Raw genomic sequence first — 71,633 nt, forward strand, 5'->3', positions numbered from 1 at the left:
TGGTGACTTGGGAATTACCAGGGTCATTTTAGATTCGAATGAGGCAATGCCCCAATTCCTAAACAGGTCAGCAAAAAAAAAAAAAATTTACTCTGTCTCATGCTGTTTTTCTTTTGCTTCTGTATTTGTTTACCTCTTTTGGAGTCCCAACGTTCAGCATATCCAAAATGGGGATAAATGGAGTAGTAAACAGTTGCAGAGATAATGCTATCAAGTTTAACCATTGTTTATTCATAACCATGCTAATTTTACAGATCAGAAACTGAATCATCTATAAGAGTTTAAGCCAGAAAAAAAAATGTTTGCTGATTTTCTAAAGAACATATATTAGCAGGCACTAAATAAACTACCACAATCATTGCCTTTCTAAAGGAAAAACAAAAGCAGTTTGAGAAATAATCACTTCAAACCAATTCCAAATGACAGCTTTGGACGAGATTTATTCTTACCCAACAGCTTCATCTGATTTAACCGTTCTTCCTCTTCTTCCATTTTCTTCCTTAGCATCGCCTCTTCTTTTTGTCTTTGGATCCTCTCCAACTCTCGATACCGTTCCTCCTCTTTCTGCTGTTGTTCTGAAGCTTCTCTTCTTTGAGATTCTTCCACTCTACGCCGATTCTCCTCAAGCATTTTATCCAGCTCTTCCCTCTCTCTCCGTTCTCGTTCCTGCAAGTCACAATCAAAGTCACATCCAACTAGTAGAAAACTAAATTTCAATTGGTGGTTCAGAAAGTATACAAAGTTTCTTGACAAGCTAATTACTGTATGCAACCTTCTGAAGGAACAAGAAACTACCAAAGAGAGTAGCTAAAACAGAAGAGTAACTTTTAAAACTCAGTAGTTTCTTGTTCCTGCAAGTCACAGATCAAAGTCGCAAATCACATCCAATCAGTAGAAGACTAGGTTCTAAGTACCAGGATAATAATTAGAAGCTTTTTACCTAATTAGTACATGCAACCAGTGTTACCGGGGTCGCCACCCCCCTATCAACCCACGATCAGGACCACACGACCCAAAACATGGTTCGTTTGCAACCCGGATCACTAAAAAATGGCAATCCAGGTCGCATGACCCAAAACATAGTTCGTTTACAACCCGGACAGCTAAAAATGGCAACCCGCAAGAGAGAAAGAGAGAGATACACGTCAGTTGTCAACATATGCTGAGAGAGAGGGCATTCCCGAAATAGAAGAACCGTCTCATACACATGCACGCACACCCACATGCATACACACAAAGTACCAAAGCGGCCTGAATTAGAGCTCCAAATCGACCTACAATCCCAAATGGTGAACCAACTAAGCCTACCCTCATCGTACCAGGCTAGCAACATACTCCGCACCCGTTCCCACGAACAAGAAACTACCAAAGACGGTAGTTAAAAGTTAAAGCAGAAGAAAAACACAAAACATATGGCATCCATTTTTTATATCATAGTATAAAAACGGCAACGCTATTTTGGGGAGGAATGAAGGGGCAGGTGAAGGGTTGAGAACCTAGTTCCAGTCGCCCCTCACGGGCAGGGGGGAGCGATATGTTGGCCATGTGTGGGTGGGGAACTATATACAGGCCAGGGTCACTGTAATTGTTGTTACAACAGTGGGACATCTTGTCCCCATGATGTAATTCGATTATAGTTCATCAATAAAATTAGCTACCTTTCAAAAAAAAAAAACGATCCACATTTGGTCAAATCCATTATGGGGTCTCAGTTAATGCAACATGTGCCACACCTCTTGTATGGGGGCACTTGGGTTTGGGACCTTTGGGTGCTTAGGTTCGAAACTTCAACCTAGTGTTTCTCAAAAAGACATAAAACAGATATCTGCAGTACTGCACACACTCCAAAGTGTAGCACACATGCCCACCCCACACATTTATAGAGAAGACTTGCAACAACAAACATCCTCATTACAAGTTTCACAATATTTAAACTAGAAGGGTTTTGGAGAAACCCAAATTAATGTGCTTTAAGTGCACCAGGAAACAAAAAGCAAACCAAAGAAAAGAGATTAGCAGAATGTAACTTTGTCATGTCCAAGATACATACCTCTTTCTGCCTAGCTTCAACAAGAGTAGCCTCCTTTTCTTTTTCAAGTTGAGCCGCAACCTCATCAAGCATTATTTTCCGACCCTCATCTATCCGCCTCTGTATCTCTAGCTTGACCTCCTCGGAATTCAAACTCTCCTCCACCTTTTTTCGAATAGCTTTTTCCACTCTCCGTGCAGTTTCTTCTTCTAATAGTTTTAGTTCTGCCTCACGTTGACGCCTAACAGGACAAGGAAAAAAGTTAGACAGGCAAATGACCTCCAATACAGACATTGCAAAACCTCAATTCTAAGTGTGACTTAGGATCCAGACAGTAGCATAACTGAATTAGCAAGCAACTTTTTAAGTTTCATCCATCCATCAATCATGAATGACTAACCTTCCTTCCAATCATCAAGATACTAAATACAAGCTTATGCTTTTAAGGCATACCTCTCTAACAGGTTCCTGATCCAAACAAATGAGTATTTCAAACTGGTGAACAGTAGATAAACGAGGCATCAATTGGATCATCAAACATAACAAGTCGAACTATAGCAGTAGTAGCTTCCTTCAGAAAAGCCTGTGGAGGAGAATGTCAAGTAACCTGTTGCAGGTTTAAAACTAATCATGAAAACACTTTTAAAAATCAGTTCTTACACAAGAAAATTATAAGTTTATTAAAATACAGGGTAGGAAATCTGGACAATCGCCTGTGGAGGCAAAAAAATACGTAGGGGTGCAACTCGGGTCGGGTTCAACCCGAAAAAAGGTTGGGTCGGGTTCAGGTTGAGTTCGGGTCGGGTTGACTTTTCCCAACCTGGGTTGAGTTCGGGTTGGGTGAGGGTTGAGGGTTTGGGAACCCGACCCGAGTAAAACCCGACATTTTTTTTGATTTTTTATTTTTTAAGCTTAAAAACTCGGGTTGGGTCGGGTTGAACTAGGGTCGGGTCGGGTCTGGGTTGGAAAAAAGGGTTCCACGGGTCAGGTCGGGTTGAACCTCGCCGGGTTGGAAAATGGGTTCCTCGGGTCGGGTCAGGTTGGCCTCAACCTGACCCAACCCGAACCGAGTTGCACCCTAAAAATACGGCAAAAAGTCCAAGATTCCAGCTGTTTAAAACCCATAATGGGAAAAAGGAAATCTACTTGCATTCCACTGAGAATCAAATCCATAATATCTAGAGGCACTTGAGTAGAAAAATTGGAGAAACAAAAGTGCCTGAAGATTGAATGAATTCGAGCTTTCTTGTTTATCTTTTACGTCATTAATTGATACAGCAAGAAATCTTAAGGTTAGCAAACGTATGGCTTGGGTATCTCAACAGCCAGTTATCACATGGGACAGTTTAATACTACATCCTGTATAATTACTTAAAAAATGTAAAGGATGATGGCATGTGGACACAACATAGGGCTGAATCTTGGTATATTCAGTCAGCCATTTACAAAAAAACCATCACACATTTGCAGAAAACCATCCTGCATTTTAAGTCATTTGAAAATATACAAGTCTAGTCATACTTCGTAATAGAGAATCTGAGAAGACAAATGTCTCCAAAATCCTGAGATACAGCCAATAAATAAAATGCATCCACAAATCCTCCAGATAAAGCCTGATGCTCTATCAATTTCCTCATGCATTCACGTGAAAAAATAACATCCTATAAACAGAAGCAGAAATTGTAACACCAAGATCCCAGAAACCCAAGTACTGCAGACAATTAAATACATCTATCAACATCTAGGAAGAGCCACTCCTGAACCCTTTAACCTGTACCTTTTTGGACAGGAATAGTTGAGTTTTGTAATATCTTCTATTTTCTTCTGAATTGGCTTCGGGTATGCCTGTGCCAATTCACCTTAATATATTGTAATTGCAGGATGGGACCCCTAGTCCCGATTGCTATTGGAATATTAATGAAACTTGTCTCTTTCAAAAAAAAAAAACATCTAGGAAGAGCCACAATATTTTCATTGGGACCAGAAGGGTACAAATCCAAGGAGACCATTTCTAGCAAGTTCAAACAAAGGACCCAATCTCTCCAAAACACCTAGAGAAGGGAAGGGGAGGGGCAACAGGATACAATACAAGATAAGTAGCACATTGGTGGTTATGGACATCCGGTCATACACACTTTTATCAACAGCAGGGAACCGTGGCCCTTACTTTTCACACAGTACCATCGGGCACTCTTAAGGGGAACCTGTGTTCGATGTTGTTATATCATTATGGGTGTTATATTGCTTATGTGTTGGTTTTAGTGCGCAATTGTACTTATTCTAGAACTTCCTGAAGTTCCATCTTAAGTGTCAATCATTTGCATATGTTTTCATGTGTTTTCGTAATTTTATTGGACTTTCACTGAAATTTCTGTCCGAAACCGACATGTTTCCATTTCCATCAGGACCAAAATGCATATTGAAACCGAACAATGATAATAGAGTCCACTAACAGTGATAATATAGTCATGGTGCTTCTTGGCGGTAGTGGTACATTCAGAAACGACAAGGAGACTTTGAAGGTATTTCCAGTGCCCATTAAAGCCAAAGATGCAACTGAGGCGGGAATGCATGCTCCTCTTACAGGTCTTCATAGCTTTCTTAATGAGGTTCGGGTTTAAGTCAGAGACCAATTTTAGCTTGGTCTACAGGAAGCTTGCACATATCCTCAACAAAAACCAATGCCATTAGTATAAGTTTAAATGTTTCATTGGTTCATAATGCCAGAGAGGCTAATGGTTCAGAGGATTGGTCCAGCAAAGGGGGATGGATCCCGAGTTATGACCGCATCAACCGAGTACTCAGCTGCGTCAATCGTCAATCGAGTACTCAACCGCGTAGTTCTGAGTCGACTAGGATTTTCTTTGACCACGTTTTGACCAACATCAGCATTTTGAAACAGACTTATATAATTATCGCCCATCAATAACAACACCAGCTAATTGATAATTAGTCAATACTAGTCATCTATAATATTAACATAACCACCATCAATGAAAATCAATCAATCTTTCACTATTATAGAAACTGAGGATTACTCTATGATTTTTTCTTTAAAATGTAAAATATGTTATTTACTTTTTCTCGAGCAAGACAATGGCAGTTTTAGTGCAAAAAGAAGAAAAAATAAGACAACGGCATTTCTGAGAGGTCGGGATGTCCTCTCAGAAAAAGAACCTGGAAAAAGCCAAATAAAACAGCCCAACTCGGTACAGAAGTGAATGACTAATCAACAACTCAGCATGGGTAGCTACCATCCATAGCAACTTTATCTACCACTTCATTGGTCAGTCTCAGTTGATGGGATATCAATGACTTTATCATAGCTCAAAGGTCAACAGCTTTCTACATAAAGTGGGCCAATCTCCATGGACCCACCAATTTAGATAAAGCCCAATATATGGCGCAAGAAAAGTCGCCTTCAACACCCTCTCCCCCGTAGGCATCTTTTAAATACCTCCAAGAAATAAAATGAATCCACAAACCTGAGTATTAACTCAGGTTAGACCGCTGCACAGCCTGACCCGTCATGCAAACCTGAAGCCTGGAGACAACCTCGAGCTGGGTCTACGACCGACCTACTCCGTTCAGTCCAAAAACCTGAGTCTTAACTCAAGTTGGACCGCTGCACGGCCTGATCCGCCGTGCCGACCTAAAGCCTGGGGACAACCTCCGGCTAGGTCTAAGACTGTGCTCGGTTAGGTCCAAAAACCTGAGTCTTAACTCAGGTTGGACCGCACGGCCTGACCCGCCGTGCCAACCTAAACTCCAGGGACAACCTCGGACTGGTCTAAGACTGGCCTGCTCGGCGAGGTCGGAAAACCTGAGTCTTAACTCAGGTTGGAACCGCTACAAAACCTGACCCATAATGCCAACCTAAAGCCCAAGGACAGCCACGGGCTGGGTCTAAAACCAACCTGCTCGGTTAGGTCTAAAAACTATGTCATAAGTCAGACTGGGCCATTGCACGGCCTGACCCACCGTGCCGATCTAAAGTTCGGGGACAACATCGGGTTGGGTCTAAGACCAACCAACTCGGGTTGGACCGCTGCTCGGCCACAACCTCCGGTTGGGTCCACGACCGGAGTGCACTTCAGCGGCAGTAGCTCGTCCAGCCGAGCTACATACGCCGAAATGCACAAAACGACAAAACATCCGGATGGTCCCACAGATGGGGGGCACTTCAGCGATTCGGCTCGTCCAATCGAGTTACATACGCTGATATGCACAAAACGACAAAACTTTCAGCTGGGCCAACGACCGGGAGGCACCTCGGCGGCAGTAGCTCATCCAGCCAAGCTACATACGCTGAAGTGCACAAAACGAAAAAACCTCCAACTAGGCCCACGGCAGAGGGCACCTCAACGGTGGTAGCTCGTCCAACCGAGCTACATACATCTAAGTGCACAAAACAAAAGGCCTGGGGTACCTTAGCGGCAGTAGCTCGTCCGAGCTACATACGCTAAAGTGCACAAAACGACAAAGCCTTCGGCTAGGCCCATGGTTGGGGGCACCTCAGAGGCAGTAGCTCGTCCAGACGAGCTACATACGCCAAAGTGCAAAAAATGACAAAGCCTTCACCTGGGCCCACGACCTGGGGCACTTCAGGCTTCAGCTCGTCCAGCTGAGCAACATACGCCAAAGTGCACAAAACGACAACCTCTGGTTGGGCCCAGCAGGGGGGCCTCGGCGGCAGTAGCTCATCCGGCTGGGCCCACAGCCGGGGGCACCTCGACAGTAGTAGCTCGTCCAGCTGAGTTACTGTAGACAGCCCATTTTGACCGAACCCTATTAGAGTCGTTAGGGTAGAAACCCAAGTAAACTAGTGTTTTAATGTCCCAAATTTGTTCCTAGAATAGGTTAGGGTCTCATTTAGGTCCTCATAAAATTTCATCAGAATCCGTCGCTGTTTGCCTAGCAAACGGACGACGTTTGTAGTGTAGCGTAGTGTAGGAATAAGGGTGGCGATTTAGCCAGAAATAGGGGTGCGCTGGAACCTGGAAAACCAGTTCAAATTTTCCGTAATGGGTTGTCCGGGAGGATATAGGGGTATGCGGATTAGTGTGTAACAAAATTAGGGGGTGTATTATCCTGAACCAGGGCAATTCTGTAATTAGTGAAGATGCTTTTCTTCCCCTCCAAGTTACCATTAAGCCCTAAGCCAGGTTAGTGAAAGGCTTAGGGCTAGGATTAGTTAGAGGGAATCTTAGGAAGCTTCGCTTCCTTGGAAGCTTCCTAGTTGGTTATGCTTCCTTTGATCCCAACCCTTGGACGGAAAGGTAATTTGGAGGGTTGGGATCAAAAGAGAGAAGATATTTTTCGCAAAATATTCCCCCCTGCTATTACTTGAGCCCCCCTGCTAGCGTAAGTGATATTTCAAAAATTCACTAGAAAGGGTTGTCCAGGTAAGAAAAGGGGGTGGGCATATATCATTATTTTTAGGGGTCCATCTCTTACCCAAGCCCCCCCCCCCCCCCCCCCCCACCCCTCCTGTAGGTTAGAAAGTTGTTAAAAGCACATTAAGAGGGTTGTCCAAGTAATGAATGGGGGGAGGGGGGGTAAATTTATCATTTTCTCTCTATATGAGCCATCGGAACAGGGAAGGAGAGGGATTCGATTGATTGAGAAGAAAACCAGAGAGAGAGAAAGAAAGAGGGTTTGGGGGTTTCCCTTCTCCGATCCGGCCACCCATCTTCCACCTCCACTCATCCATCATCTTCTTCTTCTTCTTCTTCTTCTTCTTCTTCTTTTGCTTCTACCAAACCCACCTCTAGCCACCACCACCATCTCCGACCACCCCTATCTTCACAGCCTCCATTACCATCTTCTTCTTCTTCTTTTTCTTCTTCCACTTCCTCAGCCACCAACACCACCATAATCCATCCACATCCTCCATTTCTCTTACCATCAAACCCATTTCTTTAATCCACCACCATTATCCCCATTTGAAACCCACTTCATATCCTATTTTCTTCCTCTGCCAAACCCTCGATTCAGCCACCATCTACCACCAACACCACCACCTTTTCCCGGAATCCGGCCACCCCATCCCTCTTCTCCGACCAACCCTTGCCGGAATCCCACCACCACTATCTTCTATCCACTTTCATTTCTTCCATCTCATCCCTTCTTCTCCGGCCGGATTGCCGGAATCCGGCCAAGCCACCATCTCCATCTCCGATAACACTCTCCACCATCACCTCCACCTCCCAAAACCCAAATCCACCATCACCATCTCTCTCTCCCCAAACCCACCACCGGCCACCTCCATCAAACCCCCTCTCTCAGCCACCTCCCATCATCCATACCCCCAAACCCAACCCCATTAATTCCGACCGACCATCATCATTTTCACCATCTTCCCCATCTTCAACCTCACGGCCATTATATCCCTTCTACTCCATTAATTTTTATTAAAAAAAAAAACCCATATTCTTCCATCGAAACCCCTCTTCTTCGACCACCACTTCTAAGCTCCGGCAAATCAGAGCTCCGGCTCCACCATCACCATCTCTGCAACTCACCTCCACCATCCCACAACCATCTTCAACCTCCAAACCCATTCCCAAATCCCCATCTCAACAATTCCGGTTGGTGCTATTTCCGGCAACCTTCACCACATCCGACCATTCACCGCCATTTCCAAACCTCGCCGGATTCCGGCCTAATTCCGATCACATATTGTTGTTTTTCTTTGCTATTACCATCGTCTTCTACCTTGTTTCAACCTTAGAAACCCAAACTCAAGCCAAGATACCTTAGATTTATTGCATTCCTAAGTTCTAAAACCCTAAATCCTAGACAAATTTCAAATCTGCTGTTTCGATTCATCATTGTGTTCGATCTTTGCAAATCCATTCATGCCTCTAAGATCCGAAGAACCTCAAGCTTGGATCTGAGCATAATAAGCAAAGGTTCGGCAAATCTGCTTTTATCTGCCATTTCCTTTTGGTATATGTTTCTGAACTAAAGAGAAGGAAAATGATTGAAGACAAGGAGAAGCTGCGGCATCTTAAGGAGAAGGAGAAAATTGGTGAAATCTTTCTAAATTTGATATATTTTCTAAGTCAAGGAGGTTCTACCAATCTTGCTGGATTACAGTTGTTTTCTCATTATTGCTCTGACCCATCACTGATATTATTGCACTTCATTCGATCCATTTGAGCAAGAAACGGTTCAAGCAGATAAATAGCAGAGTGAAAAGGTATTCTTCTTGTTCTTCTATTTTATGGAATTTATGTTCTAGGATCATGATGATCTGCTATTATGAATATCCTTTTATGTGAAAATTTTCTATACAAGCACTTAAGTTTGTAAAATTGATATCTTAAAGAAAATTGAGCTGATTTCGCTTTTAGTTGATCAGAAATTTTGGTTGTTATGATAAGGAGTGAAAATTTCGTTTGTTATTAGATGCTTTACATATGCCACTCATCTCTTTAGCCTTCTGTCTGTTCTATAGTTGGATGCATATTGTCAGGCAGATGAGGGTTTGATTTTGGAGGGGGAATTGATAGTTGCGATTTAACAGTGATTTATCTTGATAAGTGATATCCAGATGGCATCTTTAAAATCAATTCCAGGGGTAGCAGCTGCTGAATAGCTTTGTTGGTAGTGTGGCATACACTTCCATGTTGTTCAAGGACAGGTGTATGTATATAGATTTTAGAAGCTTTTATGGGTTGGAGATAACTGAAATGGTGGAGTGGGCCTCTTATACCTATGAGTGAATACGGAGAATATCTAATCAAAGTTTGCCATTAACCTTGTATGTCATTTGTGACTAGCAAAGTGGTAGCCCACACATATCTGTGATAAATGGCAACCCTCTCACCTTTTGTTGTTTCCACCCTTCTCTCTATCGCACTCTCTCTGCGCCTTCCTTAGACACAAGCATAGGGTGAATTACCAGTTCACATTTCATATTGGTGATAAGAAGATACTACTATTTCATAATGTTTATCGTTGTGTGACGTGAGCTATATTCTATGGCATTTACATCAATATTTTCAAGCTTTGATTGTCACATGAAATCTGCTCGTCCTCATTGGTTAAGTTAGATACTCCTAGTTAAAGGGGGTTGGCATACGGAATTCATGGAATAAATTGGTAGAGGTTAAGTATGGGGGTTGAAGCATAGTGTCAACAATATTTGGTACATTAGTACTACCCTTGCAGCGCTTTGACAATTGTATACAAACTTAGTTTGTGTCGCACAGGAGCAAGGCAAAACCTGGAATTTGAGAGCCTTATACGCTTGCATTACAAAATCACGGTATGTTGAGATAAGGATTGCCTTGCATCTGAACTGATTTGCGTGCTTATAATTCAGAGAGTTTATTTCACTGAACAGGTTGCTAAGATGAATTAATTTTTGTGTCTGTTGTTCAGAGGAGCTGTTTCATTATGTATGTTTGAATTGATCTTTATGCCCGTTGAACCAAAGAACTTAGTTTCGTTGCATATGCTGCTGAAATAATTTTCATGCTCGCAATTTAGGGGTCGGTTTTATCATATACGTGCCCAAACCAGTTTCTTATGCTCATTGATTCAGAGGTTTTGGTGTATATACCTTACCCATCAGTTTAGCACAATGTTCTGAACTTGATTGTTTTCACCATTTTTTTTATTTTTTTATTTTTTTTTTTTGTTTTTATTTTTATTTTATCGCTTTATGCAGTTCATGTTTGTGAGATGGAATTGTAATCTCTTTGTTTTTAAGCACTTACCTTTGTTGTATGCTCGTTAGTTTAAGTCATATCTTTAAGAAAAAAATGTTGATCCTCGATCTGTAATTTTAAAATTCTATAATAGTATGTGCTAAATTTTCAAGTGGTGTAGGCATCTGTACCTTAAAGGTAAAGCTTGCTTCTTAGTGTAATGGCATACCAATTTGAGAGTTTGGGTAGGCGATGAAGGCGCTACCCCAAGCCTATCCTTAGGGGACTTGCTCAGTCCAAATAGCGTTCCTATCTTTATTTAGTAGACTTTCCAAGTCCTTTTAGATACCTTTAGATATTTGATTCCCCCATTAGGAGACGTGTTTCATCTCGAAAGGCAGTTCTCTTTCAGAGACAAGCCTTGTTGTTTAGAGCGTACCCTTAAGAAGGTTGCCTTAGTAGAGAGTACTTGTAGGAGGCATGCCTTGCCTCCTTTGTAGAGTTCCTATTTGGAGGCGGGCCTTGTCTCATTTCGAGAGTTTTCTCTTTAGGAGGCTTACCTAGCCTCAGGTTAAAGCCCCCCCTTTTCTTTTTAGAGAGTCTTTGACTCGTTTGTCCTTTTAGGAGTATCATTTAGAGAGTCTTTGACTCATTTGTCCTTTTGGAGGAGTTATTAGTGAGTCTTTGACTCACTCATCCTTTAGGTGGTGTTATTAAAGAGTTTTTGACTCATTTGTCCTTATTAGAGAGTCTTTGACTCATTTATCTTTTTTAGCAGTATTATCAGACGGTCTTTGACTCGTCATTTAGGTGGTGTTATTAGAGAGTCTTTTACTCATTTGTCTTTTAGCGGTTTTATTAAAGAGTCTTTGACTCATTTGTTTTTTTTTTAAGAGGTGTTATTAGAGAGTCTTTGACTCATCTATCTTTGTGATGTCCTTATTAGAGAGTCTTTGACTCATTCGTCTCTTTTGGTAGTATTAGATCATTTCCTTGTCTTTGGCGCTAACTTACCTGGTTTAGGGGTTTCCCCTGTTAGCTCTAGGGTTCATCCCTAGGGTTTTGCTTTGTGTATTCCCTTAGGTCTTTGACCAAAAGGGTGAAAATATTCTAAAAATCCAAAGGCACTTGAAACTTTCGAAATATCTTAAAATCCGAAAACATTTGAAAACTGGAAAAATTCAAAATCATTTGGAGTGTTAATTTTTAGTTGTAGTAGGAGAGTTCGTTTCGAACTACGTTGGCTTGATCTTCTTCCACGAGGTACGTAGTGCAGCTTGGGATCTTTATCCCAAGTCCAGCCAAACTTTTTGTAAATAGTTTTTTTTAAAACCCTTTTGAATAAACATCTTTAAAATCTTGATTTGGAAAAGATCTTCCTCTAGAGTTAGGACTTTGTCCTAGATAGAGAGTTTTGTTTTAGAGCTAGGGCTTAGTCTTTGATTTGTTTTGTGTTTGTGCTTGTTTTTAGAGTTAGGGGTTTGTCCTAGAGTTATAGGAACGCCTCCGTCCGGTCAATCGGCGATCCACATCGCCGATTGATGACTAGAATAGGATACGTTAGTCCACCCTTTGTTTTTCTTAGGAAACACAGCCTAGTTACACATAGGTTGTAGGAACCACCTGCATTAACTTAGGGCTAACCTGCATTTAGTTAGGGCATATAGGGTGTCCTAAAATCTACAATTCACTGGAATTCAAATAATCGCACAAGAAACTTTAATAACTGGTCCGGCCTTTTAGATCGAGTCTAGGATAGAGGTCTAGGTGTCTTAGGCATCATAGCTTAAAATAGGCGCGAAGAACTACGTTGCTCTGATTCTTGCGGAGGCGGGGATACGTAGGCTTATTTGGATGAACATCAGACTATCTAAGGACTCGGGCTAAATCGTTTAGAGTTTAGGATTTGTTGTGATGTCATGTTGTGTATTTTGGTGTGTTCTCTTACTTTCATGCGCATACCTTATACCTTTAGCTGTAGCATGCATGTGTTCGCCCACCAGAACTTAGACACCTATTAGGCATGTCACTCATAACCTAGTTATTATTAGGTGAGATTTATTTCGGTTCTTTTGTGTGTAATTATTATTTCATCTCCCAGACATGCATGATTAGATAGACGTATTCTCGGAGATGCATGTTCCCATTTCACATGATTTTCGCCTAAAACTCTTCGAAGTTAATAAATAATGGCATAAGAGACCAAGTGTTCGCACTCGGGCGAATTGGGGGTGTTCTTCGGACCTTCTCCATTCGTCATCAAGCACGGATCTTTTGTATCTCTGGTTATCCGTTGCAGGCAGAGCATTTGTTTTTTTGGTTCCATGGCGTATCCATGGATGGCGAATCTGAGTTATTTTTTTGTACATCTTGGTTTCGAGCCCTGGCTCCGGATCAGGATGTATATCATTCATTTTGTATCGCCACTCATGTTATGCTGTGAGTGGCACCTATTTCGAGAGTTCCTTGGTAGAGCTCTCCTTCACATGTGGAGATCTTTGAGGATTGCAGGGGGATATCGCATCCCTCGACGCCACTCGTCCTCTCAGGATCGGGGTCCACAGTTACGTACGCCGAAGTGCATAAAAAGACAAAAACCACCGGTTGAGCCCACAGCAGGGGGCCACCTCGGTGGCAGTAGCTTGTCCAGCTAAGCTACTTACGCCGAAATGCACAGAACAACAAAACCTCCGGCTTGGCCCATGGGCGGGGGACACTTCAGTGCCTCAGCTCGTCCATCCGAGCTACATACGCCAAAGTGCACAAAACGACAAAACCTCTGACTGGGCCTATGGCCGGGGGGCAATTCAGCACTTCATCTTATCCAGCCGAGCTACAAATACCGAAGTGCACAAAACGACAAAACCTCTGGCTAGGCCTATGGCCAGGGCACCTCAGCGCTTCAACTCGCCCAACCGAGCTACATAAGCTAGAGTGCACAAGACGACAAAACCTCACTTACGCGTAAGAACCTTGTCGTGGGCATCTAGCCGGCCTACTGACCAACATACTCTTCCCACTCATAGTCTCACCCTAGGAGGAGGAGGGTATGTCAGCACCACCTACCGGCCGAACGCACCTGTCAGGACGAACAACCGACTTGACGACGTCTCCTCGGACAACCTGAAATGGGTCTTACAATTCCTCTCCTTGGATTCTCAAGGAAGCATTGCAGAGAACAAATTTGGAGTTAGAATCATTCCGACCATCCTGACCCGGTGATCTCCGGGATGACCACGTAAAGACCGCCTCCCAGGGCCGATCAGGGAGATTGTCATACGAGGCAAGACACTTCCAAGTTAACTTACAAAAGCCAAAGTGCACAACTACTCCCTCAGCCCGAGTCGACCCTAGAAAGTGGGGGATATCTGATGGGGGTAAAAATAACCGCCAAACCACGAGCTGGCACGTGGCACACGCAGACCCGGGGTAAAATAAAATTCCATGCCTCATATGTGGAAGCCCTAGAAACCTTAAGATGCACCTCTAATGCCAGTCGCCATCGTCAATCCTAGAAACCTGCTATTCTAGGAAAGCTGGCAATTATAGGATATTTATGGGATCCTGTATTCCAGGAAACTAATCCCACTCAAAGAAGGAAATCTGGGAATCTTTCCAAATTAGGAAGGAAACCAAGAACCCAGGAAACTTACTCAATCTGGGAGATCCCCAGCCAATTAGGAAAGAGTCCTCTTAAAGCAACTCTCCTCTCCTCTCCAGGGCTCTCCATCTATATAAACAACCCTAAGGCTCAAAGGTGCGAATTATGCAATCATTATTTTTCCTCTACTATGTATCAGTTACTGATCGCTGACTCAAGCATCGGAGGGCCTTCCCGAAGAACAAACTCAAGGTGGTCTTCTGACTGTTTTGACAATTTGTTTGTGTTCGCAGGCAGCATCTCTTACCTCTAGAGCCATCTCAGTCGCATCCAGATTTTGACCGCAACACATCATATATCTCATGTGTTTAAATGCTATTTTTTGTGTAGTAATTTGGAAAACATATAAAGTTTATATCAAATATTAAGTATGGACATCCTGTGTCACCTTAGCTTAAATTCATAGAGAACCATCTTCAAAAGTTGGTCTCTATCAAAATTTTATTTCATAGGTTAAGATGAACTTTCATAGGTTCCAAAACCACTAGGTAGCAGAAACTACTCATAGCTAATGGGATTATTTTCTTTAAAGGGTAAGAAGAAGAAAGAATAATGAACTACCAAATGCGTAAAGAAGAAAGAGAAGATATGCATATTTCATTAGAGCAAAAACAGAAATGAATCTGTTCACCTATTGCACTTCTTAAATGCAGTGATACACTTTTGGACAGAAGGATCAAGAAATTATTGTGATGACAACTCACACACGTAAAATGATTTTTTAGACCATAACACCCATGTATTCACTAATAATCAGTTAAAAATTAAAACAATAGAAACAAAATATTATCATAATAAGGCAATGGCAGCAGAAACATGGAAAAGTGGCGTATGTACCTTTTATTTTCTTCATCTTCTTTTCTCAATTTCTCAATAGCATTTTTGCGGTCAGTAGACCCAAGGCTTGGGCTTCGAGACTTGTGTATAGGAGACTTTGAGGTACTCCTACTTCTTTGTCTCTTGTGTCGCCTTAGTGTCGGAGAACGACTTTTACGCCGCCTAGGAGTCGGAGAACGACTTTTGTGTTGTCGAGGGGAAAGAGATCGACTTTTCCGCCTGTGTAATAAAGTAAAAAGATGGAAGTCAACAACTGGAGATGCCATAAAATCCCAGAACATGATAATGATGTCCTAGTCACCTCATTGGCCATTGTACTTGTTTCACGATATAATATGTACAGTTACCTCATATAGTGTTAGAGTAACCTTTGTATGCTCCATCTTTTATCACTTATGTCGCGATTGAGCATGGAGTGGTCAAAGAACAATCATCAGCACCCATCACCTGCTTACTTCCCATTAGATGGGAAGCATTTATATTTCTTTACTTATTTTTATACAAGGAAATTTTCTCCATCTTATAACTGTTTAATTATTTCATTTAGATTCATTTCCATTTCAAGCGCACGTACTAATTTTCATTGGCAGTCTGATGAATGCCACCCAAACATGAATGATTACCTAAACTGGATGCATACAGTCTTAACTATCCTCGAACCTTGTTGGTGCAAATTAACCTATTGCAATGGAGGTAAAAACAGATGGAGGAAGCCGGAAACTTGAACAGTTGCATAAAGTCCATCAATCTTAAGCACGTAAACTATTGAAATGTTCACTGCAGGACTCTATGGCCAGAAAACCGTCAGATTTACATCATCAATGTGTGAACTAGGTACCCAATTGAAGTAAACCAACCTCCACTGGATAAGATAAATAACACATGATAATATAAATAAAAAGGAAATCAGAAAGCAATTGCCACTAGTACAAAAACATGACCACGCAGAAAATAAATAACTGAACAACCTTTATATTACATAGGTAGTGTATTTTTGTTTGTTTGCTTGTGTTAGATAATTGTACCATTATCGCACACCTCAAATAGTTATCAGATAGTCTTTCGTAACATAGCAATGAGATAGTCACTGCAGCTCAACAGTGTTCCGACTTGCAAGTGGTCACACCCTAGGTTACAACCACCCCAAATCGCAAGTGTCGGACTCCTTTGTTAGCCTTTCAAACAAAGGAGCACGTCACCCAATTAGATCCTTGTATAGAAAATCTCAAACAATCACGAATCTCCCCCTGCCTCAAAACTCAGATTCCAGTTATTTGTTGCACTGAATGATTATCACATAACATTAAAGCCCTGTTTGTTTTAGATTATGACAATCGACTGTGGAGTCCCCAATCGGTTGTCATAATCTAAAACAAACAGGCCCTAAGCCATGTTTTCTTTCTTGTTAGGGAATACCCAACCCAGTGAAGGGGTCTTTTTTTCCATTAACACAGAATATTGAGCCATGTTTTCTTTCCTGTTAGGGAATACCCAACTCGGAGAAGGGGTCTTTTTCCTACCTTTTTGGGAATAAGAAACCAGATAAAGGAAATTTTTATACAATAAAATGTGGAACATGTGAAAGATTTTTTATAGCATATTCAAGCATAAAACGAAAGAATTGCAAAACAGGGAGGAAAAAATAAAAGGGATGAGAGAGCCATCACTTTTGATCATTTCAGTAGGAAACATGTATAAGCCATGTTATGTACCAAGACGAGTCCCATTTGGGTGGAATAAATTAGTTTTGATTTCTGTAGCTGATGAGTTAGCTATCTAGTTGTCTGGTATGGGTAGGAGTCTTAGGCCATGTTCGTTTAAGATTATAACCGATTGTGAGTGCCAAACCAATTATTGGACTCACATTTAACGTACATTTGAGTGTAATAATCGGTTTGGCACTCACAATCAGTTGCCATAATCTTAAACGAACATAGTCTTAGATATAAGGGTTAAGGTATCTAGATTGCTTTAGGTAGGAGACTTAGATGAATTGGTAAGAGGCCGCAAAGTGGGTTCTCTATTTAAAATGCAAGTAGTCTTTTTCCAAATTAATGAAGAAATTTATTCCAAAAAATGTGTGTTTCTGTGCGCATAGGAGGACTGACCCTTCCCTCGAAATGGATCGAGAGGCTGACCTTCCCTCTAAGAAGATCAATCACATTGCAAACTGATTCAGGTTCTTAACACTGCATGATTGCGTAACTGAACTCAACTCAATTCAGCTACGCCTTTGTCCCAAACTAGTTGGGGTCGGCTAATGAATCCTTTAGAAAAAAAATTCATAATTTTCATGAAGAAGGTGAAAGGATCTACCCGGCTCAAATTGACAAAGTCTAATCCAAACACTATTTGGGTTCGTCTACACGGAACATTTTCTTCCATTCTCTCCTATCCAAGGTCATCTTCTCTGTTATGTTCCTAGCCATCAAGTCTTTCCTCACCGTTTCTACCCAAGTTGTTTTCGGTCTGCCATGATTTCGTAACTAAGAAAAACATAAAACTTAAAAAAGTGAATTTCAGAATCAGCATTACAAGTGATCACCTGCTATGAGAATAAGAATACGGAGATCGACTCCGATCCCTTCGGCTTCTCCTTCCATACCGACCAACCGGAGATGGTGAATACCTCCTCCTGTACGGAGGCGAAGGCGATAGGACCCGCGGCATCTCTCTCACGAAAAAATCTTCTATCAAGCTGTTGCTATGGTGATTGTTCACCTGCAAATTTCAAAACGGGTTTGGTCTTAATAGTGTGAAATTGAAAATTCTTGTAAAAAAAAGAACAAACAATGAAAGAGAATACCTTTAGAGAATAACTAGATGAATTGGGACATGGGTTTGTTGAAAGGCATCTTGATAGATTGTTTAGGCCTAACTCTATGAAACAAATACTGGGTTTTAATGTAGAGATAGGATAAAGATGAAAAGGAAATTGCATGAAAGAGTTGGAGATAAGTACCTTTGAATATGTGGAATATGCTGATTATGATGAGGATGCAAGAAGAAGCTGCGGTTTTTCGGAGAAAAACAAGGGGATATTTTCCACAGAAGGTAAGAAAATGAAAAGCAGAAGCAACGAGAAGATTTATATAGAAGAAGGATGATCGGTTTTTTCCTTTTTATCTCTCGGTCTTTAATTTTCTTCTTTTTGGCGTAGGGACTGGAAACATGAGTTGTAAACTTTTAATATGATGAAAGGCCTTACAGTACATTATTTTTCAAAAAAGTACTGTACTGTACTGTCAGGATGATCCAAACAGTCCACAACCTAATACCCAAAAAATCATTCCCGCAGGTCCTAACCCTCCCATACATCCCTTTGGTTGCAGGAATTTTTTTTTTGGTTCCTGGGATGTTCTGTGGAACAAAAAACTTCCCAGTAAAATAAAAATCCCATGTTTGGTTGACCGGATGGGGGAAAAGTTGTGAAGGAAAAAAAATCTTCTACAAGCTTATTTTTTATTTCCGGGAGTTTTTTTTTTCCTTCCTATGGTTTCGTGTCGGGTTATTTTGGTTCCTGAGATTATTTCGGGCCCACCAACCAAACGTGGGTTTCCCATGGAAATTCTACAAAAGTCCCATAATCAAAAGAATTCCGGCAACCAAACGTAGGGACAACAAATTAGAGGGTTGATCCTAACCCTCTATAGATAGGAGGGTTAGGTCAACCTATGGAAATGATTTTTTAGATTGTGTCCCATCTTACGGACGAATTGGATCATCCTATGGTGTGAGCCGTATTGCACTTTTTGAAAAATAATGTATTGTAAGGCCTTTCATCATATAAAAACTCAATCCTGTGTAAAACTCTAAAGTCTAACCCAATAGTTTGAGGCCCAAAACTCAATCCTATGTAAAACTCTAAAGTCTAACCCAATAGTTTGAGGCCCACCCCCGCCGCAAGAACCTTGTTTGATTCCTTATTGTGATTCTGATTTCTGATCGTTCATTATAGTCGGCCCAATATTAGCTTGGGCACAGATCACAATTTCTGAGCTTCTATGTATGGGCACCCAAAATACCCCTCATCTCCCTCTCCCCGTTCAATGTGGCAACTGAGTTGGGCTGGAGGTTTGTGAACAGCACGGCCCATGAAATACCCCATTAACAACTACATAACTAGTTTTAGGGGTATTTCGGTAAGTTGAATTTTTTTTATCAAAAGACCTCTAACATCTATATAACAGCTAGTTTTAATTAGGGAGATGATAAATTCGCACCCCTGTAGGATAATTCACAACCCTCTTTACCTGGATTGTGGCATCTCCCTTTAGGCTCTGTTCACTTGCGTTCCCGGGAAAGCAAATCCCTGGAAACAGACTGTTTTTTTCTTGACAATACATAATTATGGTGTTCACTTGCTTTCCTGAGAAAATAACTAGCCTGGGTGGAATATGTCAAATAATGACATGGAATTGCCAAAAATGACGTGGAAAGTCTCTTTTCTCACTAGTGTGGGAAATCAAATCCCATTATTTTGGTCGGATTTGCTTTCCCGGAAAAACTAGTGATAAAAGGTGGGCAAGCAGTTTCTCGGGAAACATTTTCCTGCATAGATCCTGCGCATGTGAACAGGCGCGGGAAACCTTTTCCTACACAGTTCTCCTGGATTTCTTTTCCTAATGCCACGTCAGAATCCCGGAAACCTTTTCTTTTCCTTTCCCGGGAAAACAAGTGAACAGAGCCTTAGTTATTTTGGTAAGTTGAACAATTGTTACCAAAATATCCCTCAGCATCTATACAAGAGCTAGTGTTGGAGGTAATTCCATTAATTCATTTATACAATCTCTCACTTTCTCTACAAGTCTACTCTCTACAATCTATTTCTTTACCAAGTTTACTCTCTAGGGAGAAGGCGGAGGCCCGATTCATGTCGTACATGGAGTAGGGCAATGAGGTTCCACCTAATGAGTAAGTGGTGGTGCAACCTAGGAGCGAACGTTCACAATGTGTTCCAGAAATGGACACTTGAGCTACCATGTTTATATTTTGTTGTGGGTGTAATTTTCAGCTGCAGTTTGACTTCTGACCAAAAGCAATATGAAATGTTAGCAGTTTGGTTGGAACTTATATCATTTGCCATTTGTTTTCTATGTTTGAAGTTTGTGTGTTGAAGCCCTCATGATTTTTTGGATGAGACCCTCCTTTCTTTTTAGTTGGTTGTAATCATGGTTTTAAATTTCGAACTGAAATTTCAGATTTCGGTCAATCCCGAAACCAAAATCCGGTATACCCAAAATGTTACACAATTTTCACCGAAATTTTGAAATTTTGGTTGAAATTTTATTTTTTTCCAAAATTTCATCCGAAATTTTAGGAAATTCAACCAAAAATCTCACAATTTTAAAATTTTGTTATTTTTCGAAATAGTGAAATCGCAGAGTGCGGTTTGTGAATTGTGAAATTGCAAATCGCTTTTTTAATTATTTATTATTTTCCCATTTGGAAATCGCACAGTGCAATTAGTCACTATTCATCAATGAAATCGCACAATGTTTTTAATTATTTAACACTTTACCGAAATTTCGGTTTCAGTGAGGACCGATACACATTCCGAAATCGAATTTTGAAACCATGTTTGTAATGCGTAGATTTGACTTAAGTAGATTGCTTGACTCATCAATTCAAAATTTCATGTTACTACACATGATTGTTCATAACCCGAGCGTTCATGGCCCCACTTAATCTGTTTTTTTTTTAATTGTAAAGATATGGCCCCACTTAATCTGATGATCCAAACAATTAAATTTTGTTGTCCCCGCCCTAATTAGTTCATGAATAAAAACTCCCAAAATGGTCCTAAACACTATTATGAAGAGGGAAGTGATATATCCACCCCTTTTCTTACTCGGGACAGCCATTGTATATATGACTGCAGAGGGGCTGATATTCGAAAAAAGCCTTGTTCTTTGGAAGATCTATCTCGTGTCTGGTACTGCATGGTTCCACTCTGCAAGAACTCCGAATCATTCTCTTGAAGCTCATCCTCTTTATGATAAATGATCCGCTTGCCCCGCTCCAAGAACAGAAGACTGTGTAGGTTGTAAGAGATGTGAATCCGCTTGTCCAACAGATTTCTTGAGTGTCCGGGTTTATTTATGGCATGAGACAACTCGCAGCATGGGTCTAGCTTATTGATACGTTCCGTAAAACTCTACTTGAATCCATTTGATTCTTCTTTACCGACTTTTCTTCACGTGGGAAGGATTCAAGGGGCCTGAGTGTATCATACCCTGGAGTTGGCTGTCCCATGTAAAGAAAACGGGCCGATTTATCATTTCCCATAAATAGATAATAAAGTGGGTCCACTTCTTTCTATGATCTGAGTCATTCATTTTATGGTCCCACACCCAAGGTTTTAAATTTCAGTTTCGATACCGGTTTTCGGACCCCCCGGAAATTGAAATTTCGGTAAAATATTAAAATAATTAAAAAAAAGGTTTTTTGGGGGAAATTTCTGAAAAAACGAAATTTCGTCCGAAATTCCGAAATTTCAGCCGAAATAAAATACCGTTTCGGGTAAGTGTGATTTCGGTGTCGGTCTCCACCAAAATTCAGTCGAAATTTTAAATCATGCCCACACCTAGGTAGGCTGTGAGACAAAAAAAATAAAATAAAAAATCTACCCAAGAATATGATCTTAGCTATGTGATCAATATTGATGTAAAATAGATGACCTAGTGAAAAAAAATAAAAAATATTAAATTAACTCAAATGGTCCTAAATACTGCTATGAAATATCTCATGTGGTGGGGCCCACTTTTTCCATTTCAGAAAAAATCTCATCAACAATATGATCCAAACCCTGTAATATATTTTGGTGTAAATGGATGGTTATATATTTACCATTTACAGCATGTGGTCAGTTGTCATGCCGTCATGCGTAGCTTGCCGTGCAAGTTGAAACAAAATTAAATCACTGGAAGGTAAATCAGGAGAAATTTTATGGTCTAAGCGCTTATAGTCCAGTATTTTCGAGAAAGCATTGTATAGGATGATCCAAACCGTCCATGTGATGGGCCATAACGTAAATAGTTCGTGCCCAAAAAATCATGTCCATAGGATGATCCCAACCCTCCGATCTATAGAGGAACTGCATATTCTGGAAACCTTTATAGTTCGGAGGACTAGGACCATCCTATGGAAATGACTTCGGAGACACAACCTACATACGCTGTGTTCCATCACATGGACGGTTTGGATCATCCCAATTGTATGGTCCGTACAGTATTTTGGAAAAATACCGGACTAAAAGGGCTTACACCATAAAAAATCTCGGTAAATCAGTACTCCAGGATGAATACTTATCCTCTTACGTGGAGAACTTTCAAAGAAAGTGGGAAAAAGGGGTACTTTTTCAAAAAGGTCGATGATATTTTCGCCCCACTGTAAGATTATGCGCCCCCACACAATTCACGTTAAACTGTGGTGCATAATCCTACAGAGGGGGCGAAAAACTCATTTTCTTTCAAAAGAGGCAAAAAGGGCAAAGAAAAAAAAACACAAAAAAAGGCAAAAGAGGTGACAAAAAATTAGGGTTGTAGTCGTCCATTGAATCAGACACCCAAATATCTCGGACCCAGAGAGAGTCGGCTATAGGACTCTCCATAGCCGTCTCCTCTCTATGTCTCTCTCTTTCTATACTGGAGATTAACCCAAGCCACTCCTTTGAAGGTTAGTATCATGCTCTTTATGTTGTTTTCATCTTTCCTTGAGGACGATCTTTGGTGTTTTGTTGGGTTTCTCAGTTTATTTTCAAACAATTGAGATTAGCCTTCTTTTGGGTCTTTTAATGGATGGAACTGGGTTTTTGATATTTGTTGGATTTGTTGATCATTAGGTAGAAATTGTGTTTTTGTGAACAATTGTATGAGTTTTGTAGCACTTTCAGTTGGGTCTTTTCCCATTTGATTAGTGTCTATGCTTGTTGGAATTAAGGCCCTGTTTTGAGGGAATTTTTTTTTTTTATTGGGAAAAACTTTTCTTGGTTAAATCATCATAAATTGAAGGTCCCTCTAGATAAATGTGTATAAGGTTGGTTCAAGTTATTATGTTTTATGTGTAAAAATAATAGTAGGAGATTTTAGAAATATTTTTCCTTTCTAAATTTTCCAAAAAATCCCATACAATCCAAACAGGGCCTAAATTGAAGGTGGAATCTGCTGATGAATCTTTTCATCCTATTGAGTCCATTCAGTACTGTCTAGTTATTTATCAGATATAACCATGGTTTAAAATTTCGGTTTCGGTAACCGTTTCGGACCCCACTGAAAACCGAAATTTCGGACAGAAATTCGACCGAAATTTTGTAACACTTTAAAAATAAATAAATAATGGCATTTAATTGAAATTTCGGACCGAAATTACCGAAATCCAAAATTTTGGTCCGAAATTTGGTAAATGGCGGAAAATGAAATTTCGGAAAATTTCGGTTTCGGTCCCCACCAAAATTTCGGATTTCGGTCGAAATTTAAAACCATGGATATAACCAAACAGTTTCCACTGTCAATTTAATTGTAACAAGCATAGACAGTCATCAAAAGGAAAAAGACCAACTGAAAGTGCTGCCAAATTCATATAGTTGTTCACAAAAACACAATATCTACCTTACAATCCTCATATCCGACACAACCCATCAATCAATCTATCTATCTATATTCGTGTGTGTGTGTGTATGCTGCACCAAAATGACTAGGGGTAGGAAGACACTTTTATAAAAACACTCAATTTTTTTAATAGCCTGAGCTCTATTATGGATGACGCTGTTATTGGGTACTCAAAGATGCTTTTTGAGCGGGGCGAGATGTCATGTTTAGATTTAAGGGACTTTATTTATCTTGCAAAGGAGATAAGGTTTGGTTGGCCTTAAAGAGGAGGTGCCCATTGATTTTTTTTTTTTTTTCCTAAATGGGACCTCTAGGGAAAGAGCATTTTTCATGTAGTTTTTACGCCACATGATGCATTATAACCAAAAATGCGATATATAAGCATAAGGATAGATGTTACAAGTCTAAGATATGATTGTTGCAGGTGGGAAAACTGGACTGTTATGACCATATTAAACTTTGAAATTGCAATATTCAACCAGGAATTTAAAAGGCATGGGAATCATGTTGAGTATACCAGTGATCGTTGGGATATGCTCCAGCGATCACTGGGCAAATATCAAACTTCCAAAAATCTAGAGTATTCGGTATTAACATTGAGCGGATATGCTCCTAGGTCTGGCTGAAATCGTGGGGGTGCAAGGTGTATTATCTTCCTTCCTCATATCTAGGGTTACCTTTAGGGGCTAGAAGATCTAAAAAACAATGCTGGGATCATATTGTAGAACGAGTGGAGAGAAGATTGGACACATGGAAGTGTAACTTAGTTTCTAGAGGTGGTAAAGTTACTCTTATTAAGTCAGTTCTTTTCAACATCCCAATTTATCAAATGTCAATATTCAAATGCCTATGAGCATTGCTAAAAGACTAGAGCAAATTCATAGAAGATTTCTATGGGGAGGATCTGATGAGAATAAAGGTATTCCTTTAGTAAAGTGGGAAGTAGTATGCAATTCCAGAAAGGGTGGGTGGTTTTGGTATTAGAAAGATAAATGAAGCGAATATTCCTTTGTTGAGGAAATGGTTACGGAGGATCTACACAAAGGAAATCATCTTTGGGCGAAAGTTATTGAAAGTAAATATGGAGCTTCTATGGGCCACTGGGAATCTACTGACCGCTTTCCACATCAAGGATTAACATTATGGAGAGATATAATGCGATTCCAACACATGTTCCAAGATGGTATTAGATTCAGAGTATATTCAGAAGATAGAATCAGATTTTGGCTTGATAAGTGGTGTTCCCAAGTTCCGATAAACATTCTTTTTCCTAACTTGGGTATTAAATACAGAGTATATTTAAGAGATAGAATCAGATTTTGGCTTGATAAGTGGTGTTCCCAAGTTCCGATAAACACTCTTTTTCCTAACTTGTTTGCTATGGATGTATCAAAGGATGCCGTGGTGAAAGAATACATAGAGAGGAGTGGAAATAGCATGGTATGGAGTCAGCTTTCAGAAGAAATTTCTTCGATAAATAGATTTCTTCCATTACAAGGCTTTTCGAGGTGCTGGAAGAGGGTTACATTAAGCATATTGGGGAGGACAAAATGATTTGAATATGGAACTCATCTGGGAATTTCACTGTAAAGTCATTACCATCATATTGTTTCTACTCTTGCATCTTCCAGTGTAGCTAGAGTTTGGACAATCCAGGCTTCGCCCAGGGTGTGTACATTTGGATGGGCAGCGCTATTGAAAAGGATTCAGACAATCCACTTCCTGCTGATGCGGGAGATTTTGATCATTGACCACTGCGCCTTATGTTTCGAGAATGGGGAATCAGTTGACCATCTATTCATCCACAGTGAAGTCGCGAGGGAGGTTTGGAGCAAAATTCTAGATTTGGCATTGCTTGGGTGTTCCCGGCCTCTCTTCAGGATCTTTTTGTTAGTTGGCCCATGGTTCCGTGGAAGAAAAGGGGGAAGATTTTGTGGGATGCATCTTTTATCGCTGTCCTATGTGTACTATGGAAAGAGCGTAATGCTAGATTACTTCAAGGATTTTCTAAGGGTTCTCATTTCCCCTATTGCAAAGTGATTGCTTTGGTTATCTCTTGGGTCAAAATCCTTCCTAGCTTCAAATTTGTATTTGCCTACGACTTGTGGTTTGGGTGGCGGGAGGTATGTCATAATATAGAGATGCAACCCAAGGTTGTTCAGGTGTGGGATCCTCCAGATCCGGGATGTTTGAAATTGAATTTTGATGGATCTAATTGGGGGAATCCTAGTCTTGCTGGAGTGGGCGTGTGTGCGAAGAGATATAGGGGGAGGTGGTGTGGGTTTTCTCGGGTCCTATTGGCGTAGCGGATGCAAATGAAGCAGAGTTTAGGGCAGTGCATCAAGGTTTAAAATTGCTTGATAAAAGTAACTTTGATAAAGTGGTGGTTGAAGGGGATTCCTTGAATGTGATTTTGCTGGCTCAAGGCATTCATCCTTATCCTTGGAGATTTGCGAGATTCTTTAATGAAATTCAAGATTGGGTGGGGACAATAATCTTTAAGCATGTGTGCGTCGATCCGCTAATGAGGTGGCAGATGGCCTTGCTAGACTACTAGGGGTGGAGAAAGATAATCTGGAGCTTTTTGATTTTTCACCGCCTTGATTTACTCCTTTTTGTTATTATTGATGTTGTTTTGTCTCATATTTTTTGTATTTGACCATCTCTGTCCTTTTTTTATAAATATAGCAGCCATTCAAAAAAAAAAAAATTGATCCATGGATGTTGCAGACATATTGCCGATGCTCGACAGGCCAACTTATTTTTTTTCCATAGATGACTTAGATGTCACCTGGGTCCCTTTTAGATTCCATACATTCTTTAGGGGTTTTCTATTATTTATAGAGTTTGAATGGGTCTTTTATAAGTCTTTTTTTAAGTCGGGGGGTAATAAGGTCTTTTCTCATAAAAAATAGTTTAAGTTCTTCAAGTTATGAGTGTTTTAAACAAGCCCACATATATTAAGAAATTTTTTAAGTGGGAGCAAGTATTTAAGTCGAGAGGTAGTTTAATCCTTAGGGTTTTCATTTGTTTGATATAAATACTTTATGTTGGGCTGGGAGGATATTACAAATAATTTGACATTAATATTGAGAGCATATTGGAGTAAAATGTATTGTTCTTCTTTTTTGGTGAAATGCCAAGGATTCTTTGTCGAGTTGCCAAAGAAACTTATGGCTCGAAGCCTTGAGATAAGTATATTGCTTCTTATTATTTGTCATCTATTGTTTCAAATAATTTTCTCTTCTTTTTCTTGGTTTCCCCCCATAAACCAGCTTCCCGGGAACCCCAAACTTCCACTACTCGTACCCAACCCTTGCATTTTTTCTACCTTTTCTACCCATCGCGTACCTCTCTAAACCCTGTATCCATTTGACCATACCCTATACATCATACACCCTCCTCTATCTAACCCGGTGTTTAAAAACGCGGATGCAACATGGAACGCGGCCAAAGAAAATCCTTGTCGACTCGGTGCGGACGCGGCCAATAACGCGGCCGACGCGGCAAAGTCATATGAGTTGTAAATTTTATTTTTTAATAAAAAATACTCAACTCAACTCAACAAAGCCTTTGTACCAAACTAGTTGGGGTCGGCTAAAATGAATCCTTTAGAAAAATTTCATGAAGAAAGTGAAAGGAATCTACCTGGCTCTAATCCTGGCTCTAGTTTGGTTCTTCTACGTGGATCATTTTCTTCCATTCTATCCTATCCAAGGTCTTGTTCTCTGTTATGTTCCTAGCTATCAAGTCTTTCCACACTGTTTCTCCCCAAGTTGTTTCGGTTAGCCCCTACCTTTTTTTACTCCATCAACTTGGCACAAGTCGCCTCTTCTCACTGGAGCATCCAAAGGCCTCCGTTCGATATGTCCAAACCATCTTAAGCATTGCTCTCTCATCTTCTCCTCAATTGGTGCCACCCCCACCTTTTTACGAATATCTTCATTTTTAATTCTATCTAACCTTGTGTGGCCGCACATCCATCTAAGCATTCGCATCTCCGCTACACTCATCTTATGCAAATGCTGCTTCTTGGTGGCCCAACATTCTGAGCCGTACAGCATGGCTGACGTCATAGCTGTCTTGTAAAACTTTCTCTTCAACTTGGTAAGGATTTTACAGTCGCACAGAACTCCTGAGGCAAGCTTCCACTTCAATAAACCTGCTCTTATTCTATGGTTGACATCCTCTTCAATCTCTCCTTCCTCATGTAGAATTGAATCAAGATAGCGAAAGATATCCCTCTTAGGTACCTCCTGTCCAGTCATATTTACTACATCCTCGTCCCACCTCCTTACATTACTAAAGTTGCACTCCATATACTCTGTCTTAGTCCTACTCAGTTTAAAACCTTTGGATTCCAAAGTAGTTTTCCATAACTCTAACTTAGCATTTACTCGTGATTTTTTATTTGTTTCTTCGATTATGGTGCAAATGCATCAACTAATTGTTGTTGTGATACATTTCCACATATGCATGAATTTGCACTCATGGCTTTAAAAATTAGGAAAAAGTATATTTTGGAATCAAAATTCATCATGTGTTAGCTTCTAATTTATTTTATGGGAGTTCATGTATGGTCTATCGATTGACGGAGGTGGATTTTTTTTTTTCATTTCCAAAATTAATTATTTTATCTCTTTTTGATAGAAAATCCTTTAAATTTAGTGGTAAACTATATTTATTAAAAAACTATCATATGTGCCTGTTAGCTTTTATGTTTTATGTGAGTTATTCTTGCCTGATCTACCAATTAACAGAGATAGATTATTTCTTTCATTTCAATTTTTATTTATTTATTTTAGTCATAATGTTTTTAAATTTCCATCATTGTATTGTACTCTGTTTTATTGTGTTCTTTCATAAAGTTTACAATATAATGAAGTACATAATGATTCTGCTATTAGCGTGAGAGAACATCATCCAAGTAATTATCTTGTCAAGTGGATTAGTTTTATATTTGAAAATCCAATCATTTTTACCATTTTAAATAATCATAATGTTGATGGGAAACTTTTTTTTCATAAACACTTGATAGTGATACTCTTGTTACCCATCGATTTATGCCACTCTTGTTACCCAACATTTGGAATTCCTTACGTTCTCCTAAAGCCACAACTTTTTTTATAGTGTATTATTTATGGTAAAATCCTCACTTGGGACTAGCTTGTCAGAAGGCATATTTGTTTAATGGCTTGTCGAAAGGCATATTTGCAATTCTCATAATTGTGTATACAGGAGATTCCAATGGAATACCCTTCACAATTATTTATCCAATGCCCCTAGACTCTACAGAGTTACAATCTTACTTATTTGTTCTTTAGTGTGCGCTAATTCGTTTATGCTATAACTATAGTCAAATCCCTATGGTCTTGGTGGCATAAATCGATGGGTAACAAGAGTATCACTATCAAGTGTTTATGAAAAAAAATTTCCCATCAACATATGATTATCTAAAATGGTAAAAATGATTGGATTTTCAAATATAAAACTAATCCACTTGACAAGATAATTACTTGGATGATGTTCTCTCACGCTAATAGCAGAATCATTATGTACTCCATTATATTGTACACTTTATGAAAGAACACAATAAAACAGAGTACAATACAATGATGGAAATTTAAAAACAGAGTACAAGACCACAGGGATTTGACTACAGTTATAGCATAAACGAATTAGGGCACACTAAAGAACAAATAAGATTGTAACTCTGTAGAGTCTAGGGGCATTGGATAAATAATTGTGAAGGGTATTCCATTGGAATCTCCTGTATACACAATTATGAGAATTGCAAATATGCCTTTCGACAAGCCATTAAACAAATATGCCTTTTGACAAGCTAGTCCCAAGTGAGGATTTTACCATAAATAATACACTATAAAAAAAGTTGTGGCTTTAGGAGAACGTAGGGAATTCCAAATGTTGGGAAAATCTAGGGCTAGGAGGTTTTTCTCTCTCTTTTGTGTGTGGGAAGAGGAATGGGGGGGGGGGGGGGGGTTGTTAAGGACAAGGGAGTAATATGATTTGGCTGAAAATATTCTATTATACTCAAGGGCACCTAGTCGTCTCTTCCACATAATTGACATGAGAGAAATGCTGCTGATTACTGAGCTTTCCAGTCATCTAAAGAAACTCACAGGAGACCCTAAGGCTCTGTTTGGATGCCTATTTTAAGGGCTTTACCCTGGATTTTGCCCAATTTTGGGATTCCACATAAACTATTTACTTGTTTGGTTGCCAAACTGAGGCTACAAACACCCGACGACTATGTCGGGTGAGTGCCGACCAACTTGGTATCCCTACGCTCTACTCACCAAAAAACCCAATATAGAAGATATTTTCAACCTAATCTTCATGGGTTCTTGCTTCTCGTTGGAAACCTTGCCGGAAAAACCAGCCCACCATTTCGACGCTCGAAACCTCGCCTGAAAAACAAGCCCGCCATTTCGACCGCGTAAACCTCACCGCATCTCGCCAGCAAAACCTCGCTGGAAACCTCGTCGGAAAAAAAAAAAACCCACTCCCGCACCTTGTCTGACCCACTCCTGGATCTAGCCAGAAAAACCAGACTCCCATCTTGTTGGAAAACCGACTCTTCTCACTGGAAAACCCAACCCGCCATCTCGTTGGAAACATCGCCCAACATTCTATCTGCTTCCGAACAACAAAATTTGTTGATCTACTAGATGAATCCTAGGGTTTTGAAGTCCTGTCTCCTACCTGTTGACTACTTGCCTTGTTACTCTACTAGAGGAGTGCATGCAACCAAACATAGCCTTAGGGACATTCCATCATGCAGTAGTGAGATAATAACCCAAAGGGGGCCCTCCCCATCAAGATGGTCAACAATTGAGGATCTTGGGCTCAGTGCAGAGCAAAAAGATTAGGAAGGATGCGGACAGAAGACCACCACACCAGTTATCCAAACCGAAGAAGTTGCCCGCGCCGCTCCCCATGCAAAAAGATAGGTGTAAAGAGAGGCTTTGGAATTCAAGTTTCAAAGCCTTCCATATTCGAGAGCCATCAACTGCCCACTCCCCAATGCAGAGGCTCATTTCATCTATTTTATATTTGGAGTAAATCATTTTAGTCCATACTCCTCTTTATTATTGAAGAGTCTCCAGCACAATACATTGGGCCCACATGAGTATCTGTGTATCATCGGTTTTTGTTCATACTTCGGAGTAAGACCTTCTATTGAATGCTTCATAAATAGGTCCAAAGTGTAAGGGAAGTGTTGTATGTTTGCTCATTTTCTAGATAGGGGAATAGGTGAAAAGGAATCCAATGTCTTGTGGTATACTTCATAAACAAGAGGGAGATGCGTCAACCAACTTCAGGGGGTTATACTTGATAAAATTCCCGTTATACCTTCTATGTTTGTTAAATGCAACCCAAGGAATGATGCGCAAACTAATTTGTCCCATTACAGAAACAGTGAATGGATGTTATAATCTATTATTCTCAACTGCTGGATTTTTTTTTTTACTTTGCCATGGGAACCCCCCAATGTACAGCTCATGTGTAAGCAAACATCTTAAAGCACAAAAGATACAAAGATAGAATAAATTATTGATCTCCAACAAGTCATTCAACTCTAATGCCATTGGTATTGAAAATACTTCCTTCATATTGACATGACTTTGGTTTTCTTGCATCTCATGCTGCCACTTAGTGAATGAGTTTTGTGTGAAATAATTTATGTTGGGATTAACTTATGAGCAAAAACCAATAAATATTGTCAATGTTTTTCCCTATAGCACTTGATCATTGTTCTTACTTTTTCTGTTGGTATGGTTATTATTATTTTTTCCTCATGACAGTTGGGGTCTTCAGGAGACATCACTGGGCATACATATCTTGCAGAAAATGTTGAGAACAAAGCAGCTTGGTACTCTTTCCCACTCTGCTAGGTCCTTCTTTCTCGGTGGTTCACGAATTGGCACTGCAGATGGGGGGGCTTCTTACACATGCTCCGAAGATGAAAAATGTGCATCAAAAAAGCAGGCAAAAGACACAGATATTCTATTTACTCAAGAAACTTCCCCACTGGTATCTAAATGTGCTCCAGGAGCCGCAACTCACATTCCTATAGACGCAACCGGACCCGTTGGTTATCACAAAGCTGAAAATCGTGGCTACCCAGTTTCAAACCCATATGTTATATCCGATCCCAATTCTTCTTTGAGGTCAGATGGTGTGAGTTCTATAAATGCCGATATACAAGCTACTCAGAAAGACTTGGGACATTCATCTTTGCGTGTTAGCGAACACTTTGTAAAGGCCGGAATTGCAACCGTGGGCTTTTTGTCTGACTTAATGAATTACAGGTTGCCAACTTTAGATGGCAGTAGCCTAATTTTCACACCCCAGAATTGCGTGGTTGAGTCTACTGGGCCCCTCTCCAACATAAAATCATCAGGTGGGAAGTCCCATAAAAAACCCAACTATTCAAAAGCCCATGCCAAACCGGCCGTTGGCATAGCAGGTGGGTCGAACTCGAACTCCACAGTTCACTATCATGGGCCTAAAGGTACTGCCGAAACAACATCTGGTTTTGTGAAAGGTTCACAACATGTTCCAAGTTCACTAACTCAGACCTCAGTAGATACTCATAGTTTACCTTCAGACACACATGATCGGAGATGGCCTGTACCCCAGAGACCAAAATCTCATTCATCCAACAATCATGCAAATCTAAAACCTACTAAAGTTGCACCAGCCATTTCTGAAAGCTTTAGACCTGTGGATAAGGTTCAACAGCCTATGAGATTTATGAGAACTCGAGCAGGTGCTGCTCCATTGTGTAGCCCATCTGTAAATAATGCACGTACAGTAAATCATGTGATAAACATTTTGCGACAACTTAAATGGGGACCCGCCGCAGAAGAGGCTCTTGGGAAGCTTACTTATAATTTGGATGCATATCAGGCAAACCAAGTTCTCAAACTCCTCCAAGATCATTCTGTTGCCCTAGGGTTTTTCTACTGGTTGAAACGTCGACCAGGGTTCAAGCACGATGAGCATAGTTACACCACCATGATTGGCAACCTTGGCAAAGCCAGACAATTTGGTGCTATGAATAGGCTTCTTGATGAGATGATCAACGATGGGTGCCACCCAAACACCGTTACATATAACCGTCTAATTCATGGCTATGGCCGCGCAAATTATTTGAACGAGGCTCTCAACATTTTCTATCGAATGCAAGAGGCCGGGTGCGAACCTGACCGGGTCACCTACTGCACGCTCATCGACCTCCATGCGAAAGCCGGGTTTCTCGAAATTGCGATGGATATGTATAGAAAGATGCAACAAGTGGGCCTCACTCCCGACACTTTTACGTACAGTGTAATAATAAATTGCCTTGGGAAAGCGGGCCATCTTTCTTCTGCGTACAAGGTGTTCTCTGAGATGGTTTCACAGGGCTGTGTTCCTAACTTAGTTACATATAACATTATGATCGCATTGCAAGCAAAGGCAAGGAATTATCCTAGTGCGTTGAAGCTGTACCGTGACATGCAGAGTGCCGGATTTTGCCCTGATAAGATAACCTACAATATTGTGATGGAGGTCCTTGGTCATTGTGGGCATCTTGATGAGGTGGAGACTGTATTTGCGGAGATGATAAAAGCACATTGGGTTCCCGATGAGCCCGTATTTGGTCTTTTGGTAGACTTGTTTGGGAAGGCTGGTAATGTTGACAAGGCTCAAGGGTGGTATCAATCTATGCTTAACGCAGGATTGTTGCCTAATGTACCCACATGCAACTCTCTACTTAGTGCATTTCTTAGGGCAAATCGGTTCTCCGATGCCCATAACTTGCTACAGACCATGCTAGGGTTGGGTCTTTATCCCTCTTTACAGACCTATACCCTTCTTCTGAGCTCTTGTACAGACATACAATCTCATGGTGACATGGTTTCGTGCTGCGAGCTCATGGCAATCACTGGCCATCCCGCACATGCGTTCTTATTAGGCATGCCGGTGGCGGACCCAGATGGGCAGAACGTGCGGGACCATGCGGGAAACTTCTTGGATCTAATGCATAGTGAAGATAGGGAGAGCAAGAGGGGATTAGTGGATGCTGTTATAGATTTCCTTCATAAGTCAGGGCTCAAGGAGGAGGCGGGGTCCGTGTGGGAGATTGCAGCAGAGAGAAATGTTTACCCAGATGCCGTGAGGGAAAAGGGACCGTCCTATTGGCTCATTAATCTCCATGTTATGTCTGATGGGACCGCAGTGACCGCCATGTCAAGGACTTTAGCCTGGTTTCATAGACGATTGGTATCGTCTGGAATTGGACCTAACAGAATTGATATTGTGACGGGTTGGGGGAGGCGTAGTAGGGTGACTGGTAATTCTATGGTTAGACAATCTGTGCAGGATCTCCTTAATCTTTTTGGGTTTCCATTCTTCACGGAAAATAGGAACACTGGCTGCTTTGTTGGGTGTGGGGAGTCTCTCAACCAATGGTTGCTTCATTCGTACGTGGAGCGTATGCACTTGTTGTAAGTTGGTTCTCTCTCCCTCCCTCTCTTCTTTATTTATTTGTATGTTAATGCAGTTTTGTTGGGAAATGGAATATATGCGCCTTAATTTTAGGACAGAATTTAAAATTAGGGCTTTTTGATGAACTGCCTTACTATAACTGGCTTTTTAAATTAAGCGCCTGTATTTATTTCTTCCCTGAAATTAGGGCTCTTTTTACTTGTATGCTGGGATGACTCGTCCTGTTTTTTTTGTACTGTTTCTGAATATGAAATCCAATTACCTTCTTCCAAAAAAAATAAAATGTTGCACTTTCTCCACCTGGGAGTCACTTCAATACTTGGGACTACTGTGTCCCAGGAATGACAAGGTATTATGATCCATAGATTGAAAGTGTCAACTTAGACTCAAAAGCAAGGTTTGAAATTTCGGTGGCAATTTCGGTTTCAGTGGAGATTTTGGTGAAAATCTTATAATTTCGACCAAAATTTAAAATTTTCGGTTTTGGTTTTATCCGAAATTTCGGCTGAGTCGGCCGAAATTTAAAACCATGCTCACAAGCACCAACCTCACTAGGTAAATCTGGAGAAGGGCAACAGTGTGTATTTCTCTCTCAATTGCTTGTTCCAATATTCCTTTCTCATTCACATGTTACCTGCTTGTTTTGGTTTGCCATTTCCTTCAACCCCTTACTAATGGGGGGACCCTATTAGCACCTTTGGTCAGTTGTTGAAGTCTTGTAACTGAGGCATCAGGTCTTTTGGCCAGTAGCTTTATACTAAAGGGTCTTGACAGATGGAGAGACCATTTATCTCCACCATGGTGGAAGATTCATCTAGTGGTCTTTGTTCACAATTACTTATTTGAATTTCCTTTTTAATGAGCTAATTTCTGGGACTAAAGCCTTTCTCTTAAAGACCCCTTAGTACTAACATAAACCTCAAAACCTGCTGTATCCATACGCAACAATCCCCTACTAGATATAATTGGGTGAGGCCAGGGATATTTGATCCATTTCACTGTCCATTTAGGTTTTTAAGTCTGTGTCTTAAAGAGCAGAATATTGCCATGTGACAACACATGATGCCCCTGATCTTGTCTTGTGGAAAACAAAGCTTTTTTTATGTAGAATGTTTACTTTTCATGATTTGTGTGCGCGTGTGTGTGGAAAGAGTGAGTTCTTCATGTGCAGTCGACTTTAACATTCCTATGAAGATGGGGCTGTTCTCCATGGGAATAGAAATCCTTTAATAATCTATTCCTGCAGGAACTATCTTTCTTGGATAATTTTATCTTCAATCAAGCCCTTTGGATTGTCTACCCTGCTTGTGTAGTATACCCTACCTATTGAGGCTATTCTTGACACGGATAGACTAGAGCAAACCTATCCAAGGATAAATTACACCCCAAAGTGTATGGGTCTGGTTCTCTGCTTCTCCATAGCAGTCCTTTCAAACCCCCATTCAGCTCAGTTATAAAAACTCTCTAAATAATTGAGAATGTCTTGAGAAGACACTGAATAAAACTATGAATAATTAAAAAATTCTTTTTTTTTATTTTTGAATTAATTGTGAACTTTCTGAATTAAATGCGAATCAGGAATAATTTGCCAAATTTCTAACAGGAAAACGATCTGGGAACCGAGATTGTGACCGACAACCAAATTTTACCATCGTAATTCTTAAATGCGAGATTGTGCACCAAAAAAAACTTTTTGATGACTTTTCTGTAATAAAACTGTTTCCCTAGCATTACTCGTTCTAATATGTTATTCGTAAATTCTTTGGAGTAATTAAATTTTACTTAAAAGAGAAAACTGTTGGTGACCTTAAGCGCGCCATTTTTTTGGTGTTCTTAAGTTGTTATAACGCCTCCCATTGGTGCGCTTAAGCAGGACCCAGTGGGACCCAAACATTTAAACGAATGGGAGGTGTTATAACAACTTAAGCGCACCAAAAAAAGGTGAGCGAGCTTAAGCGCACCAACATTTTTCTCTATTTAAAATTATATGTAGAGGAAATTTAACTTACATCTTAAGTTTTAACTTGTGCACTTAACCATCGTTTCATACTTTTGTTCGTGTGTTGTCTTTTTGTGGTTTCTTACCGTTCATCTCCGATGGGAAAAATTTTTTTGAACGTTAGGATTGGATGACTGAGGTGGTTCTTGGGTTAGAAAGAGTAATGCTTGGATAAATCAAGCATCACGTGACATGCGGCTTTAAATAAAGTCTTGTTATCGATTAAGACGAGAGGAACTGCATATTATGGAAACCTCTATAGATCGGAGGGCTAGGATTTTTGGGGCACAACTTATTTACGTTGTGTTCCTGCACATGGACAGTTTGAATCAATCCTATACTGTGGCCTGTACAGTACTTTTTAAAAATTACACCATATAAAATCTGATAAATTGCAAGATGACAGGCATTTAAAAGATGGTTAACCAACAACTCTCAATATCAAAGCCATATAAATGGGGGAGAAGAATTTAAGAGTGATCTCAACATCACCATACAACTCCTACTTATTTCATTCTCTAGGAGTTGATTTTAATTTAGCCTTCTTTTCCCTATCTCTAGCTTGTTTCTACAATTCGATCGTGTACTGCAAGACATCAGTGCACATTGCTTCGAAGAAAGTATTTTCTGGTCTTGGTCTTTGGTGAATTTCTTCTCTCTACACTAGACGGCCTAATTGTTGAAGTATAAATGATTAAATACGCCAACTCTAACATCTTAAGCTTTTGGAGTAATTGGTTGTTTCACATGGTATGAGAGCAATTGCGATTCAAAACCCAACAACTTCTTGATATTAAAAATCCACGAGTAGGTCTAACCTTAAAAGAAAAGAAAAGAAAAAAGGGCACACATGAGGGGCCGTGTTGAAGTATAAGTGATTTAAGTAACACCAACTCTAACAAGTTAAGCTTTTGGAGTCATTGGTTGTTTGACGTTAATGGCCACAAGAACAATAGAGCCCAAACGGCGAGGCATCAACGTAAAACAACTACAAATGCGTTCTTTTAAGACATTCAATTCTTTTGTTCGATGTATATAATTCCATGCCAAGCAAACTAAGCATAGACAACATTAGATGGCCTTTTGGTTATGTGAGTTTTTATATGGTGCCCCTGCCCTTGATATTTGATCCAACAGCAGCCGCCCACTTTTTAAGATGCTGCTGTTGGATCAAATATCATGGGTGGTACTTTTGAAGTACCGCCTTCACGTGACTTGACGGTTTGGCATCATATAATTTCTCTGGTTATGTTTACATTTCGCTGGGAATGCTAAACTTAGGTCGCCCTTGCAAAAATCAGCTGAAAGAGCGCCCTGTTGGCTGCACGTCACAAAGTGCATTTGTAACGGCTGCAAGTGCGCGCTTGAGTTTTTTAATACTCTTTGACTTGCAGCCGTTATAAATGCACTTTGTGACGTTCAGCCAATGGGGCAGCCATTTCAGCTTACTTTTGCAAGGGCGCCCTTGAGTAGCATACCTCTCTCTCTCTCTCTAGGGATTTGCTAGCGCCCATTGCAAAACGCCTTTCGCGAATGGCCTGTTGCATGTGAGAGCAGCCACACAAGCTCACTTTTCAGTAGATTTTGTCTTATTTTTCCAAGGGAAGTGATATATTCACCCCTTTTTCTTCTGAGGCCATCATCCTATTATCTATTTATGGCTAGTCTTTAACACTGCAAGAGGGTGACCCGATGATGAAAATGGGGCGAATATATCATTTTCCTTTTCTAAGTCTGGAGTCTACAATGAGGCAGCATGATGGTACAATTTCTTTGGAGGGTGATGCTACGAACTTTCCCTTTGCTTTGGGTTCTATTTATGGAAATGCATCACGATTATGTACATAAATTGCCCTCATATTCTCAGAGTTTGCCTTTTATTTATGAGGAACCTGAAGCACTCTAGTTAATACCAAAGGTAAAGCAAGCATACGGTGTGAGCGCATGTTCAACTATACTTATTGAGAGAGAGAGAGAGATTAATGGATGGAGTGATTCTAGGGATCTGTGTGATTTAAGAAAGGATAAAATTAGTAATAGACAAAATTAAAAGATATTTACGGTGGGATTGATAATTAAGAAATTTTGGGGGGATTCCTGTAGATACGTTTTTATCCAAGGGGTTTTTAGTAGTTTTCCCTTAATATAAAACTAGTTGCAGACCCGTGCGATGCACGGGGCAATTAATAAATTAGATTGGTAAGAGATCTCATATATATGGGAAGTGATATTTACGCCCCCTTTGATCACCAGGGACACCCGGTGTCAGTGTATCAATGACAACAGGGGGGCTAGTGTACTTGATGTCAGAAAAATCCAGTGGATTTGATTGCAACATACACTGGTGCTGGGTGTCCCTGGTGATCAAAAGGGGCGTAAATATCATTTCCCTATATATATATATATATATATATATATATATATATATATATATATATATATATATAGCATGCATTTGCTGCGCTCGAGCGCAGCTAGGATTGGATCACCTTAGGGAGTCCATTTGTGGGGCCAAAAATGGACAGATTTGTGGACAAACAGTATCTGACCATTTTTGGCCCCATAAATGGACACCCATTGGTGATCCAATGGAGCTGATTTTTGGTAGGCCTCCCATCCATGATGGGGCCTTCCAAATGAATGCTTAGGATCACCTCCCCAATGGCCCCACCCCCTGTTTTTGTGTTCGAGCGCAGCAACCCTTTTCTCATATATATATATATATATATATATATATATATATATATATAGAGAGAGAGAGAGAGAGAGAGAGAGAGAGAGAACGGTTCCTACACATATGTGTAGAGAGTTCTCTACACACTAGCTTAAAATACAGTGGGGGCCCACATTGTTTGGGTGATCCAAGTCATCCATTTTAAAGTCCCTCACATAGATAGGGTGTCTACAAAAAATCAGATCCATAGGATCATCCCAACCCTACGATTTGTGGAGGTAAAATGGATGTCTTTAAACCTTCACAAATTAGTCCATTTTGAGCGGTTGCTCATATAGCTTATATGCGCAGTTGGGGTTATTGAATTAGAACCGTGGATTTGAAACGATCCTGGCCACACCTTACATTTTCAGAAACCAGCGAACAAGCCATTCGACGTTCTCTCTCCCTCTCTCTTTCTCACCCAAAATCCGTAGTCATCTCCGACGGTGAAATCTGCCGTCTCTCCGCACGGTGCCATCTCCGTAGACGCGCCCAAAATCCGCCCTCCCCTTCCTTCTCGACGGTGAAATCTGCCATCTCCGCACGGTGTTTTCTCTTCCAACGAACCAGACGTCGTTCTCCACCCCAGGTAAGTTCTATATTTCATTTTTTGTCTGTTTTTCCCTCTTCTAGGGTTTCAGGTAGGCTTTTTTGGTTTCTAGGGTTTTAACTGTTAGGGTTTTTCTTTTCTTTTTTAATAATTTTTCCTTTACAAAATACTGGCTCTACGAGCAGCTTCAATGGCGATGAGGAATTTGTGGGATTTAGTGAATTTTTTTGTGGGATTTAGGGTTTGTGGGATTTAGTGATTTTTTTTCTTCTGTGTCTCTTTCTCTCTGCAGCTTCAATGGCGATGAGGAATTTGTACAACGAAACGAGATCAATTGATGTTTGTAGGGAAAAAAAATTCTCTCTGCAGCTTCAATCGACAGATGCAATTAAAAAAAATTCTCCCTAGGCTTTCTAGGGAAAATCGTGAATCATTGATGTTTGTAGGCTTTTTTTGTTTCTCCATTGAAAATCATAATTTTGTTTTAGTGAGAATGTAGAAAGATTAAAGCTTTAGACAGAGAGGAAACCTATTGGGTTTTTCCAAAATCATAATTTATTTTTTCAGTGGCAACCTATTGGGTTTTTTGTTTCCAGGATTTTAAGGGTAATGTATTTAGGAAAAATCATGAATCATGGATGGTTTTCTCTCTTTTAATGCTTTTATCTCTTTTCCCCTTTCATTTTGTAATAAAAAATCATGAATTCTTTATGGGTATCCATTCCTGTTAGCTTGTAGTGTTGAAGATTTACAAAAAAAAAATCATTTCTGTTAGAGTATTAAGTGTTGGAGTTACTTTTCTTTGCTTCTATAAGCTTAAATGTGCAACGTTACTTAAGCAATATAGACCTGATAGATTTGATTTTACCTGTTAGATGTCGATTTTTGGTACAAGATAAATTTTGAGCTGTGGATGTATGGGTCTGATCATATCTACAAGTTCCACTTGTAGAATGCTTGATAACAAAAGCATGAAAAGGTGTAAATACTTATTATTTTTCTTTTTCTTTTTATTTTTCATCAAAAGTTCTCATGGGAAAGCGGAATGCACATTGTTTCAATCTCATTAATCATTTTCTTGTTAGCTGTTAGAAGTCTGGGGTTTAAGATGCTGGTGACTAGTTTATGGGGAAATTAGGGCTTTAGATACTGTGCTAACAATTTTATGAAATTTCTGTTTGAAGAAAAAAACTATTTATTTAGATTGGAATTGAGCCGTTTCTTGCATTGTATTGGATCTGGAGTTCTAGATTTGTTGAGGAGTAATTGGTTTGGAAATTATGGCTTTAGGAATCAAGATTATATAAAAAAATTCTGGAATTTTTATTGAAAGAGCAAACTTGTTTTTTGAATCAGCCTTTTAAATGTTAAAAAAAAATCTATTAGAATTTCATAATTTAGATACATGGAGGACTCGTTGCTCAGGAAGTTAGTACTGAGGTTTTTAGATATCAAGTGTTGGACTACTAATAATCAAAATGATGATAGCACACTCCTGATAGGGGTTTGTCAGTAAGAAGGCCCATTAATTACTCAACAAATAAAACCTTTCTTCCTCACCCAAAATCCAAATGTAAGGGATTGTATTTGATGTTATTTGTATTTGATGTTATTTGTAGTTCATGTTATATTTCCATTGGTTTTATGCAGATTCAGAGAGACTCAATTAATGGCATCCTCTCGCAATAGTAGTTCTAGCAGACGTGGTATCAGAATTGCTACAAGAAATTGTAAATGTGAGAAGAAAGCTTCTATCCAAATAACGCAGACGGATGAGAATGGCAATAGAGGCCGCCTGTTTTACGCTTGTGCCTTCTTCTGTGTAAGTAAGCAGTGAATAATTCTAATTTTTACTAGTATGTGAAGTTTCAAATTCCTAACTCTTATACAACACGCAGGAAGGAAGTACAAAGAAGTGCAATTATTTCCGTTGGTGCAAAGAAGATATGGATGACAATGAAGTTGGTTCGAATAGGGATAATATAGCCGAATTGAAGAATGACATGGGCACATTGGTAAATTTATTATACGAATTGAAGGTGCAATCAGGCAAACGCTTCGACGGATTGAAGGTGCATGCAAATGAATTGAAGGTGCATGGAGGCAAACGCTTCCAAGTTTTTGAAAACCAACTTCAATGGATTAGAGTTACAGTTGTTGGGTTGTTTATCTTGATCCTTTTTGTGTCTCTGTGACTTAATGATCTAGGGCAGTGTTGTTTAGTTGGAGGTGTGGGGTTGTTTATCTTGTTTCTTTTTGTGTCTATCCGTTAGTAAGTGATCTAGGGTACTGTTGTTTAGATGCCATTTTCTGAATGTAGGATGCTTAACTTAGCCTGTTTAATTTGCTTTTCCTGAAATTGGTACTTGTATGTACATTGAACTAAAATCAATAAGATTTTAAATGACTTGGTGGACTATCCAAGTTTTCTCATTTGGGAAATGATATATTCACCCTCGTTTTTACTCGGGATAGCCCTGCCCTCCAGTGTAAAAGAATAGTCATAGATACAGTAGAGGGGGCTTCCGCGAGTAAAAAAAAGGGGCGAATATATATATATCACGCCCCCTTATATAGTCTAGATTCATCTTGTGTGGTCCTTATTACCAGCTTGGCTTCAATCACTTGAACAAGGACCATTTCGGAGACCTAGAATACAAGCCATCTCATTGATGGAATCATTGGGGTTCAATACAATACATGTGTGGCTCATAATATGTGAAGGAGGTCCATCATATTCCTAGTAATGGGTTGCTCATAAGAGAGGAGATTTTTTTGATTAATTTATAAGAAGTTATCCATGCGCAATTATTTATTAATATCTTATATCATATGCATCATGAGGCTTTTGAATGGCATATATAAAACTCTCCCATGACAGTGGTTACTGGGTGCATAATTATGAAGTTGAGCTAGTAGTGTTCGATAAAGAAAAAAAGGGGTATGCACCGTTGCAAAATTGGGCCTAAAGGGCGCCCACAGTGGCTACAAATCACCGAAGTGCATTATTTCTTCACTTGAGAGGAGCATACTTACCAAGTTCAGATTTAGGAATAACTTGGCATTGACAAATACTTACCAAGTTTGGGAAATAGATTTAAAACATCTACATTACATACATTAGTAATCTCTTTTTTGAAACAGAGAAGATAAATCCACTTTTTTGAAACAGGAGAGATCCAATGCAAGCCTATCAAATGGACGATTCAAATCAATCAAAGGCAGGACCCAATAAGTCTTAATAGTTACAATGAGATCATGCCCAACTGAACCAGCCCGCTTATTCTCTATGGTTTTCCCAACTTGGAAGGTGAAATGATGTGAGGTAAAAATGAGGGCATTTGATTGTCAAAGATTCAAGGAGAGCAAAGTGGAGTGAAGGTGTGTGTCTCTTTATCCAAATGAGGTAGCAATCATTATCAAAAGTTGAACATATTTGTTCCATCAGAACTTGTATTTTTCACTTTACTGAGAAGGAAAGTGCAACAAGTAAAAATTAATTCCTCCTGACTCCTTGTATTTTTCACTCTACTGAGAAGGAAAGTGCAACAAGTAAAAATTAACGCCTCCTGGCTTCTGGGTCAACAATGAAAAGTATTGAATACACGAAGATGCAATCCCGGGTAAAGGGAAAATAAGATCAAAGTGAAGTTTAAGGCTTATTCAAAATTGAGAGAGCATGAGATGGGTATGAAAAACATGAGGCCTGTTGGGACAAAGAAAAATTGAGAGAGCATGAGAAGGGAAGTGCAACAAGTAAAAATTGAGAGAGCATGAGATGGGTATGAAAAACATGAACAAAGAAAATAGTTTCTAAATTGTTATAATCAGTTTTACACATGACAGATGGGCAATCTTGATTTATTTCAAGGAAGAAAAGCCTATAAGCCAATGCCTAAATTTCACGTGTGACTTACACTTAAATAATGAAAGAAGGATTATTGTCATGTATAAGTACTAATCCAACCATCTCAAGAATCAGAAGATCTAGTCATCCACAAGCACAAGTTACAGTAAAGTCCATTGCTAATTTGCTATGAACCAATAAATCAATAGCCGAAAATAATTACATGTGAGGGGAATCCAATGCATGATATTCAAAACTATTCAAGCTAGATCCCATGATATATGATGCATATGCAAATCCCACCAACAAATTGTCAGATTATAAACAATATGTTACAAGTGAAGGACTCTGGGTATTTAACAGAAAGAAAAGCTTGAAGCACAATCCACATTTTACTTGTAAAACTTCAATGTTGTGTTCTTGAAGACTTTCAAAGATGAAAATAAGAGGTCCTTTTGTGGTCTCATCCACATAAAGTTCTCATCCATTACCCACATGGCAATACAAACCTTCGTCACATTTCCAGTTCAAAACCTGAAAAGAAAGAAAAATAGTGAGAAAAAGGTCACTAGTAAATGGAAATGCATAAAGCTAAGTACTAAACTATCAGTGCAGAAATATTTTCAGAGAAAGAAAGCAACAGATGCGATGTGGAAGTGAACTTTACCATTGCAATTGGGAGGGGATATACACCCCACATCATTGCCATCTCAACAAAATTCCCTGCAAATTATCATTGCCTTATCAACAAAATTTCATATACATAGGCTATTGAAGCAATAAACAATTATTCTATTATCGAAACAAGCTACCACATACCTACGCGAATCTGCAAAATCACGAAGCAATATCCGCGTGCATTGACTCTTCATGTTCGTCATCCTCTTGCTCATCCCTTAAAGTCATCTATTTCGAAGCAAGAAAAATGAAAAAATTACAACATTGATAAAGACAATTAGTAAGAATAAGAAATTGAAGAGGTTGACATAAGAAATCCAAACCTTCTGTTTCTTTTTATTTTCTTGTCCACATGTTGTCATGTAATGGCCAATTTCTCCACATTTCTTACACCTTCGTATCTGCTTTGGTTGGGATTGGGACTTTTCTATCGGGGATTTGAACCGGGTAGCAACCTTTGGACGGCCCTTGGTTCTTCCAGGTTGGGGGTCGCGAATAGAAATCTCAACTCCTTGGCTAACAAAGTTGGTTACTACTTCGCTCCCACTGTTTGCCAAATCAACTTCCTTGTCTCTCATCTCATTCTCAGAGTCCAACAACCAAGCATCAAGGGTTTCTTTCACCTTCTTGAAAAGAATGTTATTATCTTTCAACTTATCTAGAAGTGCTTGAAATTTTGTTATTAGGCACCATCTGTGAAGTGGAGATACGTCATTATTATCCAACTCTCTCATAAACACTCCACTATCCACATGATATCTAACCCCAGTTGTCCATCTATTTAAGATATATTGTTGGGGAATGCTCATCAATTGCTTCTTGGACATAATGCGGAGTATGTGTTTGCATAAAATTCCTTTCGTCTCGAACATCGCGCACTCACATGTTGCCTTTACCCCTTCAGATTCATCGTACACAACTTTGCACCATTTCCACTTCTCATCAACACTTAATCCAACTTTGTATACTGCTACGATGCCACTCGTTTCCACCTTCTCATGATAACAGTCAATACTATCCTTAAATTCTGCCTGAAATATGTCAAACAATGTCTTCGTATAAGACTTACTAACTTCTTCTTCCAATTTGCTCCTTGAAACAAGTACAGGCTTCGTAGTTTTAGACTTGAAATCTTCTTGGGACTTCGCTTTACGGCGTTCAATAAGTGCCCTATCTACGAATTCTTTTAAGCTTGTGTTCTGATTTACATATCCATCAAAGAAAGAATTGATGCTTTCACTGCGCGCACTGGATGTCATGCCAGCAGTGAATGTGTTCCTGAAATATGCTGGCACCCAGTGGGTCCGTACATCCCACATTTTTGCTAACCATCCGTTTTCCTTAATATCATAGTTCTGAATCAAATTTTCCCATGCTACATCACAGTCTTCCTTTTGTCTCGTGTAAAACCATTTCTTGTAATCCTTGGAAAATTCACTAGTGGGATCTCCCATTAATGGAACATGCTCAAGTAGATGCTTACTGATGTGCCAAGAGCAAAATCTGTGACGCGTATTTGGAAAGACGGTTCTGATAGCATTTCGCATCGCCCCATCCATATCTGTGATGATACAACCAGGAGCTCTCCCGAACATGCAGTCCAACCACTGCTCAAATAGCCATGTAAATGTCTCTTCTGTTTCGTCTGCTATTAGCGCACATCCAAATAAGGTGCTCTGCCTGTGGTGATTTACTCCAGTAAATGGTGCAAAAGGCATTCTAAACCTGTTCGTCCTATACGTTACATCAAACACAATGACATCACTAAAGGTTAGATATGCATCTCTAGCTCGTGAATCGGCCCAAAACATTGATTGCAAGTTACCATTAATATCCAACTCCATTTTGAAAAAAAAGTTTGGGTCCTCTGATTGTTTCGCTTGGAATTTCTGTGCTACCAAAACGCCTTCTTGCCCCATATTATTCACCATCTGTTTTCTCAAATGGCAAACCACCTGATTTGTCGTTATAGAACTACCTGATCCTTTATATGAAACATTAATGGCCTTCGCAATATTAGCAGGATGGATTGAAGTTGTACTCAGGTCGTCCATCAAATTCTTAACTACCTGAGTCTTGATAAATTTGTTATGCGAATGATGCATTTGTCTTTTGAGTGGAGAAGTAAGTTCATGACAATGTACATCTTCAAAAGCTTTAACTTTCCACTTCCCATCAATTAATGAGATATCCATTTTGGCTTTACAACCCTCCCTGACATTCCGACGTGGCTTCACAACTTTATCAACCACCACATTTTTAGCTTTACTGCTTTTGAACCCTGCTCTATCACAAACAAATCTCTTAAATATCACTTTCTGTGTTATCTTCGACTTATAAGTTGATGATTTCCGTACTCCAAAACCGGTGGCCAACCCATATATATTATAAAACTCGTATGCATCATTTTCACCATCAAATATCTGATCCAAAAAAGGTTTCTTACCCATATTCCTCTCACCACCATCATCAATATCAACAAATTCTACACCGCCCTCCTCATTTGGGTCTCCCTCCTCATTTGGGTCTACCTCCTCATCAACAGATATATATCCCACCTCACTTTCATCATTTCCTAACATATCACCAACAATAATCAGTCTATTAGCGTCAATATCATCAATTGATAAACCAAAATCTATACAGTCTCTATCATCCATTAACTTGAGTACACTTCTTCAATCCCTTCACTTCAAGACAATCAAATAAAACAAAAAACATGTAAGCCAAATCAATGTCAATTACATAATAATAAACCAAAGCATAAACATAAGCACAAATCTATAGAAATGCTTGGTCTATCCAAATCACCAAATAACCAACAGGAACAGCAGAAAAACCCATGAACTCCGAATCTTTTTAAATACAAAAAATCACCACATCCAGATATACTACTCTATCATAGCATCGACATCCAAGGTACCAACAAAAGCCATTAAAACACAAAAAACCCCTCCAAATAAGTTAAAAACCCCACCAAAAAACCCCACCAAAAAGAGGAAATGAAAGGGGAAAAGAGATAAAAGCATTAAAAGAGAGAAAACCATCCATGATTCATGATTTTTCCTAAATACATTACCCTTAAAATCCTGGAAACAAAAAACCCAATAGGTTGCCACTGAAAAAATAAATTATGATTTTGGAAAAACCCATTAGGTTTCCTCTCTGTCTAAAGCTTTAATCTTTCTACATTCTCACTAAAACAAAATTATGATTTTCAATGGAGAAACAAAAAAAGCCTACAAACATCAATGATTCACGATTTTCCCTAGAAAGCCTAGGGAGAATTTTTTTTAATTGCATCTGTCGATTGAAGCTGTAGAGAGAATTTTTTTCCCCTACAAACATCAATTGATCTCGTTTCGTTGTACAAATTCCTCATCGCCATTGAAGCTGCAGAGAGAAAGAGACACAGAAGAAAAAAAATCACTAAATCCCACAAACCCTAAATCCCAAAAAATAATTCACTAAATCCCACAAATTTCTCATCGCCATTGAAGCTGCTCGTAGAGCCAGTATTTTTTAAAGGAAAAATTATTAAAAAAAAAGAAAAACCCTAACAGTTAAAACCCTAGAAACCAAAAAAGCCTACCTGAAACCTTAGAAGAGGGAAAAAAGACAAAAAAATGAAATATAGAACTTACCTGGGGAGGAGAACGACGTCTGGTTCGTTGGAGGAGAAAACACCGTGCGGAGATGGCAGATTTCACCGTCGAGAAGGAAGGGGAGGGCGGATTTTAGGCGCGTCTACGGAGATGGCACCGTGCGGGGATGGCATCTGTCGAGAAAGAGAGAGGGAGAGAGAACGTCGAATAGAGACGGCACCGCCGTGGATGGCTACAGAGATGGCACCGTGTGGAGAGACGGCAGATTTCACCGTCGGAGATGGCTACGGCTTTTGGGGGAGAAAGAGAGAGGGAGAGAGAACGTCGAATGGCTTGTTCGCTGGTTTCTGTAAATATAAGGTGTGGCCAGGATCGTTTCAAATCCACGGTTCTAATTCAATAACCCCAAACTGCGCATATAAGCTATATGAGTGACCGCTCACCATCACTTTCCCCTATATATATATATATATATATATATATACATATAGGATTATATCATCGTTTTGTGGGTCTTATTTTCGGCCCATATATATTGGGGCCCCACTTAGAAACCCTTCTAACGTAGAGCTAGGGGGCCCGTGCCTTATTTAATCTTGCTCTATGAATTGTGGGCCCAACCATTCAGCCCATATGAATTGGATCTCAATAACTACCCTACACGGTCCATTTCTCTTTTTGTGTGGGCCCAATATAAAACATAGCCAATGGTCTCTCTCTCTCTCTTACACAAACAAAACTAGGGTTTTCCCGTCCTGCAACTCCAAACTAGGGTTTTCAGGTTTGATGATTCGCTCTCTCATCACCCTTTTTCTTTTCCTCTTTATTCATTGGTTGCTTATTTACTTTGCTTTTTTATTCTTGGCTCAGATCGCGTTTTAGGTATCCGTATTCCTTTGAAAAATTCTTTTTGTTTTTTGTGCAAATTGTCTGGATTATTTCTTTAATTGATTCTGTTATTAAAGTAGTAGGTGTTTCTGATTTTAGTCATCTAGGGTTTTGATTTCTTATACCTTCAATTTCTCTTTTTGGGACAGAAATAAAAGAGTAAGTTTGGCTCGTCTTATTTTGTTCAGTTTGATATATATATTTTTTGCGATCCTTTGATTCCAAGTCTGCTAAGAAAAACAGAGTTTTAGGTTTTTTGGGTGTGAAGCTCTTGATTTGTACATATTTATTATTTTATCATGTGTTTTAGCAGCAATTTAAGTGAGGTGAATTTCTTCTCTCTACACTAGATTTTATCATGTGTTTTTTTTTTTAAAGTTTAGATTATGCAACAATTATTATTGCAATAGGATTGTTGGGGCCTGATTAATTTGCATGATAATCTCATTTATTCGGTTGATAATGGGCAAATTAATCTAGGACATTGAACTATTGGAAGATTATATGGAATTTACAAACATTAATTTCTCTTTTTAAATAATCTGAAAATCTTGATTGCTATTCAATGAATTCTTATCCATCTTTCTGTTGCTTGTATACATTGATGGAGGATTGCATTGACTTTATTTACGGTTGTTTCGGTTGAAATCTTTGCGTCCCTAAGAATCCAAGTCCGTGATTCACTGGTCAATCAATTTGATGACTTCTAGTAAAATAATTTTTAGGAGCTGTTGTCTAATTTATTGACGCAGATCTACTAGACTTGGAGCTCAGAGTCTGGTTGTCTGGCGAGCTAAGGCAGGGCTATTTTTGTTAATTCGATTAGAGAGGCTGCTCCTATCATTTTATAAGAGAGTCTTAGGATATTTTGCCCAAAACCATTGTGTTTTAGCAGCAATTTAAGTGAGGGCAGTTTTGTCTTTTCAACCTTCGTTGATTTAGTATAAGTACCAATGAAAACTTAGGTTTAGGGCAATTTTTGGGACTGATCAAAGAAGACAAGGAAATTGGGCAGTTTTTCTTTTCAACCTTCGTTGATTTTGTATAAGTTCCAATGAAAACTTAGGTTTAGGGCACTTTTTGGGATTGATCAAAGAAGACAAGGAAATTGGCTGGGGTATTGCAAACTTCTGCTGCAAGCAGGGGTTCAAAACGAGAATTCCAAGAGCAGGTATTGTAAATATCCTTCCTCTTGAAATTTTCATTACTTTTCCCTTGTTGTAAGCAAGTTTATTGCAATCTATTCGGGTCATCGTTTTTCTCTCAGCCGCCCTGTTGGTTGTGATTTATTATATATTCTACGTGCTTCTTGTATTGAATTTTAGTAAAACTACAAGACAGATGTTGGTAATTTCGTGTGTTCTGAGTTCATCAAGGGTACATCCATGTATGGCTGGAATATGGGTTTGTTGTAGCTTGAATCGGGTGAACTTGAAATGTGTTTGTTGTGGATGCCATGGACTAATTGTAGCTGTTGCTTTTCATTCGAAGGGAATCCAAGATCAGAATCATGCAAGACCCATTTTCTCATTAATTGAATAACCATGGTTGGTATTCATGACCTCCATTAGAACATTGGCACTTGTTGTGAACTTATTGCGCAACCGCTCTCTGTGGTGTTAGAAATTCAATGAGCAGCAATTATTCTGGGCACTCATAATGAAGGAAATGTATTTGATATGTAGTTCATCTCATCCTGCCCATCCTGAGAATTGAAGTCCTAGAGCATAGTCCAACAACTGTTTGTGGGAATGTGGGAGTGAACTTCCCAGCCCCATTCTCACATCCATTTAGATGTTGCATTAAAATGTCCTTTTTGTCGATTTCAGATTCTTCACTATTTGCATGGTTGTGTTTGTAAGATAACTTCAAAGGACCCTTCTTCTTATATGGTTTTTTTACATGTTATTGCTTGTGCTTCTTTTAGAACATATTGAATTCTTTATGCTCCGCCAATTGTTGGACCGATTCCATGGATGATATTTGCTTCTCTCCAACTAACCCTTTCATGAGAAATTCAAAGGGTTCCTATTGAAAGCTATTGATTAGTTCTTAGATTTAGTTAATGGAGATTCAAATCAAACAATAGCTCATGGTTTTGAAGTTGTGGGATTGAATCCTATGTGCAGAAAATCAAGACACATAAAACCATTAAGATTAATTGCTTTTCTTGGATCGGTTTTATTTTGAGCTGAATGGAATTGGAGGCCTAGTATTCCATTCCTAAAACCACCAATGTGGAATTGAAAGTTGAAGACCTCCTTATGTATCTCAAGGCTTGAAACATTGGTTCGTATTGTGTACGTTTTTGCTCATTTGCAAGCTCCTATTGGCCTAGATATTCACCTTCGCCTCTACATGTCTTAATCTTGCCAATCCCACTGCGTCATTTTTCGTATCAGGGCATTCCTTTGACACTTGGCATTGTTTCTGCCCATCTGTAGGTTGGTCGAAAGCTCACTCTCTTCTGTTAGCCTTGAGTCATTTATGGATGTGGATGGGAAACAAATGGTTAATCATGAGCTTATCTTTTTAATTTTTATCTTCATTTTTCCCTATATGTTAAAATAATCATAAAAATCCTATGATTACCGTTGAAGATAAGGAAAAGAAAAAAAGAAGAGGAGTGAGGAAGAATATGGTGAGATCCTCCACTAAGGAGTCCTCCTATGAATATGATGTATATATATGGCCCAACTAGGGTTACATGTGTACAAAGACTACAATACCCCTCACAATACACATAATGACCCACATACCCTTCTACACTCTTCAACACTCCCCCTCAAGCTGGAGTGTATATACTATGGAACTCCCGCTTGTTACAAAGAAAACTACAATAAACAATTATACTACGCATACAACATAAAAGCAATAATCCCCATACACACAGCCTCATGCACTCGGCCGCCCTTTTTCGTTCATTTCGGCCGAAATCCAAACCGAAATCCTAAATTTTCAGATTTCAGTCCCAACCGGCGAAATTTAAAACCATGCACCTGTCACCATGGTTTTAAATTTCGACCGAAATCCGAAATTTCGGACCGACGCCGATGTCACCCAAAACCGAAACGGTCATTTATTTCAGCCGAAAGTTTGGAATTTCGGTCGAAATTTCGGTTTTTCCGAAATTTTCCCCAAAAAATCTGTTTTTTTTATTTATATTAATTTAATATTTCACCGAAATTTCGACCGAAATTTAATATTGAACAAAATATTAATTTCGGGTTTTGTACCAGATTTCGACCGAAATTTCGAAATTTCAAGGTCCAAAAACGGTACTGAAACCAAAATTTTAAACCTTGCCTGTCACATCCCTTAATCCATAACCAAACAGTTCCCTTTAGAACTCGGAAAGCAATTCTCTTTTACAATCCCTTAGAACAAATAAAACAATCTCTCAAAGACCAATGAAGACAGTCCGTGAACAGTCACCCTATCCTTATCCTCCATCCACCTAATCAACCCCCACTTACCTCGAGATTTTACCCTATTACTTTACCTTTTATACTATCATTACAACCTAGACCTTGCCCTACTATTGTGATTAAATGACCAAGCCCGAGTTTATCTTCCCTTATTATTCTTACATCAATTGGTATCCGAGCTACAATACATGAAGCTGTCCTTTTTTTTCATGTATCAATTTGGTATCAAGCCTAGGTTCAGATGCCTACTGCAAGTAGCATGACTTATGGGGAGATCTAAGCATATGGATTGTACGAGTTGCATCACAAGTATGAAAGTACCAAGGGTCTGTGGAAGTAATGATGGACTAGAATCCGTTGACTTATTAGATGCAATAAAGGAATATTGTTATTGGCACATCACCGATGGCCGGAGACAGCTTTGTGAGGATGACGTTGGTCGGGCATGCCAAGAAATGGTGGATGAGGCTGGAGAATCAATGACGCCCATTGCCCTTCGAGAAGAGATGAAGAATCAGTTAAAGAAAAAATATTCGCTGAGAGCCTTTTAGAGAGAAGATTTACTGTTTCGATGCCTTGAAAGGTTAGAAAGCTTGGAGCTCCAAGGGAAAAAATTGAGAAGACAGACAAAGAAGACAACCATGTAACCCACCACCCAGGACCAATCCTAGGGTTGCATTTGTTGGGCCATGTCTACAACCGACTTCAACAAGCAAGCTGGTTCTTGAAGAACCTCAATGGAACAAAATGGAGCTTGAGAAGTCCAAGAAAGATATCAAAAAATAGGACTGTGCGATGGAACTTTTTAAAAGCATGCGAAGAGAAGCTGACTGTTTGTGGATACAAAAGGCTTTTTGGATCTATCCTGCAAAGAAAGCATACAAAATATTACCTCTTCCACTTGTTTTTTAGCATATAGTAAGCATGGGTTGATCTGTAAAGTGCCTAATTTTAAGCGACAATTGTTATCTATTGTTACATTATTTAAGGATTAAGAAGGCGGTAATCACTATATAAGAGTACTTGGAGAGAAACAATTGCTAGAAGAGCCATAGACACTTCACGTAGTGGAAAAAGAATCATGTGCTCTACGAATTGTCCAAATGAAATTCGAAGAGCTGGTTCAAGATGCAACCCACCCCCTATCAAGGGCAAGTCATGTTCAATTTTTTTTTGGTGTATAGAACCTTACCAATTGCCTTGTTTGTGAACTTCTGAGGGCAACTACTGTATCTTTACTACAAGGTCACGAACAACAAGGATGAAGCCGATGATGATACATAGACAAATGACCAAAATTTTGCCTACCACCCATGCTGAAGCTTAAAGAATACATTAAGTCTATGTTAAATGAGTGGTCAAAGACGAAACTTTGTACTATCGACGCACAAAAGGTTTTGGTATTGCATCTCATTCAGAATCCGGACTCCTTGGAAGTGACTGCCCTTCTTAGTGGTGAGGACTCGGATAGAGGGCGCTTCATTGAAGTCGAAGCTCAATAGCTTAGTCTTGCTTAAGGAAATTAAGTTGCGTCAACTTTCCATCTCCAAGTGGTTGAGAGGGGGAGATCAGAACACGACCTACTTCCATTTTATAATCAATCCTAGAAGAAGGGCTAGTCGTATTCTTTCTCTACTTATTGAGGGTGAGCGGTGCGACAATCCGTCAGTTATTTTCTTTGAGATCGTTAGATTTTATTAGTCTTTGACTCTTTGTATGCTTCGCCAAGAGAGTTGCTGATGCCGGAAGGTATCAAGTTTGACTCTTTGGATCTGGTCAGTCTTTTTCAGATTGAGTAGCCTTTTAATGAAGATGAGGTCAATAAAGTCGTGTTTGCCTTGAAGGGTGATCGGTCTCTCGGTCTAGATGGTTTTTTATTAGCTTTTCTACAACACTATTGGGAGGCTGTTTGCGTCGATCTAATGAATTTCTTTGGTGAGTTCTATGGTGGTTTAAGCCTGAGCAGTAGTATTGGTGCTGCACTCATCACTTTAATCCCTAAGCGGGGTGCCCGACCATTTTTGTAGGCTATGTTTACAAGGTTCTTTCCTTGGTTTTAGATGATCATTTCCATTCGGTTCTTGGGTCTCTGATTTTTTTCTAAGACTCAGGTAGATCCTGGTCAGGGCTTTTATTGCCAATGGGTTTGTGGATTTTTACTACCATGGTGGCGTTAGGGACATCCTTTGCAAACTGGACATGGAGCAATCCTTTAATCATGCGGAGTGGAGATGTATTGATTCTCTTTTAAGGCGGATGAGTTTGGTAATTGTTGGCGTGGCTATATGCACTCTTGTGTTTCCTCTGTATGGAATTTGATTTTGGTTAGTGGGTCTCTTACAGGTTTTTATAAAAGCATGAGAAGACTCAGAAAGGGGGGCCTCTATCGTCATTCCTTTTCTCCATGGTCGCTGAGATGCTTAGGTGGATGATTGAAGAGACTAGGGAGGGGTTTAGCCTGAACATGTTATTGTCCAAATTGTTCTAATCTTATTTTAAGTTTTGTTCTTGTTGGTTGTTATAATAAATTCGGAAATGAAACCTCCAACTGCTTGCCATCTCATCATTTTCAATATTAACTTCATGACTTATATATCTTTTACTTTAATATAAAACTGAAGTTAAAGGCATTGATGATATAAAATATATTTCTATATTTTGTGTTACCCTAGCATTTTGAAGTTGCCGGGGTTATACACTTTTTGATGTGCATTGATTTCCATTTGTTGGATTGAAATTATATGGAAGTAGGTTGGATCCACTTTGCTCATTTGGTCCATTTTTTCAATCTATTCTGTATTACTGCTTCCTGACTTATCCTAAGTTACCGAGGTTATACTTGTTCATCAGTTCCTATGCAATTACTAATATATCATTATATGTTTTGTAGGCACATTATTTGCTTTTGGCCTGGATTTGGTGTTGTTTTATATTGCATAAGTTTATTCTATTCCATATATTTGAACTTTCGGAATACATAAGTACCGGAGAAATGGCAGAAAAAATGGTTTCAAGCTTTTGGGGTCCCGTCACATCCACCACTGAGTCGTGTGAGAAAAATTATGCCCATTCTTCATATGTTGCAGAATTTTACAACACTATGTCCAATATCCCATGCATTCTCTTGGCAATCATTGGCCTTATAAATGCCTTACGACAACGGTTCGAGAAAAGATTTAGTGTTCTTCATATTTCGAATATGATACTTGCCTTTGGGAGCATGCTATTCCATGCCACACTAAAACATGTGTAAGTTTCTTTTTTCTCTATGATTTACAATATGCATAGCCACTTTGTGTCATTTAGCTTTTTTATGGTCTACTGCACTCTTTAAATGCCATATATCCCTAATATTGCATTGCCAATTTATTTTGGTCGTATGTATTGGAAAACAAATTTCTTATATGTTTATGCCTTTATTGAAAATATAATAAGCTTATTTTGCATCTTTCTTTCTTTCTTTTTTTTCGAGTTCTGCATGTTCATTTTACATGAATGTAAGACTTGTAATTGCTTTTGCTATGTATGTTTGGAGAATTTGTCTTATTTGGGTTCATTAGAGTTGATTAATAAAGATGGCAGGTTTTCACTCCTTGAGATGTTACGGGTGGATTCATCCAACCCCATCTATTAAAGATATTAAGATTTGAATTATGTTTGCCCATGAAACTTGCGAAAATAGAAAGGAATAACAGGCAGAAATGTTGCCAAGTCATTTGAGTCCTTGCTGATTGTTTGCTAAAGCATAGTTGGGCGCGAGTTATTTAATTTTTGAACAAGTGAAATAGATTTTATTTAGAAGAAAAATGGAATACAGAGGGATCCAATCGGGGAAACACATACAATGGTCATAAAATCACAATTAATTCATGGTTATGGAAACCTTTAACATTTTCTGATCCTTTGCTATGTAGTTATGTTCTATGGATGTGAGTAGTTCGTGTTGATTTTGTGCTTCATTCTTCTAGGTAAGATTTAACACAATAAGTAGGTTTAAGTCTTTCTTTATCTACTACATAACCATGAGGGACTCCTTATGTACACATGAGTTTTCCATTTCAAGAAAAAGATAACCATAAGAGACTCCCCTTCTATCAATATCCTGGACAAGCAAATGTTAGGGAGAAATATAGGGCTGCCCTAGAGCTCGAACTTCCTCTCCTATAGTATGAGCTGAACTTGCAAGGCACGCCACACAGTATTACAAAGGGATATTAACAAAAGGAAAAAACTGGAAAATGTCATGCTATGTAAAAGGCTATATTGATTCCAGTGTCGCCACCATCCCATTTTTCTTTCTACACCAACCAAAAAGTCTCAACACCCCATCCCTCTCGTACTTGTTGGAATCCTGTCATTGACTCTGGCATGAACCCACATCGCCGATTGGAAATCGTAGAACAAATCGGAGAAGTATGTTGTGGATGGGGGGCTACGACTGAGAAATGGGAAGTAGTCTCATTCAATTCCAATTTTGATATCTTCCACTACAAATTGGTGAGTTGGAAAGGCACATTGTAGGTTTGGACATGATCTTAGCCCCCGTTGCTCGGCTGGATTCCTGCGATATGTCGGAGAGAGGTGGTGAGGCGAGATGAGTAATTGAAGAGGTTGTTGGAGGTGGTGATGGAGCTGTTGTACGAGGAGTTGGGTATGGCCACGAGGAGCTTGAAGGGGCCGCCATTATTTTCGTTTTTAAAGTAAGGGTATTTTAGGAACCTAAAGTAACAATATTTTGTAATTAGAATGAGTTTCTTTCGTAATGATGGCAAAACCATTAAAAATGAAGAAAACCCATATTAATAAAATTACTCATTTTGTCAACATATAAAATAATTCATACCCAATGATTTTTTATGTACGTATTAACCTCAACTTCACATGTTCTAGAAGTTGGTAACTTTTCTCACAAGTTTTAAGGAGTTTGTACCATTGTGTGGCATGTAGTTGGACACCAAGTCTTAGCCAAACACTCACAAAGAGACTATGGAATAAGAAGAACACCAAAACACCCTAACAGAACACAAGGTATACAAGATACACTTTCCCAACCTTATATTTTCTCAATTGAAGTACAAGGATCCGACCTTGGCATTGCTTTCTTTGTGAATGTCCATGCAATTCATATTTATAGCCGATGCTAGCAATTATATAACCATATAGCCATGCCATGTGTCATTGGCCGTTGACACACCCAACCGCCTAGGTTCTTGCTGGCCATCACCAACACATGCCACCTTCTTAAGCCCATCATCCTGCCATCTGTGCCTTATAGCAAGGTTTTAAATTTCGGTTTTGCTTTTGATTTTGGTCACCACAGAAATGGAAACATTTCGGTTTCAGTTGGAAATTTCGATGGAAATCCTGTAAAATCATGTAAATGTATGGAAACATATGCAAAATGGTAGAATTTTAAGATGAAACTTCAGGACATGCTCGAATATGCACACACTTAGAAACCATGACAGAAGCAAGAAAATCATGCGATTTAGTAACATTGAACACTTAGTGACGTGCTGTCACGCATGTCTGATAATTAAATACATTCCACAATCCCTACTATGCCTCCCTTTTGAGGCCATTTACGGTTTTTTCATTCCCCACTTATTGGACCCTATCCTTTGTCTTAACCCTGGTCAGTGTCGCACTGAGGCCGAGGATCTCATTTATCACATGGAGGATGTACGGCAAGAGGTTTTGGAGAGGCTGCGTTCAAGTCAGAAACAATATCAGGTAGTTGCAAATCAACACCGGAGAGGCCAAATATTCATCACAGGGATTCTGACGACTACTTCAACCCATTCATTTGTGACTGGAGACATTCATGTTGCACACTTTGGAGATTCGAGCAGAGCATGCTTGAATTTAGCAGCGCCTTTCGCTCACAGCACAACCTTTTCACCTCTCTCTCTCTCTCTCTCTCTCTCTCTCTCTCTGCAATGACATTGCTTCAGCCCATTCATTATGCGACTGGAGACATTCATCTTCCACACTTTGGAGATTCCATCGAGACTTTCTTCATTTCAACTTATAGAGGTTACTTCTTCAGCACCAGGACGTCGAAGGCTCGCCGAGTGTTTTCTTGGTGATACCTAGTTTGCCAGCGAGAGAGATTGAGGTTGTGGTTTGATGCCATATTGATGCGATGTTTTCGCGAGTCCTCATTGCAGCATGTAGCGTATTTTACTCGACAGAGTTGAGTTCTTCCTTTTCGGGGAGAACTGATGTGATTCAACATTGTCTTCCTGTCATATATAGGGACTCTTTGTTTTCTCAGTTTTTTTTATTTTTGTTTTTATCTAAGACTTTAAATTTCAGCCTATTATTATTCTAGAGCCTAGATGTGGGGGATTTTCCACATTATCTAGGGCCTACACCACTCACACATCCTCACACCCCACTTCACTTGGATCATATTAGCCCTACGTGAGTAGTATTTAGTTGTGACGTAAGGGTATTTAAGTCATTTAAAGTAATTTATCATTGACTTATGACACAAAAACTCGTAAATCCTATTGGTTGTTGTTATTTTGTTAAGGCCCACTCATTTAACACAAATCTCACATATAAATGTCATTTTACAACCCTAATTGGCGGCATAATGGAGAAAAACGTGAATAGCAGCCCAAGATTAGGGTTTCTTCCTCCTCCCTCCTGTCTTTTGCCCTTCTCTTCTCTTCCCTTCAATTGATTAAACACAATAGCCAAAAAAGGGCGATGATAAATTCGCACGCCCTGTAGGATAATTCACACCCCTTTACAGGAGGGTATGTGGGAGACTTCAACACTTTTTAACGTCAACTCACGTTAAAGGGGTGCAAATTATCCTACAGGGCGTGCGAATTTATCATTACCCAAAAAAATCTTCATATTGTTATTATCTCTGCTTTTCTTATTGTATTTGTCTTTCATGTTTGATACAAAATTATGATGTCACTTGCATTACTCAAAAAGCAACCTGCAATCCTCTCGCAAGTGTGTTACTCCATATCATATTACTTATGCTTGAGATTTGCCCGATTACTCCTTTCAATTTGATTTTCAGGCAACAGCAAAGCGATGAAACACCTATGGTCTGGGAGATGCTGCTCTATATCTATGTCCTTTACTCGCCAGATTGGCATTACAGGAGTACAATGCCAACTTTCTTGTTTCTATATGGGGCTGCCTTTGCCGTTCTCCATTCCCAAGTACGATTTGGCATTGGCTTTAAGGTGCATTACATAATCCTCTCTCTCCTCTGTGTCCCTCGAATGTACAAGTATTACATACATACAAAAGAGCCATCTGCAAAGCGGCTCGCCCAGCTCTATGTGGCCACCATATGTCTGGGGAGTCTGTGTTGGCTGCTCGACCATTTCTTCTGTGAGAAAATATCCTCATGGTATGTTAACCCGCAGGGCCATGCATTGTGGCACGTTCTAATGGGATTTAACTCCTACTTTGCGAACACATTCTTAATGTTCTGCCGGGCCCAACAACTGGGTTGGGCCCCGCGGGTTGTCCACTTCTTGGGGTTCTTCCCCTATGTGAAGATTCAAAAACCCAAGGCTCAGTGACAAGAAAGAGTAGGCAACAACAATGTGAGAGGATCAGGTGATAGTGTCTGGCTGCAAGCAAAAGAATTCAGATTTTGTAAATGGATGGGGAAGAAAAATATATGGAAAATTAATGTCTGGTTTCAAATTCTTCAATGTAAACTACGCATGTTTGCAGTGTACCATATTTTTTTAATGTTTTCATCTACGGAGATGATGAGGTCAGATCTTGCCAAAAGAGGTTCTCTTCTTTCTTTTTTTACTTTTTCATTTTCCTGATTGAGAGTGTTCTTTTCGTTTGTTTTTTCCATTTGTAGAAAATGGAAGCAAATTTTTTTTTCAACTGTTGAATTTATCCTGAAGAAGTTTTTTTGTTTATGCTCTTTCTAATTATGACAAATCTGAATGCTGTTTAGCTCTGCTGACTTGTTTTGTAATTATTTATAGCTAGCAAGATTGCCTTGTGTCATGGAAAAAATTCAGACTAGGTCTAATAATATTTAGTTTTCATACCTAAATCTTTTTTGTTATCATAAATTTAGTAGATATTTAACTATCCCATTACCCAGTTTAATTCCTAGTTTAAATTTTATTATCCTCTTGACATAAATTTTGCAGTAACTATGTCAACTTGTTTTGAATGTTATATTTCAATATTTTGCTACTGAATTTATCTCTAGAATTATGATTCGTCACAATACAATTGGTCATCTCTTTTGTGATAATTTTTACGTACTTCTACCACCTTACAAACTTATTTATTACGAATTTCTATTTCGCACTTAGTGTTTTCATAATCATCTCTTAGTGCTCTATTTATTAATTTAATCTTAAAAGGTAAAATTTATTTTTATACTTTTTGCACTTGTACATTTCAGTCTTTCCCTAGTTAATTTAATTTCTACAAATGTTTTTTTGCATCACCTACACGTGTTTTATGCCCTACTAAAGCATCGACAACCATATCTTTGCCATCCATCTATTATTTTTTATTATGGTAATTATTCAAATATCTAGATACATTGAAAATCTACTACAAAAGTATCATAATAAATGTAAAGAAGTTGAATAAATTAATCCTTTGTAGGATAAACACATCCATAATACGTGTAGATGTGTTAGAATAATACACTTCGCTCTCTTAAAATAAAATATTCCTTATTTAGAAATATTCTAGATAGTGACTTCAAGATGCTATCTACAGACGTCGCTACTGTTTGGTTGCAGGTAGTTATCTTGTATAGTAGTGCTGTAAGTAGTCATCATCAGGGAGGTCACAAGCCTTGTATATACCTAGAACTTACCTTGTAGAATAGTGGTAAGTAGTATTTGGTTGTCAACCTTGTGGAGGAGTTGTATGTGGTGTCATTACCAAACAATAGTGCTTAGTTCTCTTGAGATACTCGAAAATATGTTTTGCTTTTGTCTAATGGAAATAAGAGTCTTTGGAACTAAATAACATGGAAATAAATCCGAATGGGCAAATATGCCTCTTATTGGCCTACAATCTGCATCATTATGGCTTCAAGGTGGCTAGTAAAGTTTGGACGTGGGAGAGGGCAACAATCTGATCAAAATTGCAGCGTGTTGAAATTGGAGAAAGTGCAGAATTATCGTCGTTTGCCGTGAAAGTTGCTTGGATCCGTTGCTCTATTACCAAATTTCATGTAGGACCGAGAGAGAAATAGAAGAAAGAGGAGAAACGAAGGAAAGAGAAGGAGAAGAATAGGGGAAGAAGAGGAGAAGTAATAGCAGGGAGAGATGGGAAGGAGGAAGAAGAAGAAGAAATCTAGGGGAGAAATTCTCAATCAATCAATTAATCACCAAAACTTAAGGGGCCGTTTGGATACGCGGATTTTAGAATCCGGGATTTCTTCAAAATTGTAACTAAGAGACAAGAGAAGAAGCGGACCAGCCGTCGTTTTTGACTTCTCGCCCTCCTTTCCGAAAGCAAGAGAGTAGCAGATCCTCCCATTTTTCCAAGTTTTAGAAATCTCAGGATGCAGGAGAGATTTCTAAAACCTGGTTTTCTTACCTAAAATCCAAGAAACGCTGCCAGGACAGCGGCAACAACTTGATCATGAAACCTCTTTTACACTGTTTTCAAACTAAAAACCTGGATTCTAAAATTCGCGTATCCAAACGGCCCCTAAAAATCTCTAGTACATGAAGCCTAAATATATGCAAATAAATACCATGGAAAATAAAAGCCTTAAAACTAAAAACATGAAAATAAAATCCTAGAAACTAAATAACTTGGAAATAAGAGTCCTAGAAACTAAATAACATGGAAATAAATCGTAATGGGCAAATATGCCTCTTATTGGCCTACGATTTGCATCACAGAGTTACCTTGTAATTAACTACCTGATTGAACTACTTAATCCCGATCAATCCTTATTCTTACAATTGTTAAATCTCTATTTAGGTATCTTTCTATGGGTTGCATCAAAATAATGTTCACAGTTTTGTACTCCATTACTCAACTTAAGTTTTACAGATGCAAATGATCATTTCTCTTCTTAAAATTCTTATGTCACCATTCCTTTATATAAACTTATCGACAGTACAATCTGTAATATATAAATTTAAAAAGAATAAACTCAATTCATATCATTAAATAGTTCAGTATCAAAATAAAGATTCCAAGAGAGAGTACAAGACCGATTTAGTCGACCCTTTGAATTTGTTGCTGACACACATGGCGTGTGTGTGTCCACACGTACCGCCACTCCTTTAGACACTTTTAAATGTAGTGTTAGAAGTGTCAGTCTTAATGTGGGTGTGTCGACTTGTTTTTGCACCGTGTCAAGTGTGACATTTTTTATTTATTGAATATTGTGTTTATCTCATTTATTATTAATTCTTATTTTATTCTAAATTCTTGTTTTAGCTCTTCTTTAGCTATTTTTTGCCGCTATATCCTCTCCCCAAAACCTAAAACCCGAGACAAACAATTATTCCAACATTATATTCATTGTAACTCATCGGTCTCTCTTTCATGCTACATATTGGAGACTAAAGAGAACTACATTAAATTGATGAATGCATTATTATTTGATTATTTCATGTTGATTAAATTGATGAATGCGTTATTATTTGATTATTTCATGTTTGTTTTAGATTATAGTTGATTAATTCTAATATTTATCTGTTGGTTAAATTAATACCATAATTATATTATTATAAATTATGATAATAATTAGTAATTTTATATGTAAGTGTATGGGTGCTTCACCATTTCTAGATTTTTATAAGTTGCCATGTCATAGACCTCGTATCCGCGTAGGAACTGGACACATGTATCCATGTCAACAAATCAAGATTATATGCATACTTTCTATTTTAGCTGTTTCTATGTTTCTTAATTTTATGGGTTTGCCTTGTCTGACACTCTGTGTCCGTGTCGAGACGCGACAAGTCCAAAAATCATTGGTAAAAGAGGCATTTCCTTGCAACTGAAAATTTGCCTTAAAACGCCACCCAAGATTCACTTTCTTCAACCGAGTGTGAAAAAGCTGTAAAAACTCTATAATTCCCCATGGTCTTAGGGTGACCATTAATCAATACCAATTACCTGAGTCTTCATCAATTCCTCATTTGTCATTCATTTTAATTTTGTGTCCCTTTGAATTATAAGGCTACCACTTGTACATTATTTGCACAAATACATAAAAATATTTCATTAGCGAATTTTACTTATAAATATATAATAAATTATTATCCTTTTTTCAAATATCCTATATAATTTTTCTATTACCATTAGCGAATTTTACTTATACTGTTATACATATATAATAAATCATTACCCTTTTTTCAAATATCATATATAAATTTTTTCACATCCATCTAAGCATTCACTTCTCCGCTACACTCATCTTATGCACATGCTGCTTCTTGGTGGCCCAACATTCTGAGTCGTACGGCATGGTTGGCCTCACAACTGTCTTATAAAACTTTCCCTTCAACTTGGTAGGTTTTTTACGGTCGCACAGAACTCCTGAAGCATGCTTCTACTTCAACCAACCTGCTCTTATTCTGTGGTTAGCATCCTCTTCAATCTCTCCTTCATTATATAGGATTGAACCAAGATAGCGAAAGATATCCCTTTTAGGTACCTCCTGTCCAATCATATTTACTACATCCTCGCCCCGCCTCCTTACATTAATAAAGTTGCACTCCATATACTCTGTCTTAGTCCTACTCAGTCTAAAAACTTTGGATTCCAAAGTAGTTCCCCATAACTCTAACTTAGCATTAGCTCCTGTTTTGGTTCGTCAATTAATACTATGTCATCTGTAAATAACATACACCACGGCACCTCATCCTGGGTACCCTCCGTAAGTTCATCCATAACTAGTGTAGGACTTAGAGCGGATCCTTTTGTGTAGTCCTATTATAATTGGAAACTCACTAGACGTGCCATCCGTAGTTCTGACACTAGTCACTGCTCCATCTTACATATCCTTAATCACATTAACATATTTCGAAGGCACTTTTTTTCCTTTCAAGGACCCACCTCATAACACTCCTTGGAACCCTATCACACGCTTTCTCCAAATCAATGAAAACCATATGAAAGTCCTTTTTATTTTCTCTAAATCTCTCAATTAACCGCCTAATCAAGAAGATGGCTTCCATAATCGTTCGTCCGGGCATGATGCCAGACTGATTCTCTGACACCTTAATCTCTTTTCTTAGTCTATGCTCAATTATCCTCTCCCAAAGCTTCATGGTGTGACTTATTAGCTTAGTTCCCCGGTAATTGTTGCAACTCCGAATATCTCCTTTATTCTTATAAATAGGTACTAATGTACTCTTCCTCCACTCATCAAGCATCTTCTTAGTCTTCAAAATACTGTTAAATAATCTAGTTAACCAAACCAAACCCACATCACCCAATCATCTCCAAGTCTCAATAGCCGATTTCTCCAAACTCTTGCAACATCTGCATGAAATAAATAATTTTACATAACACAAAAATAATTATCTATTTAATTAAAGTAATGATTAAAATCAGCATTTTGTAGATACATTCAATAATACATTATCTAATTCAACTTTTAAGATAGATATCTTAAATTTTGATTCTTTATATAACTTTGTATGGTACATTTATCAAACAAAGTCAACAGTTATGTACACCTCTAAAACCCATTCTATGTAAAAGATGTTAACATCCACCTTAAAAGAAACACTCCTAATTATAAGCAAGTACCCCTTTTTTTTGAGGTTTGTTAGACCCCTACCAGTTCATTAATAAGATGATAATTTACAATCAAGTGTAAGTGGCCTCTCGGCTGTCCAGAATGCAATATCAAGGAGGGGAGCAATCAATTTTTGACAAATTATCTGCTGCAGCATTAGCTTCTCGCCAAGTGTGATTTACTCTATGTTTTGAAAGAGCATAGGACGTTTCGATGGTTGCAATTAATGGCCTTAGTCACCGTGGGCAGTTGTATCTTCCATTGATCATGCGATCTGTGAGTCTGATTCGATCCGGATTTCTTCAACTCCTTTCATTTTAGCTAGAGATAATCCTTGGTAGATGTCGCAGATTTCTAGAGCATATATTTCCGTGTCTCTTATTATGCCCCCTATTGGTGCTCCATTCGTTGCTAGAGATGCATCGATATTTAGCTTGAAACATCCTCCTTCTGACTTCTTCCAGTTTCATATCTTATAGTCAGCTTGTTTTGGAGCGAAAGGGCAGCCAAGCATATTTGCAATATGGATGCTTCTCTTGCTGGAATGGTCATCTAGTTTCAGGTGGCAAAAGCGATCTTGCAGGGAGGAGAGAATGATATGCAGTACAACTTTTTTGTGCCTTGCTCTACCTCCAAAATGCCTTTCATTTCTTTCCAACTAGATGTTATAGATGGGGGCCGAGAAGGCCAACTTAATGGATGTAGGAGCTTCCTCCCTTGCGGTTGTTGAGGAATGGATCCACCTTTCTTCATCAACTAGTTTTTTTAGAGGTTTGCGCCAGTAAGAGAGCCTCCATCAAACTGACCGCCATATCCAACAAGAGTTTGCACACGCGAAGAAGAGATGGTCTATTGTTTCCCTGTCTAATATGCATAACAGGCATGTATAGTCCCTTCAACTTCTTCCTAAGTAAGATAATTTATCATTGTTGTTGGGCTTTCCTAGCATTGTCTGCCACTTCGTGAGAGCATGCTTTGGAATATGGCTGGTGAACCATATGGTTTTTGCCCTTTAGGATGGGTCTTCCCCCTTATGTGATCCCATGCACTTTTGATGGAGAAATTACCATCCATTGTTGGTTTCCAAATTGCTTGATTTCTTTCTTTTGGGACCGTCAAAGATTTGGAGATGATTCTTTTGAGGTCTGTCAGAGATGGATTTTCATGTAGTTTATCCCATGTACCATCTATAAACAAGCAACTGACAGCCTCGTCGATTGCAACTCCTGACACCTGTTGTAGTAAGGAGCCATCGGGGTGTCATGGCTGCTTCCAGAAATCTATCTTTTTACCGTCCCCAATAAGATAGTAAACACAGTCTTTGGATATGTTCCTTGCCTGGAGGATACTTCGAAAGGCCCAAGAGGGGTAGGGGGGCAGTTTGATAAGCTAGATATTTTTACCCTTTAGATATTTCTTTTGAATCCATTTATTCCACGGTGTCTCTCTATGGTTGATGATGTGCTAGAATAGTTTAACTTGGGCGGCTTTGTTTATCTCGGATTAATGCCCGCACCTCCCCCCCACCTCCTCTCTCTCTCTCTCTCTCTCTCTCTCTCCACATATTGGCTGACTTATGATGTCCCACACTACCGGATGGTATTTCCTTTCAAATCACATCCTACCCAAATGAAGTCACAGAAGATCCTCTTTATGGTTACAAGAACTCCCTTTGGAATGTTGAAGGCTGTTGAGGATGTTTCTTTCCAACTCTACTCTACCGGCCCTTGAGAAGTGATGGTTGTTCCAAAGAGCTATCATGTCTTTCATCTTCAGCTTGTTTGCTATCATATCCCTTTGAGGCTTATCAAGACCAGAGAAGAAGATATCACTTTTGCTTAAATTTGCTTCAAGGCCTGTATGAATTTCCTTAAGCAGTCTGTGATTCTGTGTGCCGTTTTCATATCTGCCGAGGAGAAAATCAGCAATCAAAAGATGTAAGGCCGTCGGAGGAGGAAATAATCCTGAGGAACTCCATTGACTAAGGATGTGAGAAGAAGGGTTTGCATATGCACTCTTTGAGCCACTCGCACCATGTATCGTTGAAGGCTAGCTTTTGCATGAACGAGATTAGATTTTCCCTGTCTACATTATCAAAGCCTTTGCTAGATCCACATTGATGCACATTCTTGCTTTTGATTCTGGCCGGTGTAAATTGTGAAACAGATCATGGGTTAGGAGAATATTGTCTGGAATCAGTCTCCCTTCAATGAAAGCTGACGGCACGGGGCTGACGATTTTCCCAATGACTTACTTTTGTTATCATTTTGTATAGAAATTTGCAGAGCAAGATTGGCTGATACATATTTGGAGAACATGCACTGTGTCCTTTCTGCACTAGGGCAACAAAGGTTGCATTTACTTCCTGAAGTAATCTCCCTTGAATGAAGAAGTTCTGGATTGCTTCAGTGATTTCAGCACCGATAAAGTGTTTGAAGCCGATAAAGTGTTTGAAGCCGTCTCCATTAAATCCGTCCGGACCTGGAGCTTTGTGATCATTGGCTTGAATGATTGCAGCTTCTATCTCTTTCTCCTCGACTGGTTTGGTTAGGAGGGAGTCTTTGTAAATGATAGCTGGCTTCAAAAATTACCCCACTCCTTTGCAAATTACAAAACCCCAGGAGTGTCTGACCGCTCACCAGTAATTGTGTCCACAAAAGAACTCCAGAATAAATGTCCTCGTCCATTCAGGTTCCATAATATGTGGTTGGACGACCCGTCACTATATCCAGTGGTGGAAAAGGCATGGAGCACAAAGGCGTCTGGTAACCAAATGACACAAAGTTGTGCAGAAGCTTAAAGAAGTCAAGCACCAGATCAAAATCTGGAACTCCGAGGTTTTTGGCAGAATAGATATAAACCTCCACCAGTTCCGAAGAAGCCTCGAAGAGATTCAAACAAAACTAAATGCCTCACCAACTAGTCCTGAATTAATAGAAGAGGAGGTTAAAGTCAAGGAAGAATATTTCAGAAATCCAAGCACGGGGAGTCCATGGCCATGCAAAAATCCAGACAAGACTGGTTGAATCTTGGAGATTCCAAAACAGCCTGCTTCAACTCAGCCATCAACTCTAGAAGAAATACTAACACAATTTCAGGTATAACAAGAGAGGACGACAATATATCAACAGAGGAAGTAGAAATGAAGTAGAAATTGCTTCCATCATCACTTCTCATTTTAAAAAGGTCCTTAATTCCCAAAATATATGCAAAGGGAAGATTCCAAACCCAGGTAAGAGGCTAACTTTGAAAGTTTCATTTCACATGTCAACTGCTGTCATTCCAGGAGAATTTACTTCCAATTGATTTGAGATATGTGCGGCCACAGTTATCGATGCACATGTTGAAATTTGCCATACCTGATTGGTTTTGTTCAGCTCCTCCCATCTTTTCATTGCGGAATCTGATGACATTGAAGTCACATATTAATAGCCATGGTGTAAGAACTGTTTGGGAAATTCCTTCTAGGTTCTCCCACAGTTTCTTCCTGTCTCTGGGCATAGATTGATGTAAGATAAAGTTCTTGTTTGGTCTAGAGGTAGTCCGCCTTGGGATGGATGTATTGACTAGATTCAACTAAGATAGTATTGTTCACAACATTTGGATCCCATAGCGCCCAAACTCTTTCCTTTTTTTTGTAAAAGTTTGGAAAGGAAATATGTTTCTAAATTTTCTTACTTTTTTTTCACATTAAAAACCATAACTTGAAACAAACCTATTCAGATTTTACTTAGAGGAGCCTTAATTTATGATAATATCCCTTTAAAGTAACCATAATGATACCATTTGCCTCTAAATTACGAGTAGAAAAAAACTTTACATTGGAAATGTTTTTCTTGCAATTAGAGGGAATTGATAAATTTTAGGGATATCATAATAAATTAAAGGTCCGTGTAAATAAAACATAGAATTGTGATGGTTCAAATTACATTTTTTTCAATAGAAAAGTATGAAATTTTGAAGACAGTCCTGCTAGTCGGGGAAACTAGTTTCCCATCATTTTGCTTTTTAAAAAGTAAATTTACGTTTACATAATATGGGATTTGCTAGGTAATTTAGCAGAAAGCCATTTGGGGGCTCACTTTTGCAGGAGACAACAGTTACCTCAATGGAATAAGACAAATTATGCATAAAATTGAGCCTGTATGGCTGTTGTTTCTGGCAAAGTGAGGCGCAAAATTGCCTAGCAAATCCCATATAATATAATAGTGACTATATCTTTTCATTTTTTCCTAATTTAATAGGATTAAAAAAAAAATAATAAAAAATTCTCTATGTGAGGGAATTGGGGATATTCTTGACTTAGTTGAGAATAGATTCTTCATCTCGAGGGTGCACTATTTAATCGTTAATGAAGTAAGTTAGCCAATGTGGCTGCTGGCTACTATAGCCTTGCATGTCTGTGAGTTATTTGCAATTGTGCGGCACTTCACATTCGTAATTCATATAAATAATATACATTGAGTATATTCTGATAACCACTAGGTTCGGGGCGTGACATATCTCCTGATATCAAGTTCGTAATTCATATAAGTAATAATACATTGAGTATATTCTGATAACCACTATTATGATTTTTTTTTTTGAAAAGCGACATAGAATCCATTAATATAGAAGGTAGACAGGACCAGGAGTCCCATACTACAATACAAAATATTAAGGAAGATTGGAACGGGCATACCCGAACCCAAGACAATGTATACTGCTCAGACTTCATACTGCATAGACAATACTATTATGAATTTGATACCAAGACATATCATCTACATAGACCAATCCAATCTTATTATTCCTTAACCGAAATGGGTTCAGCCAATAATAATATAGCTCGCTCTTTGGTTTCATTGTTTGGAACACCGAATCCATCACTGAATTGGTAAAAGCATTGTGAAACCCTTACATTATCCAATGCCGCACTGATGAAAGGCTCGGAAAGTGGAGTACAAGATAGAGTCTCTTTATTCAGCTTCTTCCACAAATCATTAATTAGACCTCTTATATGTTCACGAGCAACTTCTTCAGTAGCGCCAGTTTCATGCATGTAACATTGAATAGATTTGGAAACATCACCTCTCTCTAGCTCTGCCTACATTGGTGAAACAAATATACATATACAATAAAGTTAGTGATTTAAATAGTGCAACATTCAATCAACATATGGTTGAAGAAATATGATTACTAAGGCCCTACTAGTTTTGGATTTTAAGAATTGATTTTGAGTTCAAAACTGATAATTTGACTACAAATAGCATTTAGGCCCAATTGATATTGGATTTTTAGAATTATATCGAATCTGAAATTGATTATTGGAATGAAAATGGTAATCAAATATGAGTCCAATAATCAGTTTTGGACTCATGGCTTTAATTTTTGGTCAAATATATAATCAGTTTTGGACTAAAAAATAATTCTCAAAATCCAAATTCAATAGGGCCAAAGTGTAGCTAATGTACCGTTGAAGTCCCCAAATCATCGCAAAGCCGTAAAATCATATTTGACCAGCGTAGAAGATTCGGATAGTTGTCTATGCATTCAAGTGTTTCCTTTGTTATCTTCGGTTTTGCTGCTATATAGCCGTGTGATACTATGACTGACCCTGATATCGAAATCCATCCATTGTTAAGATACTCATCAAGCGTAGGCACGTATCCATTGTAATACCATTTTGCCTCCACAAGGTATGCTTTGCATAAATCTGCCCACTAAATTAAACAAAGCCTCTTAATAGATATGTTGAACGCTTACAAGTATGATAATGAAATGAGTTGCATTATCAAAGAGTGAAAATTAACTTGACTAGAGAAAGAATGAATGTATCACCAGTTTCTTTAGGTTCCGAGTGATTTCCCATCCCTGATCTTTTAAGGTTTCATAAGCCATTTCGTTGATAGTGTTGAAGAGAGCTATAAAACATATCTTCATATAATTTGGAAGTTTTTCCAAGGCGTTAACATCCCATCTGCAAAAAAATCCACCAAATGTTTCTAATATTAGAACTAGACAAGAAATACGGTCATCGAATATTGACAAAATATAAATATATGTATAGAAAATCCCATATACATATATATATATATATATATATATATATATATATATATATATATATATATATATATATATATATAACCCGTGCGATGCACGGGCCGACAAAGAACTGTACATACCACATCAGAGGTTGATCCAAACCGTCCATGTGATGGAACACAACATAAATAGGTTGTGCCCGAAAAATCATTTCCATATGCTGATCCTAGCCCTCCAATCTATAGAGGTTTCCATAATATGTTGTTCCTCTTAAATCGGATGGTTAAGATCACCCTATAGATTTTTTTATTAACAAAGCATAAGGGAGGGGGGTAGGATTGCAATTATGTGGCTTTAATGTGTGCCCTTGTGAAAAAGCATAAAGGAGGGGGTAGGATTGAAAATATGGGGGTTGAATGGGTGCCTTTGTTAAAAAAAGTCAAAAAATGTGATGTGTGATTCTCATAGAATTTTGGGAGAAATTCAAATAATTCTCTCATTTTCTCTTCTGCTATATAGATATACTAGTAGTACCCGACGTGCGATGCACGATACGGCAAAAAAAAGACTATGATACCAAAAAAAAATTAGTTAAAAATATTTAGAAACAATAAGCAAAAAAGTATGCATAACCACGTACCAAGTAATGAAAAAATGCAAAAGAAAGAGTTTTCTAATTTCCTTTTGTGTAAAAAAAAAAGATACACGATACAGCGAAAAAAAAAGTATATGATACAAAGTTTTCTAATTAATTTTTGTGTAAAAAAAGTAAAAAAAATGCACGACACGGCAAAAAAAGAAGTATATGATACCAAAAAAAAATGTTATTTAAAAGATCT

General features: G+C 38.9%; 5 protein-coding genes across 8 annotated transcripts in view; 2 read left to right on the forward strand and 3 right to left on the reverse strand.

Moving 5' to 3' along the window:
* Window positions 1–205: 205 nt before the first annotated feature.
* Window positions 206–18,357, reverse strand: LOC143889685 (uncharacterized). 3 transcript variants are annotated; one of them, XM_077393981.1, is made up of 7 exons: window positions 18,150–18,357; window positions 17,994–18,067; window positions 17,733–17,908; window positions 15,188–15,406; window positions 2,483–2,497; window positions 2,051–2,270; window positions 206–666 (listed from the first exon to the last, which is right to left on the reverse strand). In XM_077393981.1, exons 3-7 carry the CDS (start codon window positions 17,855–17,857, stop codon window positions 400–402), a joined length of 846 nt encoding a protein of 281 aa, XP_077250096.1. In that variant the 5' UTR covers window positions 17,858–17,908; window positions 17,994–18,067; window positions 18,150–18,357; the 3' UTR covers window positions 206–399. The 3 variants fall into 3 exon arrangements, with proteins under 3 accessions (XP_077250096.1, XP_077250097.1, XP_077250098.1); XM_077393982.1 differs by lacking the exon at window positions 17,994–18,067; XM_077393983.1 differs by lacking the exon at window positions 2,483–2,497 and having other exon boundaries at window positions 18,150–18,356.
* Window positions 18,358–22,704: 4,347 nt separating this feature from the next.
* On the forward strand, window positions 22,705–34,515 carry LOC143889686 (pentatricopeptide repeat-containing protein At1g18900-like). 2 transcript variants are annotated; one of them, XM_077393984.1, is made up of 2 exons: window positions 22,705–22,864; window positions 31,623–34,515. In XM_077393984.1, the coding sequence occupies exon 2, from the start codon at window positions 31,669–31,671 to the stop codon at window positions 34,312–34,314; it is 2,646 nt and encodes an 881-aa protein (XP_077250099.1). In that variant the 5' UTR covers window positions 22,705–22,864; window positions 31,623–31,668; the 3' UTR covers window positions 34,315–34,515. The 2 variants fall into 2 exon arrangements, with proteins under 2 accessions (XP_077250099.1, XP_077250100.1); XM_077393985.1 differs by having other exon boundaries at window positions 22,711–22,864; window positions 31,636–34,515.
* A 9,745-nt stretch (window positions 34,516–44,260) lies between these two features.
* LOC143890926 (protein FAR1-RELATED SEQUENCE 5-like) lies at window positions 44,261–46,761 on the reverse strand. The gene is made up of 2 exons (XM_077395598.1): window positions 44,425–46,761; window positions 44,261–44,329 (listed from the first exon to the last, which is right to left on the reverse strand). The coding sequence occupies exons 1-2, from the start codon at window positions 46,759–46,761 to the stop codon at window positions 44,261–44,263; spliced, it is 2,406 nt and encodes an 801-aa protein (XP_077251713.1).
* Window positions 46,762–48,334: 1,573 nt separating this feature from the next.
* Window positions 48,335–59,785, forward strand: LOC143889690 (alkaline ceramidase-like). The gene is made up of 3 exons (XM_077393987.1): window positions 48,335–48,487; window positions 54,913–55,271; window positions 59,068–59,785. Exons 2-3 carry the CDS (start codon window positions 55,015–55,017, stop codon window positions 59,579–59,581), a joined length of 771 nt encoding a protein of 256 aa, XP_077250102.1. The 5' UTR covers window positions 48,335–48,487; window positions 54,913–55,014; the 3' UTR covers window positions 59,582–59,785.
* Window positions 59,786–69,490: 9,705 nt separating this feature from the next.
* Window positions 69,491–71,633, reverse strand: part of LOC143889687 (alpha-terpineol synthase, chloroplastic-like) — a 5,032-nt gene continuing 2,889 nt past the window's right edge. Inside the window, exons 5-7 of the mRNA XM_077393986.1 lie at window positions 70,588–70,726; window positions 70,221–70,469; window positions 69,491–69,853 (exon numbers count right to left, since the gene is read on the reverse strand). Of these exons, the coding sequence (XP_077250101.1) occupies window positions 69,554–69,853; window positions 70,221–70,469; window positions 70,588–70,726 (688 nt within the window). The 3' untranslated portion in view covers window positions 69,491–69,553. The remainder of the gene's footprint in view (window positions 69,854–70,220; window positions 70,470–70,587; window positions 70,727–71,633) is intronic.

Source organism: Tasmannia lanceolata, unplaced genomic scaffold (genome assembly GCF_043159265.1).
Source record: "Tasmannia lanceolata isolate RefF3 unplaced genomic scaffold, GAP_Taslan_0.1 ptg000013l, whole genome shotgun sequence".
In the NCBI taxonomy this organism is placed as follows: domain Eukaryota; kingdom Viridiplantae; phylum Streptophyta; class Magnoliopsida; order Canellales; family Winteraceae; genus Tasmannia; species Tasmannia lanceolata.

What these genes read in the sequence shown, in the direction of transcription:
- LOC143889685 (XM_077393982.1), bottom strand. Translation starts at nt 17,857, where the DNA reads ATGCCGCGGGTCCTATCGCCTTCGCCTCCGTACAGGAGGAGGTATTCA. An exon ending in TATTCTTATTCTCATAGCAG is followed by an intron (nt 15,407 to 17,732) that starts GTGATCACTTGT and finishes TTTATTACACAG; the next exon opens with GCGGAAAAGTCGATCTCTTT. An exon ending in TTGAAGCTAGGCAGAAAGAG is followed by an intron (nt 667 to 2,050) that starts GTATGTATCTTG and finishes TGTGACTTGCAG; the next exon opens with GAACGAGAACGGAGAGAGAG.
- LOC143889690 (XM_077393987.1), top strand. Translation starts at nt 55,015, where the DNA reads ATGGCAGAAAAAATGGTTTCAAGCTTTTGGGGTCCCGTCACATCCACC. An exon ending in CATGCCACACTAAAACATGT is followed by an intron (nt 55,272 to 59,067) that starts GTAAGTTTCTTT and finishes TTTGATTTTCAG; the next exon opens with GCAACAGCAAAGCGATGAAA.
- LOC143889686 (XM_077393984.1), top strand. Translation starts at nt 31,669, where the DNA reads ATGTTGAGAACAAAGCAGCTTGGTACTCTTTCCCACTCTGCTAGGTCC.
- LOC143890926 (XM_077395598.1), bottom strand. Translation starts at nt 46,761, where the DNA reads ATGGATGATAGAGACTGTATAGATTTTGGTTTATCAATTGATGATATT. An exon ending in AAAATAAAAAGAAACAGAAG is followed by an intron (nt 44,330 to 44,424) that starts GTTTGGATTTCT and finishes GCTTCGAAATAG; the next exon opens with ATGACTTTAAGGGATGAGCA.